We start from the raw sequence: 72089 nt of genomic DNA on the forward strand, positions 1-72089 counted from the left end.
ACAAACACGAATATGGACAAGATCTTCCTTCAAACAATGTATACTATGGTTGTTCAATTCCGAACTCGCAAATCCACACCTAATCGTAAATATGGATGTCGACAATTCCGAACTCGCAAAATGGCGACCATTATATCATAAAAGCTCTAGGTATAAATGTGAAAGAGAATATCCTCACAGAAGTAAACAAACATGTATATGGAAAAACTCCTTCTTCAAACAATGTATACTATGGTTGTGCAATCCCGAACTCGCAAATCCACACCTAATCTTAAATATGGATGTCGACAATTCCGAACTCGCAAACTGTCGACCTATATATCATAAAATTTCTAGGTATAAATGTGAAGGAGCGTATCCTATATACCACACGTGGAAATTCTTATTTCCCATAAAAATTCATATGACAAACAAACATCACAAGTCCTTTCCAAACCATGGAAAGATTAACAAAATCAACAGAAGTATAGTAATGCAATTTAAACAAAGCATGGAATGCATAAACAGACAATGCATGGTTTGTTAAATATAAACTTTTGTAAAAGAAACAAAAATGGTTACAAAAGAGTCAAATGTATTCCCACCTCTTTTGATGACAATCCACGCCTACCTCGAGATCCACGATCCACTGGTTCATCCTTTGAATCGATCGTTGTTAATATATACTAACTGTTAATCATACAAGACGTCTAAGAAACTATCCAAAATGGCTCACACAAGAATCATACAATTTTATTTAATTGTTCTAAGCCCATTAAGGTATCTTATTCACTATCTTTAACATAACTAGGGGTTTACTATTCCAATTAGATTGATTCTAGAGTCCATAGCTAAGTCTTATGAATATCTACATCTTTGTAGAAGAATCCAAAGGCTAATTCGGACCACAAGAGGTCCAAAACATCGAACTAGTAAAACTAGCCCTAAGCCCAAGTCCACTAAACTAAGGTCCAGTCCATCTAGGTCAGCTAACGGTCAACGTCTGGTACGAGAGGTCAACTAACAGTCAACGTCTAAGGCCGGGTCAAAGTCAAAGGTCAAGTTCAGTCAAACTAGTCAACAAACAAGGTCTGGTCAAGGGTCAAGTCTGGTCCTGGTCTACTGAGTCAAACTGGCTCGACTCTAGTTAACAAGGGTAACTCGACTCAGTCAGATTAACTGAGTCAGCTAAGGTTAAATCAGTCAGACTGACTAAGTTCAGTCAAACAAGACAAAGGTTCTTACCCATCAACAATTCTAAACATTAGTTCAACTTCAATCTATTTCATTACAACAAAATATTCATTTCAAATTAAAACTCAAAATGATTTACAAAGATAACAGCCTACCTTGATCTGCAATTACTGGCTTCCATTAAGGCCATTGCTAAGCAACACTACAACTACTCTCTTTCTCCCAATTCACTTTACATATACAACACCAGCAACTTCAAATACCACTCAACATTACCACTTGCCATATTTCCACCACTACATCCTGTAATCTCAATTCAGCATAACCAATTTTATGCAACACTCATTTCAACAACTCTAGTTCTGCACATTAGAATTCCATATAATTTCTTACACAAGTGATAGACACATTTTTGTGTCTAATTTGTCCTCAATGTTCTGTATTGTTGGTACTCAATTTCGTACTTATTATGGTGTTTTATGTGTTTGTAGGTATTTTTGTGAAATAAACATTTTTGGAAAATTCGTCTCGAAAAGTTGCTCGGGGGACCCCCGGAAAAGTACTAAAGGCACCCTCATTTTGGATAAGGGCACCCCCAGACACCCCGGTTGTTAAAGGCGCCCATACTCTGGATAGGGGAAACCATCATCTTCCTCATTTGAAACTGAATTTTGACGGGAAACTTGTTTCTCACCTGCAGAATTTTTTGTTCGAGATTTGAGGACATTTTAGAGAGACTCAATGGCTGAGAATTGTTGGGATGATGTGATTGGTCTTAACAGACATGGTATGGCTTATTTTGTCGGATAAAATTGGCTAGATTCTCGTGTTGAAGAAGACAGAGGCGTACGTGCATGAGAAGGTATTCTCCATTAAACTCATGGATATTTGGTCGGATTTTCTCTTGTTTTGGATGTATACCAGCCTATTATACTACAACATGGATGGTAAGTGCTTTCAATTCGATCAAAGAGGAAGATACACGGAATCTCGTGAAACAGGGGAAGAAAATATTCCCGAGAATATTTTTCTTCAATACCGAGTAATGGAAGATTTTCCGGAGTTATGGAGGATTATTTTCGGTTCTGGGAGGCTATTTAAGGTGTACGTAGAGAAGCAGAGGGAGATATGGAGTGATAGGGGAGCGAACAGAAGGTTGGGGATGGAGAAAAATCAAGTTGCAGAGATGAACCAGTTTTGCTGGTGAAGAAGAACATGAAGAACATTAGACCACAGAAGACAGTCGTATTGCTACAGTACCAGCGATACTTCATATTTATCGTTCTCTGTAACAGTTTGGTTTGTGACAAATATAATTGTTACAAACCCGGTTTTAATTATTTCTCACCTTTTCCATCATTTGTAAACACCTTTTTGAGCAATGAAAAATTCCTTTGAGTGCGTTTTCACCATGCGGAGCTAGACCCATCACTGGGATGACGGAGGAGGCTGTGTTTCGTTCATGTGGTAATTAAAATAATTCTTTTATAACTATTTGCATATAATTTAATTGTTTTATGATTTCTATTAATTATTTGTATTTTGTTTGATGTCGCATGCTTGGTTTTAACTACTTTTGATGCGTCATGCTCACAACTTATAACTAATGTTTTATGAAATCTACTTTGGCAAAGAATAGAGTTATTGTTTCTTTTGTTTTGAGATACAAATGTCTAGGATTAATTTATGAACCCCATGAACATGAAAAGCAGTGGAATTCCGAGTCCCAGTAAATTCTTCATCCCGTGGCATATTTTGTATATAATTTCTTATTTTTAGTATTTTTATATTTAAGCCTAGAATCAATTCAACAAAGTCCGAGAGAACGACAACCTTCTTACCACTATATAAAATTCGATCAAATTTTGGCGCCGCCGATGCGGATTTGTTTTTAGGTTTTATTTTATTTGTTATTTTTTACGCGTTTCGGTATTTTTGTTTGCTTTCAGATTTGGAGCTAAGCTAAAGGAAAAAGAGAAAGTGGTGAAAAGAAAGGAAAAGCCCAAAAAGGAAAGAAAAGAGAAATCCAAAAGGAGTGAAGAAGAATATTTTGTAAATAATTTTATTTTTATTTTTTTAGAAACTGTTATTAAGGTTTTTATTTTTGTAATATTTTATTTTTGGACATTTTTTTTCTTCTTTTCTCTTGGACATTGAACATTGGACTTTATTTTTAAAACCCTACGGAAGGGTAGTTTTAAATAGACTGTTTGCAGAGAAGGACGACGATTACGGTATCGCCTCGGGCCCTCGGGTTCGTACATGACATAGAAGTAGTGTCCCGAGTCGACTTCAACGGTTCATCCCCCGTCTGGAACGGGAGGTAAGAATTCTAAACACCCGCGAATCCCCTGCCAGCGGGTTTATTGGATGATTTCGTATGCATATAAGTTGAGGAATTGAAATCGGATTTAATTTTCTAGTAAAGGGCAAGGCCTGGCCAAATCAAGATAAGGACTCGGATTTCATCACTGTTTCCTTCTTGCCCGCCTTAGGAACACGTAACCTTCGCGAACCTAAGCCTTAAAATTTGGACTAGAACGAGACTGATAGGGTAACGAGCTTATTAGGAAAGTCGTTCGAAAAATATTGGTTACTCTTTTGAGCATACTTTGAAGTTCATGATGGTTACTGTGAGTTGAATACGCCGCCTTGTAACGCCGGTGAGGCCTTGGTTATCAAAGCTCCACTGAGCTTCCCTCGTCTCTATTCAACTTACTTTAACTCGGATTGATTCCAGAGAGGTTTTCTCAGATTGTAACGAATTTTTTTTCGAAAGAATATAAGCTAGTCTAGAAACAATCTAAGTGGAGCCATCATGCTTTTTGTTTGCTAAATAAAATAGGCTTGTTGTGGTCGAGTCATCCTTGTTTGTGCTTGTTTAGAATTCCCTTGCAGTTAGGATGTCGAACTGGTATAGCCAATACAATGATTATCCAACTGAGCAACATGGACATTACTCTTTTATGATCATAGTGTGAATAGTGGTTGGGCACGCCAACCTTTTCAAGGTTTGGGGTCATACCATGGTGAGCCCAATTACTATCCGCACGCGCATCGGTCATACGGGCAAGAAGATTATAATACTAGTTCTTCGTCTTTAGAGGATACAATCAAACTATTGAAAAGTAGTCCTTTTTACGATCCTTCAGTTCCAATTCCTTCTCTAGAAGAGTCTCTCAGGAATTTAGCTGAGTCATCACGTAAGTTAGCTGAATCGACATACAAGTTAGATGAGGTGAACAACGTAGTTATGGACGAAAGAATAGCAGCAACGACTGAATCTTCTTTGGAAGATATCCTCAACAGGTTAAGTGAAAACTTAGATCCAACACTTAGGGATATTTCTTTAGAAGAGACCCTTGAGAGGATAGTTGAGTCGACACGTAGACTTGAGTTAGAGACGAACGAAAGTAATGCTCGAAATAACTTGAATTTCCAATATAGTGTATCCAATAATACTCTTGAAAATGAGGATAGTTATTTCCATAATCAAGATAGCGAGGTTAGAATTGGTGACACTCCTTGTGTAGATAATATTCAGCCATTTCCATGTTATGATAATGATGAGTATGATGTGGACAATGTTGATGAAGAATCTGAAGTATTTAGGCATGGTGATCATGAATTTGTTATTCCTATTGAGCTTCATAATGATAATGATATTTCTGGTTCAAATCCCGATAATTTTAATTATTATCCACCTATTCAAAAGGACGGGGATTTGACTAGAGATAATACCGTTTTAGACGAAGTTGTACTTCCTTTTGATTATGAAGCCAATGATGGTTTAGAGGAACGAGTTTATTTTGAGTTTAGCGATTTAGAAACAACAGTCTTAGACAAAGAAAGTGAACTCGTAAAAATGAGTGAGGATACACCTGATTACAACTTAGAAGAATCATTGACCATTTTCAGGAATCTAATGATTTAGAAATTAGGGAAATTGTGACTAGTCTGCCTAGACACACTGAAAACTCTAAGTTTGAGGGTGATTATCACTTTCATGGTGCCTTACCTTTAACTCTTAGAAAGTTCCCTCGTGTAGGACTTGACATTTGTGCCTCAACCATCTTACAAGATTATCTTCATACACTTTTTCCTGAACCTAGTTGTGTCCATAAGAGAGCTCAGTTGTTAGAAAGGCATCCTATGGTTGATGTGGTTAACCCAGGCTATGATACCAAGATTGACTTTGTTTTCCCACCAAAAACTTTTCTTCCAATTGTGGGAAGATATGATTTTTCAGATGTGTCGGTTATTAAGTTTTGAGACTAAACCTAATTAATTTAGGACAATAGGGTCGACACATTTTCTTAAGGAATACCACCTCTTTTATTGTGGTCGGATGTGTGAGTCAAATCTGATTGACTTAGAGGATCCCCAATTATTCATGCTTTTGTTATGCGCTTCTAAGTTCTTAGTTGAGTATTTCCAGACTCTTCAGCCTGATCTTCAGAATGCCTTTGAGGAAATCCAACCGATGAAATCTTTTTATTTAGACCCTTTTATAGAGCCTGAACCTGAACCACAACTAGATGTAGTTGTCTTAAACAAGGGTATGTTAGATGCTTCTTGGTTTGTTGTAGTTTCCTCATCTTGTGGTTAGTACTTTTTGATCTAGATGACCCACAGTTATTCCGGCTACTGCTTTATGATTCTATGAGGTGATTAATTCCTTCCGATGTCTGGCTGAAGACTTTAAACTTGTCACTTCTTGGGAGGTAACCCAATCTCATGCAACACGGTAATATCTTTCCTTAACTCTTTTGCTTCGAGTGGTAACAGTTTCTCCTTGTTCATGCTTTTAATTTTATCTTTAGAACATTGAGGACAATGTTAGATTTAATTTTGGGGGTATTGGAGAAACTTTTTAGTTGCAATAAATAAACTCCAAAGCCTAGAAATTTATGTTTATTAAGGATGACACTAACCAATCTAAGTGGATGGGAACATCTTGGTTGTAGGAGTTGAGGAACCAATCTGATTAGATAGAAACATCTAAAGAGTCTATTCATAAAAGTACAGAGCTCGGGTGTTAGAACTTTAAAAAAAAAAAAAAAACATGGTAGTTTCGCCATATCTCGTTGAATCCTAATCCTTCTGTTTTTATTTTTTAAGCGATTTGGTGGGGCACACGATTCAAGTTGTTACCATTGCTAGGGTGAAATAGAGTTATTGAGATACCACAAAAAAAAAGACCAGGCCACCAGAACAACCGGAATAAATTCAATAAAGTCGACCACTGGTGCCCTTGTATATGCCAATTGTGTTGACCTAGAGTTAGGTTTATCAACCACTGGTTCCCTTGTATTTTCCAGTTGTGTTTATATTAGTCATACAAGTATCTCATTCCATTAGGATAGGTTCATCTTGGCAGAGGCCTTCAGAAAGATATGGGAAACACCGTTCACTTTAAACCATCTATTTTTCTCTTTATCCATCTTCTTAATCTTTCCATGTGATTGGTTGACTCCGGTTATGATGTCTAAAAACTATCTGAGTAGAGCTCTGTCACTTATATATGAATTATAGTATGCTGAGCGCAAACTCGTGTACATCAATTGGAATTTCGCGTCAGGGTACTTCCTCCTATAGTCAATGTTTGTATGCTAATCAAGGAGATTCTTTAGTGCGTTCCAAGGTTCTGCGTAGATAGCTAGGGTCTGGAGTAATGGTTTTGTGGGTACACCTCTGGTAAACCCTCCCGAGACTATATCTCGGTCGCTAGGGCCACCTAGCGAGTTAGGATTTTATTTTTCTAGATTAGTTTTGCTCGAGGACTAGCAAATAATAAGTTTGGGGGTATTTGATAGACACATTTTTGTGTCTAATTTGTCCTCAATGTTCTGTATTGTTGGTACTCGATTTCGTACTTATTATGGTGTTTTATGTGTTTGTAGGTATTTTTGGGAAATAAAAATTTTTGGAAAATTCGGCTCGAAAAGTTGCTCGGGGGACCCCCCGGAAAAGTACTAAAGGCACCCTCATTTTGAATAAGGGCACCCCCAGGCACCCCATCTGTTAAAGGCGCCCATACTCTAGATAGGGGGTAACCATCATCTTCCTCATTTGAAACTGAATTTTGGCGGGAAACTTGTTTCTCACCTGCAGAATTTTTTGTTCGAGATTTGAGGACATTTTAGAGAGACTCAATGACTGAGAATTGTTGGGATGATGTGACTGGTCTTAATAGACATGGTATGGCTTATTTTGTCGGATAAAATTGGCTAGATTCTCGTGTTGAAGAAGACAGAGGCGTACGTGCATGAGAAGGTATTCTCCATTAAACTCATGGATATTTGGTCGGATTTTCTCTTGTTTTGGATATATACCAGCCTGTTATACTACAACAGGGTTGGTAAGTGCTTTCAATTCGATCAAAGAGGAAGATACACGGAATATCGTGAAACAGGGGAAGAAAATATTCCCGAGAATATTTTTCTTCAATACCGAGTAATGGAAGATTTGCCGGAGTTATGGAGGATTAATTTCGGTTCTGGGAGGCTATTTAAGGTGTACATAGAGAAGCAGAGGGAGATATGGAGTGATAGGGGAGCGAATAGAAGGTTGGGGATGGAGAAAAATCAAGTTGCAGAGATGAACCAGTTTTGCTGGTGAAGAAGAACACGAAGAACATTAGACCACAGAAGACAGTCGTATTGCTACAGTGCCAGCGACACTTCATATTTATCGTTCTCTGTAACAGTTTGGTTTGTAACAAATATAATTGTTACAAACCTGGTTTTAATTATTTCTCATCTTTTCCATCACTTGTAAACACCTTTTTGAGCAATGAAAAATTCTTTTGAGTGTGTTTTCACCATGCGGAGCTAGACCCATCACTGGGATGACGGAGGAGGTTGTGTTTCGTTCATGTGGTAATTAAAATAATTCTTTTATAACTATTTGCATATAATTTAATTATTTTATGATTTCTATTAATTATTTGTTATTTTGTTTGATGTCGCATGCTTGGTTTTAATTACTTTTGATGCGTCATGCTCACAACTTACAACTAATGTTTTATGAAATCTACTTTGGCAAAGAATAGAGTTATTGTTTCTTTTTTTTTGAGATATAAATGTCTAGGATTAATTTATGAACCCCATGAACATAAAAAGCAGTGGAATCCCGAGTCCCAGTAAATTCTTCATCCCGTGACATATTTTGTATATGATTTCTTATTTTTAGTATTTTTATATTTAAGCCTAGAATCAATTCAACAAAGTCCGAGAGAACGACCACCTTCTTACCACTATATAAAATTCGATCAACAAGCACCTACTGTACAACCCTGCCTCATCTCACAGTCAACACCGGCTTTTCTTTGGTACAAACAACCAATTCATCTAATCCTCAACTCCAACTCGGTACAACTCTCACAACATCAACACCCGCATCTCAAAACAACTCAACAACATATTAACTTGGAAAACTTCCATCCATAATGACTTAGCAACTCAGATGCATCACCACCAGTTCTATAAATGCAACTTTTTAAGTCAAACAACAATACATTCATTTCTTGCTTGCACAATCTGTAAATTCAGTAACCCCACTCCCAAACACATTAACTCAGACATATTATCAGTTCTATGGAAAACATTCGAAATTCAACAATACAGAACTTACCCAAGTACCAACATCTTCTGAATTGTTATTCTCCAACCACAACCATATAAACCCTAATTAACCAAACCAAACTTAACAATTTTCATCACATACTTCTTCCATGTCCCGTGACTGGTAAAACGCCACCACCAATCAACAACTCATATACCTCTTCCTCCCTGTAACTCGTCTTATGTTCAATTTTTGCAATCATCTTAACTCCAGATACAACAATCCTTCTTCTCAAAATCTTCTTCTTCAAACTCTAATTCAGTTAAACTCATCCTTAATTGTTCAGAATCACCTTCAATTACACAACAACCCATTCGTTCTTTATTTATTAACCACTCTATTACTCAACAACTGTTCTTGAATCTGATCTACCAATCTCAAATCGCCACTCAAACTAACTTCAAGACAATTTCCAGAAAACCCTAAAATTGATTCACAATCCTCTGTCTTTCAATTCGTTTTTAAATCATAAATAACCCCTCATATCAATTATACCCATCTCTAATTAATCCACCAGAGTAACAAATTCACCTTCTAATCTTCTTAGAGATTCTTCTCATGAATCCTAACTAATCCCCTCTCTGAAATAACTCTTCCCATGAAATGGAAATAACCATTTGAGTCAAAACCAGCACCATCACTAACTACTCCATTAATTAATCAAATTCAAACAGAGTAATCAAACTTCAAATTACAGAACCCTAATTACCTTTTTCTTTCGATTCATCATCAGGAAAGATTAACCTCCGCAAACTAACAACAACCCCTATTTTCTTCATCCGTTAACATCTCATATTCAACATCAATTTCATCTTTAAAACTCAACTCAGGAACCCTAACTTCACTTCTCTCTGATTCACCATAAACTCTTAGCAATCCATAATACCCTTCTTCCTAAATCACATCGACAACACCTCCTTCACCATCTAAATAGTTTAATCAATCAAAATCTCTCTAATTCACTCTCAATTTCATCACTCGAACTCTCACACGGGAAGAATAACGAAGAACAGAAGAACGAAGAAGAAAACGAAGAAAGAGAAAGAAGAAGATAAGAATAATGAAGAAAGAAGAAGAAAATAGAGTTTATCTGCTCGGTTCGAATGAGGATAAGGCCGGACGAATTGCTAACGGAACTCGACCAACCGATAAGGGAAGCAATGCGGCTATCATTAAAAAAATAACAGTTTTACCCTTCATATTAATCTGATGATATCATCTTAATCCGGTGTCCGAATGACACGCTCGAGTAGTCCATCTCGCATAACTTTTCAAGACCTATTCAATAGTGCTAGTTTCGTATCTAGATCGTTGTTAGACTAGTTCCTATTAATTATCGTTCGTCTTAAACTAATCGAGATATTATTGGCTAATACGTTTCTTGACTGGTCTAATAGCGTTGACGAGCTCGAGGGTCTTTACATTCTCCCCACCTTATACATTTTCGTCCTCGAAAATCAAACCATTCTTCTGGTCTTCAAAAAAAAAACTCTCCGCCTTATAGAATAACCTCATCTCTTATCTAAGCGCAAACAACATAACACAAACCACAAACCTATATGGATTTCTACAACTAAAATTTGTGGCTCTAGGTTTAACTATACTAACTTTAGTAACTATTAAATAAGGAAATCTAATTTTTCTTAAATTAATTTCTATTTTATAAGATATATGTTTCTAACTTCAAGGAAGAATCCTACGAATCTTTCTAAGTGAAATTATATCTATCGGTTTCTAAAAGAGTTACACCAAACTTTTATGATCGGTCATCTCTGAATGCAGTTGCCCTGTCAAGGTTGGCCAAGCCCAACAATGCCTTCCTACGAACAGAGAAAACACAACCTTCACTATTTCCCAGTGTTGGATTAACTAAATACAAACTTATTACAATTAACTAAGTATTAATTTATTTAAGATTAATTAGTCTCTAAAATTTTATCGTAATTGGTGTAAGTCTGATAAATTTCCTTCGTAAAATATATAAAGAGTTTACATCATTTTAAACAATTTAGTCATCTGAATTTATTTATGTACTTCTATATTTTTTTTTTATCACCATTATTATTCATTTATTTTAATGAAATTGAATTTTAATTCCAAATATTATCTACTACAAATTTACTACCAGCTTAATTACTCAGATATTGTTATTAATTGTGTCATTATTCTTAAGTTGATAGTCCAATAGGTACGTTAAGTCTTAATCTTCTAAATATAATTCTACATTCACGTAAATATTGATATAATATATTTTTATTTATTCATCTCGAATCCGTATTCTATATCTTGTTAAATATTGGCGTTGGTAATTTCATATGGTCTGAATTTGAGTCTGCATAAAATTATAATATATCCTAATAGTCTTTAGATTTTTCTATTACTGTAAAGTATCCTATTAATATATGAATTTATTTTCTTTTAATTCTACTATTACACTAAACATCTGAATACTATTATTACTACTTCATGTATATTTGTTTCATAATAAAGATTTACAGGATCATTTTGTTAGACTAAAGATAATATTTTTGCAAGATTACTAACAAATTGAGTCTTTTTATTTTATATATTATATACTATACTCGCTTTCTTAATTCGATCTAACGCCTAATAAGTATTATATTAATTATCTAGTTTAGACGCAACACATATATCTCTAATTTTTAGTTAGTTTTATTTACAAAACTTAATCGTAGATAAGCGCTATTAATTTTTCCATAGTTATTTAATCATAATTTATTTTATCGTTATATGTCTTTAATAAAATTTAGTTGAATTAAGTTCAATATGATACTAAATGATAAAAGCTCATCATAACTTAATTAAAATTATTATTACTTTGATTATCATCTATAATTACTATTATAACATGTTCTTATGAACATGGATGGTCAAACTATTATCCTAAGTAGTCTTCCAATTATTATTGAGTCCCAAAAGTATTATTAACATTTATGTGATAATAAATTATTGACCCTACTTATAAGTCAAGGTGCTTAAAAAGTATATATATGTGACTTTCAAGATTTATCAATAATAGTAATCTCACTATTTTTAGTATTGAATTGTGTACCTTTTCATACTATTTAGATCAATTATTCTCAATCCATATCAGCTAAATCTATTGGTGTACTCTACAATTTTTTACTTCATTACAAACAAACAAATCAATCAATCAAATATTCTTTTAATTATTGATAGCTTTTAGTGATTAAGATTTATCTCACAAACCCAACCCAATTCTAAACTAATTTATTTCACTAACTGGCACTGGCTATTTTTATCTTTTCCCATGTAAGATCTAATAGTGAGCTCTGATACCAACATTGTAGCGCCCCCTAAGCTACCAGCTGACTAATCCAAGAGATTAGCTAAATAAATAGGCACTACAAATCTAATCCAAATACTTAAACATTCAATTAAGAAATCTGCTACAAAATTTATCCCAAAACTAACCCCGCTCAAAATATATATACGTGAAAACTTCTCTAAAATGATACATATATAATAGTCAATTGGTTTACAGATACAATAAACAACATAATAAACATAGCGGAAATTAACTAATTAACGGAGTCAACACTTGTGGCTTTCGCTGCGCAACTCTGATCTGTCACTGAAAACTGAAAGTGGGAATAATTAACATTTAACTTCTAAGTAATCATAAACAAGATTAAGAAAAACAATAATGTTTTCTCAGACATTAAATAGTGACCAAGTCACTGAGATACACAAACACGAATATGGACAATCTCTTTCTTCAAACAATGTATACTATGGATGTGCAATTCCGAACTCGCAAATCCACACCTAATCGTAAATATGGATGTCGACAATTCTGAACTCACAAACTGTCGACCAATATATCATAAAAGCTCTAGGTATAAATGTGAAGGAGCGTATCCTATATACCACACGTGGAAATTCTTATTTCCCATAACAATTCATATGACAAACAAACATCACAAGTCCTTTCCAAACCATGGAAATATTAACAAAATCGACAGAAGTATAGTAACGCAATTTAAATAAAGCATGGAATGCATAAACAGACAATGCATGGTTTGTTAAATATAAACTTTTGTAAAAGAAACAACAATGGTTACAAAAGAGTCAAATGTATTCCCACCTCTTTTGATGACAAGCCACGCCTACCTCGAGATCCACGATCCACTGGTTCATCATTTGAATCGATCGTTGTTAATATAGACTAACTGTTAATCATACAAGAAGTCTAAGAAACTAGCCAAAATGGCTCACACAAGAATCATACAATTCTATTTAATGGTTCTAAGCCCATTAAGGTATCTTATTCTCTATCTTTATCATAACTAAGGGTTTACTATTCCAATTAGATTGATTCTAGAGTCCATAGCTAAGTCTTATGAATATCTACATCTTTGTAGAAGAAGCCAAAGGCTAATTCGGACCACAAGAGGTCCAAAACATCGAACTAGTAAAACTAGCCCTAAGCCCAAGTCCACTAAACTAAGGTCCAGTCCATCTAGGTCAGCTAACGGTCAACGTCTGGTCAGAGAGGTCAACTAACAGTCAACGTCTAAGGTCGGGTCAAAGTCAAAGGTCAAGTCCAGACTAACTAGTCAACATACAAGGTCTGGTCAAGGGTCAAGTCAGGTCCTGGTCTACTGAGTCAAACCGGCTCGACTCTAGTTAACAAGGGTAACTCGACTCAGTAGGATTAACTGAGTCATCTAAGGTTAAATCACTCAGACTGACTAAGTTCAGTCAAACAAGACAAAGGTTCTTACCCATCTACAATTCTAAACATTAGTTCAACTTCAATCTATTTCATTACAACAAAATATTCATTTCAAATTAAAACTCAAAATGATTTACAAAGATAACAGCCTACCTTGATCTGCAGTTACTGGCTTCCATTAAGGCTACTGCTAAGCAACACTACAACTACTCTCTTTCTCCCAATTCACTTTACATATACAACACCAGCAACTTCAGATACCACTCAACATTACCACCTGCCATATTTCCACCACTACATCTTGTTATCTCAATCTCAGCATAACCAATTTTATGCAACACTCAGTTCAACAACTCTAGTTCTACACATTAGAATTCCATCTAATTTCTTACACAAGCACCTATTGTACAACCCTGCCAACTTCGTCATCTCACAGACAACACCAGCTTTTATTTGGTACAAACAACCAATTCATCTAATCCTCAACTCCAACTCTGTATAACTCTCACAACATCAACACCCGCATCTCAGAACAACTCAACAACATATTAACTTGGACAACTTCCATCCATAATGACTTAGCAGCTCAAATGCATCACCACCAATCCTATAAATGCAACTTCTTAAGTCAAACAACAATACATTCATTTCTTGCCTGCACTATCTGTAAATTCAGTAACCCCACTCCCAAACACATTAACTCAGACATATTATCAGTTATATGGAAAACATGCGAAATTCAACAATACAGAACTTACCCAAGTACCAGCATCTTCTGAATTGTTATTCTCCAACCACAACCATATAAACCATAATTAACCAAACAAAACTTAACAATCTTCATCACATACTTCTTCCATGTCCTGTGACTGATAAAACACCACCACCAATCAACAACTCATACACCTCTTCCTCCCTGTAACTCGTCTTATGTTCAATTTATGCAATCATCTTAACTCCAGATACAACAATCCTTCTTCTTAGAATCTTCTTCTTCAAACTCTATTTCAGTTAAACCCATCCTTAATTATTCAGAATCACCTTCAATACACAACAACCCATTCGTTCTTTATTTGTTAACCATTCCATTACTCATCAACTGTTCTTGAATCTGATCTACCAATCTCAAATCGCCACTCAAACTAACTTCAAGACGATTTCCAGAAAACCCTAAAATTGATTCACAATCCTCTATCTTTCAATTCATGTTCAAATCATAAATAACCCCTCATATAAATTATACCCATCTCTAATTAATCCACTAGAGTAACAAATTCACCTTCTAATCTTCTTAGAGATTCTTCTCATGAATCCTAACTAACCCCCTCTCTGAAATAACTCTTCCCATGAAATGGAAATAACCACTTGAGTCAAAACCAGCACCATCACTAACTACTTCATTAATTAATCAAATTAAAACAGATTAATCAAACTTCAAATTACAGAACCCTAATTATCTTTTTCTTTTGATTCGTCATTAGGAAAGCTTCACCTCCGCAAACTAAAAGCAACCCCTATTTTCTTCATCCGTTAACATCTCATATTCAACATCAATTTCATCTCTAAAACTCAACTCCGGAACCCTAACTTCACTTCTCTCTGATTCACCATAAACTCTTAGCAATCCATAATACCCTTCTTCCTAAATAACATCGACAACACCTCCTTCACCATATGAATAGTTTCATCAATCAAAATATCTCTAATCCACTCTCAATTTCATCACTTAAACTCTCACACGGGAAGAATACGATGAACAGAAGAACGAAGAAGAAAATGAAGAAAGGGAAAGAAGAAGATAAGAATAATGAAGAAAGAAGAAGAAAATAGAGTTTATCTGCTCGGTTCGAATGAGGATAAGGCCGGACGAATTGCTAATGGAACCCAACCAACCGATAAGGGAAGCCATGCGGCTATCATTAAAAAAATAACAGTTTTACCCTTCATATTAATCTGATGATATCATCTTAATCCGGTGTCCGAATGAACGCTCAAGTAGTCCATATCGCATAACTTTTCAAGACCTATTCAACGGTGCTAGTTTCGTATCTAGATCGTTGTTAGACTAGTTCCTATTAATTATCGTTCGTCTTAAACTAATCGAGATATTATTGGCTAATACGTCTCTTGACTGGTCTAATAGCGTTGACGGGATCGAGGGTCTTTACACCAAAGACCAATATCCAAGGATCAATCAATATCAATCAACAACCAAAGGTCGTATTTCCAATCGATTGATTCAAACACACAACCTGTATTATTTCAATTATAAAGATAAAACAATATAATACGGAAATTGAAATAACACAGACACCAGAAATTTTGTTAACGAGGAAACCGCAAATTCAGAAAAACCCCGGGACCTAGTCTAGATTGAACACACAATGTATTAAGCCGCTACAGACATTAGCCTAATCCAAGCTAAATTTGGACTGGACTGTAGTTGAACCCCAATCAATCTCCCACTTATCCAAGGTACAATTATGCTCATACGCCTCTGATCCCAGCAGGATACTACGCACTCGATTCCCTTAGTTGATCTCACCCACAACTAAGAGTTTCTATGATCCAAAATCGCAGGCTTTGACAATAAACAAATCTGTCTCACACAAACAAGTCTATCAAAGGATCAATCTGTCTCCCACAGATAAACCCTAAAGGTTTTGTTCCGTCTTTTGATAATAATCAAGTTGAACAGGAACCAATTGATAATCCGATCTTATATTCCCGAAGAACAGCCTAGAGTTATCAATCACCTCACAACATTCTTAATCGTATGGTAGCGAAACAAGATGTTGCGGAATCACAAACAATGAGACGAAGATGTTTGTGATTACTTTTTATATCTTGCCTATCAGAGATATCAATCTCAATCCAATCAATCTGATTGTACTCGTACGATAGAATATGCAAGATCAGATCACACAACTACGATAAAAGTAGTATCGGTATGGCTTCACAATCCCAATGAAGCCTTTAAGTCGTTAACCTGGTTTTAGAAGAAGAAAACCAAAGGTTAAAGGAGAATCGTCTCTAGTATGCAAACTAGTATCACACGTAAGGTGTGGGGATTAGTTTTGCATAATACTAGATGTCTCCTTTATATAGTCTTTCAAATCTAGGTTTTTCCTTGGCCACAGAGCAAACAATATCCAACGGTAGATGAAAACCTGATTTAGATTCAAGATAATATTTCTCAACCGTTAGATCAAAAACTTAGCTTGTTACACACACTTGACAATGCGCGCTTCTAGGTTTGTTAACCGTACCCAAACATATGCACTTGTTGGTTCAATAATAGTTAACCGAAAGGTTAGCCATATGAGCATTTCATATCAACCATGTTCTTCTTCACCATAACTAGTTCAAATGACTTCAAATGAACTAGTTAGAGAGTTGTTCAATTGCAAGGAAATCTTATGTACTACACAAGACACAATTTATACAAAGATGATTTGATTCACTTGAATCGGTTCATGAACTTTTATAGCCACGGTTTGCAAACTGCATTCCTTAGTATTTTTAAGTTTAAGTTCAGAAATCATCTTCAGATATATAACCTCCTTAAGTTCGCATATTAGGTTCGCGGACTTAAGCAACCGGACAGAGTTTACAAACTCCAGCAGTAAATCTAGGCAAAAGACCTTCCGCCAGTTCGCGGATTGGGTTCACGAACTGGGTTCGCGGACGCAGCTAGTTCGTCAAACCCAGCAGAATTTATCGGGATGAGAAGTTTGGCAGTTCGCGGACTTGGCAAATCCATATTTCCGGTTTCTCTTGATCAACAAAGTTCGCAAACTTTGGTTCAAGGAATAGGACTTATACATAAATGTGTTTCCACAACAATGCTTATGTCCATCATTGGTTATGTAATCTAAACTCTCATTTCAATCATTTAAACATTCTTAGAGGACGTTATATAGTTGTTACACCATTTCTCATCAAAGCAATTTTCAAAGTGATTGAAACATATCATGACTTTCGTCACTAGGTAAAGATAAACTTGATCAAAGCGAAAAGCTTACCAACACATATTTCGAGATATAGATAGGCGAGGTGTACTCGGCTTGAAATACCAAGTGTGTATAATCCAAGTCTATATATATAGCATACGACTTCTTGTCTCAAAGAGTAGGAGATAGAGTAGATAGACTTTTGAGTGATAGATAACTTCTTGTCTCAAAGAGTAGGAGATAGAGTAGATAAACTTTTGAGTGATAGATAAGTTCAAGTCTTCACATACCTTTTTATCGAGAAGTTCCACCGGTTCCTTGAGTAGTTCTTCTGCTTGTATGATGAATCGCCATGAAGTCCTTGAGCTCAACTACACTTTTTATCCTAGTCCGAGACTTAGCTGTAATAGACTAGAAATCAAGACTTATAATTTTGATCACTAACATTGACAAACATGCTTGAGATAGCAATGCATGTGAGGTTGACTGAGCAATGCTCTAACAAGATCCATCTGCCTTTCTCGAACGAAAATTTCTCATTTTCCTCTCAAGTTAAATAATAATATGTTTAGGATCTTGTAACAAGGGGAGATATAATATAATAAGTTAGAATGCTTGAAAGTATTGCCTTCACATGCATGAGTATACCACATATCAAAAGTAAATGATGTGCCCAATAAGTTAGCCTTCTATCAAATCTCTCGAAAATAAGATCCGAAACTCGTTTATATTTAAACTTCACCCCCAATGGTAAACATAGGTGTTGATGGTGGATTTTTGACGAAGGATATAATCATAAAATCTCCTAGAAATATTATGTATCTCTGACCTGGCTTCAGGAGCATTGAAAATTCATGTCTTCATATTTCACAAGAAAATTGAACCGCAACTCTTTAACCTCCTCGAAGAAATAATATATGACGAAAATATTAGAGTCTCGCACGGCTGAGATTTCAATATTTCATATATTTTATCATATATGTTTCATAGTTCAGTATCTCTTTCTCTTTGTTCAAAATTCATTCGAAAGACTCTCTTGTGCTTGTTGCAACTCTTCCCGGATGATCATAATAGTACATAATAAATATCCAAAACGAGTATGATGCTTCTACAATCTCATAACTCGATTCTCGAATCAATTTAATGCTTGTAGACAAAGTGTCTGCTAGTTAGAGCGACTAATTGATTTTAGTGCTATATTCATCAACCGATTTTCTAGAAACTATTATATTTTTCCCGTAACATTTATTATTTCAATCCACGGCTTTTCTCAACTGAATTCCATGAATTAGTGATGAATATTTGTCTTTCGCGCATAAAGGCCATCACCGAGTAAGCCCCAAGAAAACGACATGGGTGTACTTAGTAATAATGCTCCAAAGAGCACCCATAGACTTGGATTAAAGATATATGGTGGAATCTTATCAAAAGAGGAAAGAGGGGAGAGAGAAAATAATTTTAAAGGGATAAACCATGTGGGACCGGGCCACCGGTTCCATAATTGGTCCCCACTTCTCCCATTTTTAAATTAATTATTATTTTATGGTTCCTTTATCAAGGGCTCCCTCTTTGGATCAAATTCTTTGATATTTCCCTATCTTCCCAAATATTGCTCCATGAACCATATGGTTTACAAAGCAAGTGGTCCCATAAATATTAAGTCTTTACACCATAAAATTTATTAAGACAATATTATTTTAATATTGGTCTTTAAAGCAGAAAATCTACTTCCTCTTCAAAGCAATATTAAGAGTTTCAGCTAAAAAATATCTAAATAATGCTCAAAGGACCACATAAAGTATCAAAACTCACAGGAATGATCTGCGGACGATATGGTGACTCGTGCACCACTACGGTCGGTCATGATCGATCTCCTTTGCCACCATGGCTGGTCTCACTTTATTAATTAATCCTTTTCAGTCCATTTGGTCCATCCTTTTTGCACCATGTTGGACATACCATCATCCATATACCGCTAGGCGATCCTCATACCCATTGGTCGGCCTCTCTCTCTACCATTGTTAGGTTTCACTACCTAATGCTCTGGAGAGCATAAAATTAATTATGTTTAAACACTAATTAATCTTTCCACACCAAATACTCTGCAAGCGATATTGGTGAGTCCTCAACAAAGCACTTGGGTACCACGATCAGTCCCCTTTACCCACTGGTTATTCTTTTCTCGGCCACTCATTAGTGAATTCGTCTATTAAAATTATGGTTTTTGAACGTACTGCTCTGTAGAGCATAATCCTAAAAAAGTTCAAACACCAATGATTTTATATTTATCCAGCTATCAATATTTTTATTAATTATTTAATATTCGGTCCAACTACCGATATTTTAATTAATAATTTAACTATCAATATCTAATTACTCTGCGAAGCAATATTTTCATATTGATTGAACTATCAATATACCATTGCTCTGAGAAGAAATATTTCATATTGATCTAGCTATCAATATTTAATTGGTTTATCGATCAATATTTAATTGGTTCGCCAGTCAATATTTCATTGGTCTGATTACCAACATTATAGTATAATAATCTATCTGCTTCGTCGTTCAAACTACTCATGACGTGGTCGATCGAGGATGAACCTTATACAATTAACATTGTTCATCTTCATATGATTTCCAGTTAAACGCTTGACACATCAAAATACATATTGGTCTATGGTCGATCTAGCAATCTTATTAGACCTACATTTATCAATCCAAATCATTCGAATATCATTGCTACCTCAACTGAAACAATGATATGTCACAATCATCAGTGACCCATCATACTTAGCGATTATGGTATATAAAGCATCATTGTTGTCTCAACAGACACTTCATACTTCATTCATCATAATAATGAATTACAAATCATGTTCAGTTCATCAAATAAGATTCATAGTCTTACTAGGTCGACGATTGACCACATAAATAAACGTATGCAAAATAAACTTTACATGAGACATCGACCGTGTCACATAAGCAGATATTCATTAGGGGTTTGGCCTAGCGGCCTATATGAAGTGCAATGTGGCAATACATATGAGTAAGTCGTGTTGGCGGTTGAAGGAGTAAACGGATTAGTGGATGGACAATCAACCAAGTCCCCCTCGCAATGTGGAACTGGTTTACGCACGATTTTCCACTTCTACATTCTACCACTCCTCTTCAATCGTCACCTTTTACAAGAGATGGATGTGTTAACTACCTCTGCAATGAATAGATTCCTCAACATGTGACTTGATAACAAGACTTGACGTAAAATAACCTACAACAATCAATCATCAATTATAACAGAAGCTTTCTCTCGTCTTACACGAAGAAATCATCTTCAAAGCAGTTCAACACATCAATTACAATCAATCAATTTCCATTGATCTCTACACATATTTAGCTTGCCTCCTTACAGACCGACCATTCTCCGTTCTTGTGACCGAAAAAAATTTGGAACGACTACTTTTCGGTTTAGGCTAGAATCTACAAATTAACCTCTCGAACTCAAAATACTCACGTGCAACACATTTGCTTAACGGTCTGGACGATTTGCTTATTGGGCATCTGCCTACACCACCACTTTTACCCAAGTTATTATTAGCAAACCATCAGTTTTACGCCCAAACTTTTGATCCCATAAACTTTAATCAGCCACCATCTCAACTTCCACCAAACGAGTTTTAGAACTGTTAATCTTAAGTTCTGAAAGCATTTTGAAGCATTTAAGAATTGAAAGAACATTAAAACACTGAAGTACAATGCCCATGCAATCTAATTGTTTTACTTTATGGATCACCCTCACAGATCCCATACTCTACATGCAGAAAACTAAGAGCCGAAATAATGTTAATGCTTTTGTTGTTTTTTATTTATTTTTTTAGTACCTAATTTTTATTTCTTTCACTTTATTCCTCCGATTAAAATAAAGTTTGGTGCTTTAGTTGCCCAATACTTTGTGAAGTATAAAAATTTGGAGACTGGGATAATAGCTTTGATGTTCCAGTAACTGAAAAATGATGAATGAGCTAACTCTTAGTTGGAAAGGAGATTATAAATGCCAACAAGATAGTCAATTAAGTTGTGACTTTTGGTTGCAACAAAAACGTGTTGAATAGATTTTTAGTATTTAGAGAGACTCTCTTTAGACAAACTTATTCTATTTATACTTTAAATTAGCTAACCAAATTAAAAAGAGAAAACTTTATTTATTCATGTTTTCTTTATCAGGAAATAAACTACTCGTATAAATCAAACAGTAAGTCTATACCCACCTAACTATCAATGGTGACAAAGGATTTGCAGCTCATCCAAAAAGGGGGCGGAGGCTGGGGCGGCGGTTTATCAACCCTAAAAATGAACTAATCTATTTTCAAAATGGCAAAGCACGGTCAAAGTATACGAACGGCTTAATTGAATACCCCCTTCAGCGAGGCACATGCTTAGTTTTGTTGGAGGTTCAGTCACACAAAGAAACCCTTTGAGATCTGACCAAATTCAGGTAAGAGTCAGTATCGCCTGACTGCACAATCATGACATGACTCCGACTCCAGAAAAATACCTAACCAAAAGCATGCACTGTTGTTGTTGTGGTTGTTTCAATGAGCCAAATGCAAATGTACATTGTTACCGGAGAAAGTTGCATGCATCCCTATTTAGTCACTGAGCCAAATGCTAATGTGCATCGTTGTTGTGGTTGTTTTCAGAACCATTTATATTTTCTCTAGAATGAAATCTATAAGTTAATGATAAAGATATTATGTGCATCATTCAGCATTTTACGTGTTACAATGTACTTTACCTGGATAGTGGTAATAAGGTAATTATGATTTGGAAAGCATACAAAAAGAGAATGAAAAGAAAAAGTAGGCATTTTTTTTTTTTTTTAAGTATGAAATCATCATGATATTCTCCCTTCAACTACTATTATTGTGAACAGTAAGATTTGGTATTAAAGCTAGAAGATCTTCCTTTTGCTTGGGTTCATTTGGTACTAATAGAATTTGGCCTTAAATCTTTCATCAAACGCTTCAGAAGAAGAAGAAGAAATAAAACCCATGGCTGAACAAAATTCAGTTTCTGATTCTTCCGCATCTAATGGTATATCATCTGTGATCCCAGGATGGTTTTCAGAGATGAGTCCAATGTGGCCAGGTAAGTTGATTATTGGATTTTCTATATTTTATCTTTTGATTATTGGATGTTCAATTGCATTGGTTAAGTTGTTTTGGTGTGTTTAAGATTATGATTATGCTAGAGAATCATCATATGTTTGATCAGGTAGAGATCATAGTTAGGGTTTTCTTTTATTTTCATTTTTGTGTAACTTAATTGAAGTTTTTTTATAAAAAAAAAGTTTTATAGTGATGTTCAATCTCTACTCCGTCCATGTTTCGGCGTTTCGCCTATTTCATGTGTTTATGTATTGTTTTAATCAAACAAATGTCATGAATCACTAAAACGCTAAAGTACCTTGGAATAAATTTGGCTGTTATATTTTTGCAGGGGAGGCTCACTCATTGAAGGTGGAAAAAATTCTGTTGCAGCAAAAGTCTCAATACCAAAACGTTATGGTATTTGAGGTATTTGAGCTCCCTAGTTATTGTATTACTCACTATTGTGTTGTTTCGGATAGAGGGAAGTTGAGCTTATCTATGCAAATAATTCTTATGTAGTGTTAATAGTTTGCTTTTGTTCCTTGTTTCAGTCGGCAACATATGGAAAGGTTCTTGTCTTGGACGGGGTGATTCAAGTCACCGAAAGGGACGAGTGTGCGTATCAGGAAATGATCACTCACTTGCCACTTGGATCCATTCCAAACCCTAAGAAGGTTAGGTTGTGTTCTTGTATACCGTTTTATGCATCGTAGGAATATTAGATTAAGAGTGGCTTTGATACAATTTTTGTCATAAAAAGAAAAACAAGTTCATAAGGTAACTAGAAAGTAGGTGAAATATGTTGTGTACGTCTCTTCTTACCATTCTACTGATTTGACATTTTCTTGTATTCAGGTATTGGTTATTGGAGGAGGAGATGGTGGTGTTCTTAGGGAAGTCTCTCGTTACTCTTCTGCTGAACAAATCGATATATGTGAAATTGATGGGATGGTTGTTGATGTGAGTACATGAAACACCGAATATACTCTTTTTCTTTCATCTCTTTTGCGCTAAAGAACGACTTTCGACACAAATATTATTACAATTTTCATTTTCATTCTGTACGTTGCAGCTATGATATCTTCGTGTTGCACAGAGGTTAATGGTTTTAGTCACGTCAGGTTTCTAAGCAATCTTTTTACTTTCTGATTCAGGTTTCTAAGCAATTCTTCCCTGCCTTAGCAGTTGGGTTTGAAGATCCTCGTGTCAATGTACACATTGGAGATGGTATGACTAGCTCAACATAGTTCTTGAACTGCAAACTTGCTCATACAACTGATTCTTTCTTCCTCAATTTTCTCTTTTTCCAAATTTTAGGAGTTGCATTTTTGAAGGCTGTACCTGAGGGTACTTACGATGCGGTCATAGTGGATTCCTCTGACCCAATTGGACCTGCACAAGAACTCTTTGAGAAACCCTTCTTTGCATCAGTTGCAAAAGCTCTTCGCCCTGGAGGAGTTGTGTGTACCCAGGCGGAAAGTATTTGGCTTCACATGCATATTATTGAAGATATTGTCTCAAACTGCATTCAATATTCAAAGGCTCCGTCAACTATGCTTGGACCACAGTTCCAACTTACCCAAGGTATTGTACGTTATCAGAATTAGTGCTAATCATCTTCGTTTGTGAGCAAAGTAGAAATGTTAACAATATTATGCATTCAATCAGTGGGGTGATTGGATTCATGCTCTGCTCTACGGAGGGACCAGCAGTAGATTTTAAGCATCCCGTGAACCCCATAGATGAAAACGGAACACACAGCAAATCAAAGGGACCTTTGAAGTTCTATAACCCCGAGGTAATGATCTGTCTCTATCTAGTTATCGGTTTCCGATTTCATGTCTCTTTTGTCTAATTTACTATGGTCTTCTTATTTACAGATCCATACTGCATCATTCTGTTTGCCATCTTTCGCGAAGAAGATTATTGATTCCAAATCTAAATGAGAAAGGCTTTCAGATCATAGCAATTTGATTTAGGTTGTTATAATATACTTCGCAAAGTATCCACAACATTTTGTTAGGTTCATGTGATGTTGGAACCGGTGAATAAAAAGTTCAATGTTCGAACTGGTTTTCTCTCGGTATCAGTAGTCTTTTACAGAGCACAGTTGGCGTTCTGGCGGAATTGAAGATGCTTTTTATTTTATTGTTAAGACCTCTCTGGTTGTATTTGAGATGCCTTTTCTTTTTTAGTTCAGACCTCTCTTGTTGTATTTGAGATTGGTGCTTAATAAACGTCAAGTGTACCAAATTTTATGACCTTTTGCAGACGGCTGCTGTAAATGTTTTTCAGTTCACCAACATCTATGCCCGAGCTAAACAGCTAGATCAGCAACGTGGATCCTGAAACCAAGCAAATGACGCCCTTCTCCTGCAGAATGGGTATTATGCTTACCCACTGGGTAGGTATAATGCTTACCCACAAGGTCAAAAGATGTGATAAATACAAGAACCTCATAATAACTTCTGATGGACAACATACAATTATCTTAACTAGTGTACTGAAAGTATCATTTTTGACAAAATACATTACACTGGGAAGAATGTCAAAGTGGGAGCTCTGTTGTGTCAAGGTGGTTATCTTTAGGGTTCATAGACATGATACACAAACTGTGGGGGAGAAATAAATAAATAACAAGAAACACAATAACACCAAGATCTACCTCTTCACCCACTGCTGGTTGAGGAGGATTCCTCAAGTATAGCTGACTTGCACACCAAACACAGTACAAACTTGCTATAACCAGAATAAGTTTCACCGATCGAACCCATTGTGTTCTAAAGGATTTTGATTGCTTCACTCTGCAGGTGTCAACATACATAGCGGAACAACAAATGAATCAATACACGATTTGCTTAAGATGTCAACTGATAAAATGAAACCTTAATTTTCCCGAATAACAGTTGGCAATTTTACTACTCCCTACGTTTCAACAAAATAGGCTGGTTTCATGTACAAATTACACATGCCTATCTTTTTGAACGGAGGTAGTACATGATTTAAGATATGAACCTGTTGCTTCATGATCTCTGTTAATAATATGCTGTACACAGTGAGACATTCTAAATTTACAGAAGCAAGAAACATTTGTATTTCTCCTTTGCAGAAAAAAAATTGGCATAAAAACTAGTAAGAGAAGTAATAAAGTACCTGTTGATGTAAATGAAGCCTCCAAATAAGCAGGTACACAAGGATCCTACCACAACAATGGAATCCATGTTGACAGGAGCTCTACCTTTCCACCAACCAGTACTCAATATCCAAGTATACATCGAAGAATGACCGTTTTCCTATCATCAGTTTGTTAAGCGGTAAGTAATGCATGATGCAATATTTTGATATCTCAAAGTAATCCGAGTATGCAAAGTAGACGCAGACCAAATCCACTTGGGGTGAAATGAAAAGCGGAATAAAGACATGTAAGCAAGATCTTCAGCGACACTATTATACTTATTCAATTGATACATTTGGCTCGTCGCACAATGATTCATGCAGCAACATCTTTTAAAGGTACACATTTCTATACATGACTACAAAACTTTGACTGAAACAATGTCTCTCAGGTTTTGAGGTCTGTATGCAAAAACATAAAAATCAAGCAGAGTAGCAGACTTGAATGTGCAGGAGTAGAAAATTCAATTACCTCCAACAAATGGTCTAAGAAAAAATGTGATATAGAACCAGCAGACACCAATAGTAAGCATTGAAGTCTATTAAGAGGTACCTAATAACACAAAGTTACTTTTCAGCTGGATTGAAACCAACTAATAATTTTGTATTTACAGCAAGGTTGTACTAAACTAGGATCTCAGCCTAATAATAAAAATAACACAAGTATTCCGGCCACCAACACTAATGTTCAGTATATTTGATACTAGCTTATTAAGAATCCCGATTTTGATAAGCCCGAGAAAATCTATTTTAGATCAAGGGATCTTTTAAAAACTATATAAGTCTTCCTGATTCCGGCAAAAATCCACTGATTAGAGAATCTATCAACATCCATAATATAACCTGCAAGTTGCAATAGAAAAAAGAAATTCTTTAATGAAAATTTAATATACATAAAATAAATAAATAAAAAAAGTAAATTGTTCCGTATCAAACCTAAAAGGGCAAAGAACCAGAGATCGGATGAATATCCTAAAGAAAATGAAAAAGAAAAAAAAATCATGATTAATACGCAAAACACACAATATTCCATGATATAGAAATGAAAGCTTACTCCAGAAATGGAATCAAGTATGCCCTTTTGAAGGAAAATTCTTGAAATCCAAGAGTAGAAAAATGATAAAGGAAACCCCAGAATTAAGATGTAGTAGAAAGGGTGATGTATGGTATCCATGATTAAAGAACCCAGGTTGTGACCAAATCCAATTGTTGAAGTAAGCCATTCAGAGAAAGAACCTAAATCTGGACCTAAGAAGGCATTTGTAGCGTAGATGATACAGTGTTGAGGACTAAATCTTCCCTGAGAAAGACTCATCAGACCAACTCCAGACCCAATTGTATACATTGTGTGAGGTCCTGGTCCTGGCATTGTTGGAGCTGACTGAGCTCAAACAAGATCCTCAAACAGCTTTAAGCTTCTGTAATAAATACATTAATCCTATTCAGTCCAGACTCTCCGGACCCGTGTGGTGCACACAAAAATTATATATGTACTCTAAGAGCATTTCCGACACGGGGTTATAATTTTATATCTATACTAGGTATCACCGGGGCCTTACGGCCCCGGCTCAACCTGTGATTAGTGTTATGCGTCATGAAGTCTTTGGTATATAACTCAGGGTTTTTAATCTAATATGTTCCGTGAAAATATTAAAAATATTATTGATATGTTTTTATTAATATCCTAGGCGGTTTTTCTATTCACCGATTCCAAGATAATTGAAGTGACCATTGATTAAATGTGAACACCATCCTCCTATTAGAAGTATCACCCCCGGTTTATGTGGATGATGCAGGGTTTTCATTTAACAAATTAGAACACGTAAGAGCAGTTGAATATACATGTAGTCTTTTACCCAAAGTTGAATTATTTACTTGAACAATTAATAAGGAAAATTATTTTTAAGAAAGACTAAATTTTAAAACAAAAACAATTTAAGAAATTTATTCCGAAGAAAGAAAAACTGTTCGATGTGAATAAGAATTCAAGTTAACAAAAATAATTAGGTAAATAAAAAGGTAAATAATGCAAAAGTTATTGAAGTTATCCAAGCAATAGTTAATGCCTTTTGATGCAGCCAGAAAGTTGGTGAACCGGAAGATAATATGAATAATATTATAACCGTAGCTACAACATACATTTCTAACAACGTTAATACAAAAAAAAAAGAATTAAGAACATTAAAGACTACTCGCAAAAGTGAATACTTATATCTTTGACCCATCCATGAATTTCAAGCTTCTCTTTGGGAATTCGGTATTCTTGCATAGTTGTATTCTTTCTTGAGCCCACATTTTGTATATGCCAGTTCTATATATCCATCCTTTTAAATCGATGTATCCATTCTATGACGACTTTTGATTTAATTTTTGTGCTTTTAGTTGGCCTAGTGAACCCGCAATAGCGTTGTTTGAATTCTCTTAGCATGTGTTTCTGTTTTGATTTTTAACTTCTACATATTTTCAGGGATTGATGTCATGTACTTGTAGGTTTTCTATTCAAACTTACCCATGGGAAAAGACCGATACATGCTCGTTGTTTACACACCGTTCAATGACCCAATCTCCTAAAATGCAGTCGCCTCCTTGTCGATTTAATTGGGTGCTAAATCGTGGTTGTATTCCTCATCTTCTATGAACTCTTCATTCTTCAAATAAATGTGAAGCATCACAGTGTCATATGATAATAGAATGTCACTTCTAAATGACGTTTAACGTTGTTCTTAAGATGGTCAAAATCATGCAACATCAAAAACTTAAAAGATGTAATACCATTCCAATCTTTTTTCAGTTTCTTATTTGGTTTAAATTCATGTTGTTTTGTTGCTTTAGATCCGTAGGAAATTTTCCAATTCGTCTTCGTTATCTGAATATCTTGCTCTTGATTAAGGACCCATGAGAGTCCTACAATAAGTGCTTGATATTTATTTTGTTATGTAATGTGTCTTGCTCTTTCTCAGTATATCACTGTTATTCTTGCCTTCCATGAGCTCTTGATCCTTCATCAAAAGTTTAATCACCTCAAGCGATGACTATCTTATCTTCTATCTATGTGCACAATCAAGTTTCATCAAGTTACGCGACAAAGTAATATTTATCTTCGCGTGGCAAGAAATATTTTCCTAATTTTGGTTCCCTTTTGAACGAATTGGCCGTTGGAAAATTGAATCGTCTTATATTTGTAGAGACATTAAAGTATAGAGATACTTTGACACTTTACTTAAAATCATGGATATATCTTAAAAGTCTCGTACGTTCATGATGTTATTTTCTAATCATAAGAACATCATTATCTGATTAAAGAGATCATTTTCTAACCATGCACTTCGAATTAAGAGAGCATAATTAGAACCATGCATATGTATATGACAAAGAATAAATTGGCTTATTTCTCATACACATAGATTTTATTCTTTCAACTACGTGGACCATGTACCATACATTTTGCTAGTCTTATAAAGAGAGATTGGTTGATTTTTTTATCGAGAAATTTAACACCAATAAATTTATCAACTTGTTCCACCATCCGTATTTTTTTACATCTATTCAAGTATTAAAAAAAACGCATATGAGATAATCAGCGTTTATGGAATTCAATCATGCACACATATGCCACAACTTTTCCAAAGACATTTCATTCCTTGGATTCTTTCATCAAACGATCTCTTTTCAACCGGAAACTAAGATGATCAAAATCAAATTTTTGAGGTAGAAGTTCATCGATAATATATGGCCATTCAGAAAACACAGTAGTTGTCAGACTGATATTTAGGTTAAAATCAAAGTATGTCATGGTCATAAAATCTTTTTGTGTAGCAGACCAACCATTAGTAAGATAGCTAAGAATAAACTGGTTTTTTTCTTCACAAAATCATTGGACTCATACTCTCTATTATTGGAGTTTTCTTTCTTTTTCAGCCCGCATCTATTCGTTTTATTTGGTGTTTATGTCTGCTTTGCTTCCTTATTGTTACTTAACGTTTCCTACCCCTCTTATATGTCACCTTGTCCTTATCTTTGGTATTATGTGGAACATTTGTTTCATGTTCTGGATCATGTAGAGAAAGAGAGCTTTACATGTAAACAATGATTCATATTTGTAAATAGAAGTTCTTTAGTACAAATTATTTGCAAATCTACTTCGTTTTGTATATCAGCATCTGAATCTTCTAATTCTTTCTTGTGGATTGAATACTTCTTATATCGTAAAATTGTTAGATTGTTTCTTTATTTTTTACTCTTAGATTACCAATTTCAATACAAAGTTGTGGTCATTGATTCAGTTGAGCCACCTGTATGTCATTTCTCCCTTGTTGATCTGCATTTGGAAATAAATAATATGGTGAGCATGCGTTCATAGTACCATCAATAATCAATTTTATAATCCATACTAATATGTCACTACCTTATTACATTATTTCTAGTAATCTACGTGTTCTTTGGCCGTGTAGTTCATCAAATTTTCAATTATGGTTTCTACGGTGTGCTCATGTTGATTTTATACTATTTTACATTAAAGGATATCTTCATATGTGAAATTACTTTGTCTAATTAATTTGTTCCTATTTATCCCTTATTTTTGAATCCTATTCTCAAACTCTTACAAAGGGATTTATCTAAAAATCCCAAAACATCTATATACACATAGCGAAGAGTTCAAGTATACGTCAGCACTGTTAGACTTTAATTTTAACTGTTTTTCTAATCAATTCGTTTAGCTAAATAAAATATATTCAATCCATAATGTATAACAGATAACTCATACAGATTCAAAAAAATTATTCACAAAGATTCATTTATTAATTACACAGAAAAAAAATGTAGGATATGTAGATTATTTACCAAAAAGTAATCTCTAATACCATTTTGATCGACTTCCATTATAAGGTTATCTAGAGCTTGCAACAATAGGATTTTTTATTTTTTCTTCAACCTTGATTTTCTCCTCGCTTATTCTTCCCAAGCATTCCAAAATTAACTCCACAAATCCTCCAGTCTTAATAATGCATAAGCGAGCAAGTCATCAAGCTCCTTAATATTAAATGACCGAACTGCTGATTAATGTGTGATTTTGCAGTTGTTGACCTCCTCGAACTTTATTGGCCTTCAAAAGTTAAACTCATAAGGGTTTATCTCGATCCTTTTCCCTTTACTATCAAATTCACGTTCTTTGAGTATTACTTTTTTGTATGCTTCTTTTCTTTCACTCCAAGTTAGTCTCATAAGTATCCATCTAGCAAAAATAGGAAATGAAATATACACTTTACCAAAAAATATAAAAAAAATTCCTAAGTCAATAGATTTGCCAAATCAATTTCATAACCTAATCATTTCTACAGGTATAAACCCTACTTATAGGTATCTCCTTTTCTATTTGTTTCTACTTAATGCATATTATGATGTCTTAAATATCACCTCTTTTACTTTGAAATTTACCCATATTAAGTATTACCTACTTTATACCCCGAAGATTTTTAGTTAAAGTGGTAAGTCGCGGATTTAAACCCTACTTAACATGTGTCAACTACTATTTATAGTCTTTGGGTTACTATTATCTAACTCCTCCTTAGCCAAATTGTCTGGCATAACCTGAAAACCACGCAAATGGGGAGAACATTAACTTAAGCTAAATTGTCAATGGGAATAATTGGCCAACTGCACAGTTATCTAGTTATTTATAGTGACTGCATGGAAGCCTTTAATGATTATGATCGCGATTTTAAGACAAAACTCTAAAAATCTACTCCCTATGTACCACATATATAGACGGAGGGATCAATTACCTTGGATTCATTTTTTTTCTTGTTTTACCCTTTGTCTTATTGCTAACACAATTTTCTATGTACAATAAATAAGGGTATCTATGAGAAATTATATCTTGAAAATAGGACTCCTCCTATCTAGTGGTACAAAGAAAATTCAAAATTCCGCCTATATAATAGGTACGGAGGGAGTACAAAATTGTACTTTTATAATTCTTATATTTGTAATGATTTTTTATAATTCTGGTAACTATACTTATTGTTTATTCTGAAAATTGGCAGAATGATCAAATAACAAAAGAAACATTACTTTATTTTCAACAAACATCAACATAAAAATTAATACATCTATGTTGAAACAACAAATAAAGCAATGGATTCTTATATGATTAAATACGTCGTAAACTTAGATTTAAACAACAATCGAGACAAAAGCTGTAACATGATGCCTTATAATATCCGTGTTACATTGCGGCAGCATGTGCATCACAAAATCTAGATACAAAATGATAAGTGCATAATTCATATGATTTTAGTGTCCATTCCATACTTGTTTTAGCTATTATTCTTGCATGTATTCATATTATTACTCTTGTTTTCTCTTATTTGCCTCTAATAGGTGAATCATCCAAAAAGGAGCTACAAAGTGATTAAAATAGCTAGGAAGAGAATTATTCCAAGTATCCAAGCACCCAAGACCAAGAGAAGTGGAAGAAGTGCGACGAAAAGGAGCAAAACGCTCAAAATCAAGAGAAGATCTAAATACCGATATTAACTCATTAAAATTAAGGATTTATCATCATCATCCTGAAGATAATTGAAATATAAAAATAATGCAAAAAGAATGAGGTCGTTCCAAGTTCGGATGAAGAAGTTATGGCCAAAACAAGATTTTATTGAATACCGAAGATAGTAAAGTTCGCGGACGGGTTTCATACTTTAATTCCGAAAATATCTGATGGAATTTGAAGTTTGCGGACTAGGTTCGCAAGCTTAGCAAGTGTAAAACGTGTATTAACACCTTGGAAGGCCTGGGGGCACGTTTGGGGTCGTTATTTCGTGTCGGGTTTCTTAACCGAACTAAATACTTAGAGATCAAGCAATGTAAACCTATAAAAAGGGTATTAGGTTATGTAAAATAAAAATAGGATCTCATATCACCATTATTCATCTTCTTTGTAATATGAGTAGCTATATCCTTTGTTGATTAAGGATGAATTCAATGTTCTAAGCGTGAAGCTTTATTATTAATACAAACCTGTTGAGAGTTTTAATCATCATATTTTGTTTTCACTATATCTAGAGTTTATGATTGATTTCTAGATTGTTCAAGTGTACAATTGGATTAATATTTTGATCATTTTATTGCTAGTAATGGGTTAGGATGTCCGTGTAATTGTTGAATAACCCTTACACAAGTAGAAATCGCGAGACCTTACAGAGGGATTCTGTGGAGCAATCGTGTGTGAAGACAACACTAGTAAGTGGACCATGCGCTAAGAGTCTAACTGCTAGGATTAACCTAAGTTCACATAACTTAAGGCTTCCGATTGGGTTACACCTTGAGTGCGCTACTACGTGGTGGTTCAGTTGGATAGAACTTGATATGCGAGCGCTTCGGTATCAAGTTACACAAGGAGCTTTGGGGATAACACTGCTACAGCTGTTATTCTACGGTTGGTGATGAATGGTTATTATGAGCGATAGATAAGTGTTCTAATCATGTTAACGCTTGGTAACGGCGAAGGATTCCTTGATCAACCCTTTCTTCTTATTGTCTTTTTATTTACTTTAATCAAACAAACCCCCTTTGTTATTTACTTTATCTTGCTGATCAAATAACCTATCAATTACACAGCTCTCTGTGGGAACGATCTCTTACTACCACTATATTACATGTTAATTAGTGGGAAATATATTTATTAATTTGTTGAGCCTACGACAGTCCATACACAAAAAATTTTGAAATGTAGAAAGGAAGATACACCAAAACAATGATTACAGAAAAGTATTATTTCATATTGATTTAATTGTTATCATTCTTCATTTTAAATTACACACTGGGTCCAAGAGCATAACTCAGTGGTATCCTATCAACTCCAGTAAGGAGGAAGTCAGGGGTTCGATCCCCACCGTAGTAGAGGTTTGTATTTAATTAGTTGTGTAGAGGGGTTTGGCGGGGTTGGGTCTAGCAGTGGGGCTAGTCCAGCTGGCTGGATTTGGGTAGGGGCCTAGGTCCGATTTTAACCTATCAAAAAAAAAATTACACACGGATACAGGTCACCAACTTTTTCCAAGCACGTTCTAGAGCAGACAAAAACTAAAATTACAAATTTTATTTCTTCAAACAATATAAACATCTTGGAATAACATGGAAGATAACTCCAATGTTGAAATTACCATTAACGTATGTTACAAAAATCCGCGTTTAAAAGTTATATAATACGGATGAAGAAAAAACATTCCGACAATATATATCTAATTACAATAAGACACTTTAAATCGGAGGATACAAATTTAAGATAGAGAAGATTTCTAAAACAAATAGAATATACCAATTTGTTAAGGAAGATAATCAGTGTGACAAACACTGGTAAAATCAACTATATAAAAGGTCGGTTAATAAAATATGTTATCCGATACATCTACCATTAGAAGGAACTTCACAACTTTATGACTCTTGTACATTTGAGTATAATCCATGACTCTGGAAATAAGAACTTCAACATAAGACCTTAAAATCAACACTTCAAATATCAAATGAATGCTCATATGATTGGTGAAAGGCAAGCCAGCAGGAGACATGAATCTTGAATATTAATAAACTTACATATTTAAACTTATTTACATTAATTATATATCAAACATGCTGACGGGTCAGGATCTCATAATCTTAATCTCAAACATACTTAAGATCTCACAACCTCATAAGGTATAATCTAAAGTTTATTATATCATTCTATCACTTCAATCATTCTTGTAAAGGCAGTGTGCTAGAATCTAATTGCATTTACTAACATAACCAGGTATAAAATTGTAGTTTAAGAAGAAAAAGTAGTTAGCAAGTATGATGATCAAGAGACTCAAGAATCAAGACCTACAATACCATGTTCTACATACCGTATATCATCGAATCAACCGTCTAATCTAACAACTAACATTGTCAGTCTCTCTTATGTCTTGGATGCAGGAGACATGAACCTTGAATATTAAGCAAACTTACATATTTGAACTTATTTATATTAATTATATCTCAAACATGCTGATGGGTCAGGATCTCACAATCTTAATCTCAAACATACTTAAGATCTCACAATCTCATAAGGTATAATCTAAAGTTTATTATATCATTTTATCACTTCAATCATTCTTCTAAAGGCAGTGTGCTAGAATCTAATTGCATTTACTAACATAGCCAGGTATAAAATTATAGTTTAAGAAGAAAAAGTAGTTAGCAAGTATGATGATCAAGAGACTCAAGAATCAAGACCTACAATACCCTGTTCTACATACCGTATATCATCGAATCAACCGTCTAATTTAACAACTAACATCGTCAGCCTCTTTTATGTCTTGGATGCAGGCTCAACTATCACACTATTGATGTTGTACCTCCAGGAAGCTGTTTGATCTTAGTTTCAACTAAACGCATAACATAAGTTGATCGGTAGACCCTTTAATAAGGTAATCTTTCTCGGGACTAATTGGTGTGGTGTGCTTAGCGAAAATTTAAACATTGTAAGATAAGATGGCACCACTGTTTTGAATACCACCCACCGGGGTTGTATTACATATGTCAGTATGTCACTGATACGGCTATCTTCCAAGGAGTACATATCAATATAATTGGATTTTATTATAGCACATAAATTTAGAACTTATGCTTTCTGTATGTTAAGTATAAGTAAAATATGAAATCCTGAACTCAGGATAATACCTTGTTCACCTTCGTAGCTATCATAGGGAAAGTGATAGGAATCTGATACCTGGTTTATAACTTTACACCTCGCAAAGCACGTTTTTAAATCCTTTAGTTGCACGTTTTTAAATCCTCAAAATATGCATTTGGTTCAGCAGACTCCAACGTCAGTACGTTAGATGATCACAAAAATCCATTCTTATTATACTCACACTCTTAATTACTTGGTTAAGCAGTTGGCACAATGTAGTTAAATTTTTACACCATACTTCTAAGTCAAACTGGGTTAGTTTCTATATGTACGTAAGCAGCTATTCCTGTCCCAGAAAAAAAAAAATTTTTAGACGTACAAACACTAACCCACTTCAATCAACAAGATATTGTTGAAACAGATTAAGCAACACAACTTTAATGTTTCAGTGGCATTTCTTGAGGAACTCGAAGGCGAATTAAACGGTGTACACTTTGCAAAAATTTTAGTACTTAGTAACTTTAAAGACATCAAAAACAAAGAACCACATAAAAAATAGAATCCTATTATTGGGGCTTAAAAAGGGTGGCTTTTTGAGGGATGTTTGGGCTCATGAAATAACAACCCATATGACCCATTATCTATATTTTTCTCTAATGTCTAATCTACCCTTAATTTGATTAGTGCTAAGTAAATTGACTAAGCTAACTAATTAGTCTTATTGAATCGATTAGACTAATCCAAACATTAATTTTTTGTAAATCTAAACTTGATTTTATTGAGTTTTGAAGAAGGAAAAATGATGATTTTAGTGAAATTTTTTTGACAAATTTTGAAGACAAATGACGAAACCCTTCATCACAAAACTCAAGACAACTTTATAATAAACTCCCAACATCAATTTTATCAGTTCAAATCCGTCGAAAATCTGGAAAAAAAATCTAGAATTTTCTGCAGTAATGGCTGGGTAAACTTGTCGACCCGGCTGAAAATCAACACCACGGTTGGGATATTAGAAATTCCCAGACGTAACACCACAAAACGGTTGGGAAATCAGGAACTCCTGGCCGTGATTACAGAAAACGGACAGGAATTTACGAACTGCTGGCCGTTATTCTTCCCTGAATAACCTGAGTCTGCAAAACGGCTGGGTTTACAAAACATTCCCGGCCGTAATTAGATTTGAAAGTTGAGAAATTTTTTGATTCAACATGAATTCTTAATACGATTAATAATTACTAATACTTTCATTAACTAGACCACAATAAAACTCATTACATGCTTAATATCGCCATTACAAAGTTGGTTTTAATAACATACCTTCTGATGTATCAAGAAATCTTTGATGATGGTCATTTGAGCTTCGAAGTTGAAATTATAACCTTTCCATTTCCTCCATTCCTTGGTAGCTTGAGCTACGACTTCTTCATCAGTCTCACCTCTAAGTCGAAGTTGCTTGCACATACGAAGTAAAGCCATATACTCTTCCACTTTTTTGTGTATGTTTGAGAATCGAAGATACAATTCGATCCTATCGCGGTTGTTAGGGTTACCTATTTCACTACAAAAATTTTCAAAAATCTTCTTCCAATAAGATTGACTTGGTAAATGGTATAGTTTTCAAAGTTGTTGTAGTAATAAGATTCGTTCAAGACTTGTGAAAGCATATTTTAGACTTAATTTTAAATAAAAAATATAGGAAACTTAAATAAAAGTGATATGAAAAATATGGAGAAGACCGAGGCTATGGATTCCACTAATTACCAATATCAAAGTGATTTATATTCTCTAATTATAATTATGCAAATCCTTCATTTAAATTGATTCTTAATATTGCAAAAGTTGATTTTTTAGAAATAACAATTGTAAATCGAAAGTATGGGACATCAAAACCCTAGGTTAGCATGCTCCATCAATTGAAATAACAATTGTTTAATAAAAAACCATTTTATCTATTTATTTATCAAGACAAATAATATAATAATTGCATAAATAAAATAAAATAGAGATTACCACATTTCATGGCGAAATAGCTTCCTCCGTCGCCCCAGAGGATGGGTTTCGCTCATCATTGTGTAAACTTGCTCAAAATATTGATTCATGCTCAAAATTTGTTTACAAAGATGAAATGGAGAGAAAATAATGAAAATAGGGTGTTTGCAACGTTTATAATTGTTGCAAAACACTGTTACAAAGAACGATAAAATTGAACTGTTGTTGTTGTTGTATCTCTGCGACCCTCGTGTGACTGTCGTTGTCACTGTAGCATGAACGACTGCCTCTGGTGGTATTTTGTTCTTCGTGTTCTTCAGCAGCAGCAGAAATGGTGGTTCTCTGGTGCGATTTTTTCTCTTCTGTTGTTGCTCTCCGCTTCTCCCAAACTCTCCGTTTTCTCTTTACTGACCCTCAACGACTTATATAGCCTCACTACACCCAAATCTCGCATCATAACTGCATATAATTCTCTCTTCAATACTCTGCTATCATGGGATTATTTTTTTTCCTTTTAAAACCCGTTCACGCGTCTGCAAGTGATTCTCCGTATCTGCTGTTGGTTATACACACTAAAACACGCTACTGAATGTCATTGTTTGGTTCGAACACTCTCAAGACACACGCACAACAAAAAAATTCACGGGAAATGGTGAGATATTCTCGTGCACACTGTCCATAATTAACCCGATAAATATAGCCCAACTTAATCGAAGCAAAAGCCCATACCACGCCTGTTAATGTCTGTCACGTCTTCCTCTGAAGATCCAGCCATTGAGTCTCGCTAAAACTCCTCCAAATGATGAACTAAAAATCTGCCAGGGAAGAACCAAACTTCCACGCCATTTTTCTTTTTGAAGGAAGAAGAAAGGTCAGCCCTTATCCAACGTCTTGGGTGCCAAATAACCAGTGGGTGCTATAGACAAATGGGCTACACATAGCCGTGGGTGCTCCTTAGCAAAAGTGGGGGTTCGTATAGAAAATGTCCTCCAGGGGTACTCCGAGCAACTTTTTGAGCCAAATTTTCCAACAATATTTATTTCCAAAAAAATACCTACAAACACACAAAACACCATAATAAGTGCGAAATCGAGTACTAAAAATACGGAACATCGAAGACAAATTAGACACAAAAACGTGTCCATCAAATACCCCCAAAATTATTACTTGCTAGTCCTCGAGCAAATCTAATCTAGAAAATAAAATGACTACACTTAGCACGTGCAGCAAGCCGTTAAACCACTAGGTGACCCTAGTGGCGGAGTGTTGTCTCCGGAGGGTTTACCATAGGTGTACCCACAAAACCTTTACTCCATACCCTAGCTATCTACGCAGAACCTTGGAAGGCACTAAAGAATCTCCTTGGTTGGCATACTCTCATTGACTACAGGAGGAAGTACCCTGATGCGAAATTACAATTGTTGTACACGAGTTTGCACTCAGCATACTAAAATTCATATATAAGTGATGAAGCTCTACTCAGATAGTTTCTGTACATCATAACCGGAGTCAACCAATCACATGGAAAGATTAAGAAGATGGATAAAGAGATGGTTAAAAGTGAATGTTGTTTCCCATATCTGTCTGAAGGCCTCTGCCCAGGTGAACCTATCCTAATGGACTGAGATACCGGTCTGACTAATATCAACACAACTGGCATATACAAGGGGACCAGTGGTCGATAAACCTAACTCTAGGTCAACACAACTGGCATATACAAGGGCACCAGTTGTCGACTTTATTGAATTTATTCCGGTTGGTCTGATGGTCTGGTCTCAATTTTTTTTTCATTGTGTATCTCAATCACTCTATTTCACCCTAGCAATGGTAACAACTTGAATCGTGTGCCCCAACAAATCACTTAAAAAATAAAAACAGAAGGATTAGGATTCAACGAGATATGGCGAAACTACCATGTTTTTTTTTTTTAATTATAACACCTGAGCTCTGTGCTTTTATGAATAGACTCTTTATATGTTTCCATCTAATCAGATTGGTTCCTCAACTCCTACAACCAAGATGTTCCCATCCACTTAGATTGGTTAGTGCCAACCTTAATAAGCATAAATTTCTAGGCTCTGGAGTTTATTTATTGCAACTAAAAGCTAACAAAAAGTTTCTTCCCCACCCCCAAACTTAAATCTAACATTATCCTCAATGTTTCTAATGAAAGAGCAATACCAAACAGTAAAGTAACATGAGGAATTAGTAAAGAGAGAAGTCGGAAAGATAGTACCTGGGTGAAGAGAGAAATCAAAAACTAATATACAACATACAATCGCCTCGATGGTCAATCAATGGTAAACAGGGTCCTCCAGAGGGACCTCCTCAATATCACCTGTAGGAAAGGGATCTAAAAAGGGTTTCAATCTCTGATTGTTAACCTTCGAAGAACTACTACCATCCGGTGTCTCAACAGCTCCATGAGGAAAGACAGTGCGAACAAAAAAGGACCCGTCCACCGAGAACGTAACTTCCCAGGGAAAATATGCAAGCGGGTATCATACAAAAGAACTTTTTGACCTGGGGAAAATGACTTTCTTAAGATATTTCTATCATGCACAAGTTTCATTTTGTTCTTATACTTCTTAGCACTATCGTATGCATCTCTACGAATCTCTTCCAACTCATTGAGATGGAGTTTCCTACGGGCTCCTGCCTTGTCGAGTAAAAATTTGGCTGCTTAACAGCCCAATAAGCTCTATTTTCTAACTCAACAGGTAAGTGATATGCCTTGCCATAAACAAGCCGATAAGGCGACATTCCAATGGGGGTCTTAAACGCAGTACGGTAAGCCCATAAGGCATCAGTAAGCCTAGATGACCAGTCTTTCCGATTAGGATTAACTGTTTTCTCTGATATACGTTTTATCTCCCTATTGGAAACTTCTACCTGACCACTAGTCTGTGGATGATACGGGGTAGCTACCTTATGTATAATACCATATTTTTTCATCAAAAGCCTAAAAGGTCCATTACAAAAGTGTGACCCTCCATCACTAGTTATAGCTCGCGGTGTACCAAAACGTGTAAGTATATTATTTTTCAAGAACTCAATCACAACCTTATGGTCATTGGTTTTACACGCAGCCGCCTCAATCCACTTAGAGACATAGTCTACACGACAAGGATGTATAAGTTACCAAAAGAATTAGGAAACGGACCCATAAAGTCAATACCCCACACGTCAAAGACCTCCACAACTAAAATAGGGTTCAAGGGCATCATGTTCCTACGGGAAATGGTTCCTAATTTCTGGCAACGTTCACAAGTCACACAGTAACTGTGGGAGTCTTTAAACAACGAAGGCCAATAGAATCCACACTGCAATATCTTAGCAGCAGTTTTCTTAGCACTAAAGTGACCCCCACAAGCATGATCATGACAAAAGGAAATAATACTGGACTGGTCACTCTCAGGTATACATCTCCTAATAATCTGGTCTGGACAATACTTAAACAAATAAGGATCATCCCAAAAGAAGTGCTTAACCTCAGCTAAAAACCTAGAACGATCTTGTTTACCCCAATGTTGGGGCATTCGACCAGTAACAAGATAGTTCACTATATTCGCATACCAAGGTAATTGGGTAACAAAGAACAATTGTTCATCAGGAAAGCTATCCCTTATAGGAAGGGAATCATCAGGGGAACTAACAACTAGCCTAGACAAGTGGTCTGCTACAACATTTTCGGCACCCTTTTTGTCTCTAATGTCTGGAGAAAACTCTTGCAACAAAAGGATCCACCTAATCAATCTAGGTTTTGTATCCTTCTTAGACAAAAGATATTTCAAAGCAGCATGATCAGTATATATGATGATCTTAGAACCTAAGAGATAGGGTCTAAACTTGTCTAAGGCAAACACAATGGCTAACAGTTCCTTCTCGGTAGTGGTATAGTTCAACTGGGCATCATTCAGAGTTTTGCTAGCATAGTAAATCACATGAAGTAATTTGTTTTCTCGCTGACCTAGCACAACACCAATAGCATAATCTGAAGCATCACACATGATCTCAAAGGGTAGGTTCCAGTTGGGTGCCTGGACTATGGGGGCGGTAGTGAGTAAATTCTTAAGCTTCTCAAAAGCCTCTAAACAAGCATCATCAAAGACAAACTTAACATCTTTTGCAAGCAAATTGCAAAGAGGTCTAGAAATTAGGCTAAAATCCTTAATGAATCGACGATAAAAACCTGCATGCCCTAAGCATGACCTAATATCTCTTACGGTTTTTGGGACCTGTAAAGTCTTAATAAGGTCAACTTTGGATTTGTATACCCCTATACCCTTAGAAGATACGATATGCCCTAAAACAATTCCTGAACGAACCATGAAGTGACATTTCTCCCAATTAAGCAATAATTTTTTTTTCCTTACACCTAGTCAACACTAGTGACAAATGATGCAAGCACTCATCGAAAGACGAACCAAACACTGAAAAATCATCCATAAAGACCTCTAAGAACCGTTCTACCATGTCAGAAAATATTCTCATCATGCAACGCTGAAAAGTCGTAGGGGCATTACAAAGCCCGAAAGGCATGCGTTTATACGCAAAGGTACCAAAGGGACAGGTAAAAGTGGTTTTCTCCTGGTCTTCTGGGGCAATAACGATCTGATTATATCCAGAGTAGCCATCTAAAAAGCAGTAGTGATTATGTCCAGCTAATCTCTCTAGCATCTGGTCGATGAAGGGAAGGGGAAAGTGGTCCTTCCTAGTGACCTTGTTCAATTTCCTATAGTCAATACAAACACGCCAACCCGTGGTCACTCGGGTCGGGATTAACTCATTGTTATCATTCTGGACTACAGTAATACCGGATTTCTTGGGTACAACCTGAACGGGGCTGACCCACTTACTGTCTGAAATGGGGTAGATAATGCTTGCATCTAACAACTTAAGGACCTCGTTTCGAACTACCTCTTTCATATTAGGGTTTAGTCAACGTGGCATCTCCCTAGAAGGTTTGGTATCACTCTCTAAACAGATCTGGTGCATACAAACAGTGGGACTTATACCCTTAATGTCAGCTATGGTCCACCCTAAAGCTTCCTTAGCATAGTTTCCTAGTCACTATCCAAGACGGAAGAAATAATCACGGGTAAAGTCTCAGACGGGCCTAAAAACATATATTTCAGGGAATATGACAATGGTTTTAGGTCCAACTTAGGAGGCTCTTCTAATGAAGGAACTAGGGTAGTTTTAGAAGCTGGTAGTGGTTCAAACTTAGGTTTCCATACATTACTAGTGTCCAAAAAAGGGGTTGAATCTAACAAAGCATTCACCTCATTAATCACATTATCATCATCAAAATCAATCCCAAAGTGAGCTAGGCATTTCTCTAATGGATCTTCTAACAAAGTGTTTGGTAATGACTCCTCGACTAATGTTCCTATAATGTTCACCTCTTCTATGTTCGAGTCATCTAGTTCAGAGGGTAGCTTACTAATATTAAAAATGTTCATCTCAATAGTCATATTACCAAAAGAAAATTTCATAATACCATTACGACAGTTAATGATCGCATTGGATGTAGCTAAAAACGGGCGACCTAAAATTATCGGTATCTGGTTCTCTGGGTTAGGGACAAGTTGGGTATCTAGGATAACAAAATCCACTGGATAAATAAACTTTTCAACCTCTATGAGAACATTCTCGATCACACCACGAGGAATTTTAACGGACCTATCAGCTAACTGAAGTGTCATCTGGTAGGTTTCATCTCACCAAGTCCTAGCTTAAGGTACACATGATATGGTAGTAAGTTCACACTAGCTCCTAAGTCAAGCAACGCTTTCTCAACACGGTATTTACCTATTGTGCAAGAAATGGTAGGGGACCCTGGGTCTTTATACTTAGGAGTAGTGGTATTTTGAATAATAGAACTCACGTGACTAGCTAGAAAGGCTTTCTTCTGGACGTTAAGCTTTCGATTTCGCGTACACATATCCTTAAGAAACTTGGCATAAGAGGGAATCTGCTTAATTTCATCTAGTAGTGGAAGGTTGATAGTTACCTGCTTAAAAACCTCCAATATATCATTAAAATTGGACTCCCTCTTAGTTGGAACTAGCAGCTGTGGGAATGAGGCTCTAGGGACAAATCCGGGCACAATATTACCCTCATTGGTCTCTTTAGAGACTCTATCAGTCTCCTCAGTTTCTGGTTCAGAAGGGTGAACTACAGCATATTCACTATCAGGCATGGAAACCTTGTTGTCTATCACTCTACCACTCCTAAGGGTTTTAATAGCATTCACATGATCAGATGGTATTTCACATATTTCATTAATTCCTCTAGGGTTGGGTTGAGTCTGACTAGGAAACTTACCTCTTTCTCTTAAAGACTCATTTATCTGACTAACCTGGGTTTTCAACTCGGAAATAGCCTGAGAGTTAGCCTGACCTATTCTCTTATTTTCTTCTAAACCTTGAGCAACAGATTGCTGAAACTGCACAATGTTACGAGTTAACACATCAAGAGACTCTTCTAAACTCATCTTCTTATCTGAAGGGTTCTGAAACTGTGTCGGAGCTGAAGGATTCTTAGTATAGCCAAAACCTGGAGGAACCTGAGCATTACTAGACTGACCTTGATTCTGTCCCTTGGACCAAGAAAGGTTTGGATGGTTTCTCCAGCCAGGGTTATAGGTTTCTGAATATGGGTCAAACTTCTGTCGGTTATCAAACCTAGTGTTGTTATAAAGAGCATTGGCTTGCTCTTCAACAACATGTCCTTCCCAAAAAGGCTCATTTCTTCCACTACTACCACTAGAATGACCTAATTCTAAGGCTTCTAACCTTTTGGCTATAGCTGCTATTTTTGCATCTGACTAATAAGATCCTTCTACCCTATTAACATTTCATATACTTAGAAGAATTATTTTCTGGGGTTCCCTACTATTTTCCCATTGTTGGGTCTTATCGGCGATTTCATTCAAAAATGTCATCGCTTCATCAACAGTTTTATTCTCAAACCCACATGTGCATAAGGACTCAACCATGGTTGTTGTTGAATAATCTAAACCTTCGTAGAGGATATAAACTAACCTAACCTTCTCCAAACCATGATGAGGATATTGAGATATCAAGTCATTGAACCTTTCTAAGTACCTATATAAATATTTTCCCTCTTGTTGGGCAAAAGTACATATTTGTGTCATAATAGACGATGTTTTATGCCTTGGGAAAAACTTATGTATAAAGGCATAAGTAAATTGGTCATAGGTTTCAATTGACTCAGAGTCCAAACTATACATCCAAGATTTGGCTTTATCTTTTTAAGGAAAAGGGGAATAACCTAAGTTTCAACGCATCATCACTTAGGTTTTTAATTTTCAGAGTACTACAAACTTCCTCAAATTCCCTAATATGAAAATAGGGGTTCTCATTCTCCTTCCCTAAAAACATTGGGAGCATCTGTAAAGTCCCAGGTTTCAGTTCATAATTTGCCTCGGTTTCAGCTAACTTGATACAAGACGGACGATAGGTCCTAGTTGGGTTTAGCAAAGCTTTCAAAGTTACCATTTCTGGCACTACCAAAGGACTAGGAGTACTAGGGGTACTTTCCTCACGAAGAGACAGATTCTCAAAAACTGAAGTTTCCAAAAACGGGGCTCTCAAAAGAAGAGTCTTCGAGATCCCCGCTTTCACAAGAAGAACTACTAGGTTTGTCACTAATCAAACGACCTAGAGTGTTTCTTTTCCAAGCCCGTTTAAAAACTTCGGGCATACACTAGAAAAACAAAATTAAAAAGAAAAGTCCTAAAAAGGAAGGGATGTTCTATGTAAACACAAACAAGGCTGACTCCACCACAGCAAACCTACTGATTTCTATCAAACAAAAAGCATGATGGCTCCACTTAGATTGTTTCTAGACCAGATTCTAATCCTTCGAACGGGAATTCGTTACAATTTAAGAAAACCCCTCTGGAATCAATCCGAGTTAAAGTAAGTTGAATAGAGGCGAGGGAAGCTCGGTGGAGCTTTGATACCCAAGGCCTTACCGGTATTACAAGGCGGCGGAGTCACGCATTCAACTTACAGAAACCGTCAAGAACTTCGAAATATGCTTAAAAGAGTAACCAATATTTTTCGAATGACTTTCCTGTTAAGCTCGTTACCCTATCGGTCTCGTTCTAGTCAAAATTTTAGGCTTAGGTTCGCGTTTGGTATCGTTTTCCTAAGGCGGGAAAGAAGAGAATGGTGATGAAATCCGAACCCTTATCTTGTATGGCCAGTCCTTTCCCTTTACTAGGAAATTAAAGCAGCCGTTTTCAAGTCCTCAACATATATGCATACGAAGGAAGACAGTAACTCGCTGACAGGGAATTCGCGAGTGTTTCGACAAACTTACCTCCCGTACCAGACGGGGTATGAACCTTTGTAATCGTCTCGGGCCACGACTCCTATGTCATGTACGAACCCGTGGGGCCGAGGTGATATCGTAATCACCGTCCTTCTCTGCAAACAGTTTATATTTAAACTACCCTTCCGTAGGGTTTAAAAATAATGTCCCAAAATTTAAAGTCCAAAGTCCAAAAATATAAAGTGCGAAAGAAAAAGAAAGTCTAAAAAAATAAAAATCTACAAAAATAAAAATGTCGCTTTTTTTTTCTAAAATAAAAAAATCTTCTTATTTCGCTCCTTTCGCTTTGCCTTTCACTCGAAGTCTTTAAGTATTCACCAAAAGCTTTGGAAAAATTTTCTTTCGCTCCAAATTCCGAATTCTGTAAGAAAAAGACAAAAACCCAAAAACGTAAAGAAGAACAAATAAAAATAAAAACCTAAAAAAAAAATCTAAAAACTCTAGCCTAAACACAAGTCCGCGTCGGCGGCGCCAAAAATTGCTATAATTTTCACAGTTGTTGTAGTAATAAGATTCGTTCAAGACTTGTGAAAGCAGATTTTAGACTTAATTTTAAATAAAAAATATAGGAAACTTAAATAAAACTGATATGAAAAATATGGAGAAGACTGGGGCTATGGATTCCACTAATTATCAATATCAAAGTGATTTATATTCTCTAATTATAATTATGCAAATCCTTCATTCAAATTGATTCTTAATATTGCAAAAGTTGATTTTTTAGAAATAACAATTGTAAATCGAAAATATGGGACATCAAAACCCTAGGATAGCATGCTCAATCAATTGAAATAACAATTGTTTAACAAAAACCATTTTATCTATTTATTTATCAAGGCAAATAATCATATAATAATTACATAAATTAAATAAAATAGAGATTACCACATTTCATTGGCGAAATAGCTTCCTCCGTCGCCCCAGAGGATGGGTTTAGCTCATCATTGTGTAAACTTGCTCAAAATATTGATTCATGCTCAAAATTTGTTTACAAAGATGAAATGGAGAGAAAATAATGAAAATCGGGTGTTTGCAACGTTTATAATTGTTGCAAAACACTGTTACAAAGAACGATAAAATTAAACTGTTGATGTATCTCTGCGACCCTCGTGTGACTGTCGTTGTCACTGTAGCATGAACAACTGCCTCTGGTGGTATTTTGTTCTTCGTGTTCTTCAGCAGCAGCAGAAATGGTGGTTCTCTGGTGCGATTTTTTCTCTTCTGTTGTTGCTCTCCGCCTCTCCCAAACTCTCCGTTTTCTCTCTTCTGACCCTCAACGACTTATATAGCCTCACTGCACCCAAATCTCGCATCATAACTGCATATAATTCTCTCTTCAATACTCTGCTATCACAGGATTTTTTTTTTCCTTTTAAAATCCGTTCACGCGTACGCAAGTGATTCTTCGTATCTACTGTTGGTTATACACACTAAAACACGCTACTGAGTGTCATTGTTTGGTTCGAACACTCTCAAGACACACGCACATCAAAAAAATTCACGGGAAATGGTGAGATATTCTCGTGCACACTGTCCATAATTAACCCGATAAATATAGCCCAACTTAATCGAAGCAAAAGCCCATACCACACCTGTTAATGTCTGTCACGTCTTCCTCTAAAGATCCAGCCATTGAGTCTCGCTAAAACTCCTCCAAATGATGAACTAAAAATCTGCCAGGGAAGAACCAAACTTCCCCGCCATTTTTCTGTTTGAAGGAAGAAGAAAGGTCAGCCCTTATCCAACGTCTTGGGTGCCAAATAACCAGTGGGTGCTATAGACAAATGGCCTACACATAGCCGTGGGTGCTCCTTAGAAAAAGTGGGGGTCTGCATAGCAAATGTCCTCCAGGGGTACTCCGAGCAACTTTTTGAGCCAAATTTTCCAACAATATTTATTTCCAAAAAAATACCTACAAACACACAAAACACCATAATAAGTGTGAAATCGAGTACTAAAAATACGGAACATTGAAGACAAATTAGACACAAAAACGTGTCCATCAGTACACCACCATTCCTTCGTTCTTCTCCCTTCTTTGGATAGCATAGCACAATTTTTTTACAAAGAGATAAGTCTTCATCCAAATTAAAGTCGGGTTTATCCTTTGAGCACATTGCATTGAGTTATTAGGAGCTTTACTAGAGCTTGTAGGTGTGATTTTGATTTGGAATGGGTGGTTATATGGAGAAAAAGTTATTTCAAGTTTAAATAGGTGGTTGAACAGCTAGAACCTTCTATAGATTAGTCTTCAAACGGATATATTTTTCAAAATTCAAAAAACTAGCCGATTTGAAGTGGTATAAGTGAAATTATAGAGCATTACGGCTGGGAAATGCTAGGCATACCAAGCCGTAATTCTGTATGACCTGCAGAGTTGGTGGTCTGTCAGAGTAACAGTTGGGATTCCTGGCCCTAATCCTGATATTTTACTTTTAGCCAGAAAAACGGTTGGGATTCCTGTCCGTGCTGGAAATTACGGCTTGGATATGTAGCCGTTTCTAGGAGCCCTATTTTTTTTGTTTACCAGAGTATTATACGGCTAGGAATGTCTCAACCGTAAATCCACACGGATGGGTTTCCAAACCGTTACCCACATAATGGCTAGGAAGTATCTAGGTCGACCAAGACGTAAACTAATTTACGGATATAAGACCTGACCGTGATTTCAACACGGCTCGGATATCTAGCCGTGAACATGACTCATTGTAGTTCAGGGAATTTATTAAGAGCGACACCACTAGAACTACCAACTTCAGTAACAACTACACCTTGATCAAAAGCAGTGCTAGAAGTGGCAACTTCAGTAACAGCAACAACAGTATCTACACCTTGATTTCCTACAGCAACAACATCTACACCATGATTTCCTACAACAACTCCACCTTGATTTCCTAAAACAACTTCACCTTGATTTCCTACAACAACTTCACCTTCATTTCCTCCAGTAACAGCAAGACCATCATTTCCTCATGAAACTCCACCTTCATTTCCTCCAATAACAGCAAGCACAAATTCACTTACTCCAACTTCACTTCTATTCCTTGCGTTTGCACCCAATGGTTTTCCGTGACGAGGTTGCGGAGTGGGCTCACTAGAAGGTGTTACTTCTATTGATCTTTTCTTGCTCTTTTCGTTTCTATTCAAAGACAAACCAGACAAGAATGCAAAATAAGATAAGTCACACGGCTGGGAAATCTTGACAAAACCCAGCCGAGAGCATAAAAACGGTTAGGATGTATGCAAAGTTGTAGACGAAAATACAGTTACGGATGGGTTAATTATCAAACGACCAAGACGTAACAAAAAAGCGTCTAGGAAAAGTGAAAAGTCTCAGTCGCAACAAAAATAACGGATGGGATTTTGATTTATCGACCAAGCCATAAAAACAATAACGGATGGGAAGTTTTCTTTTCTCATTGCTTACTCATATTACGAATAGGAAAACCTAGACGTAACCACTACCGCTGAAACATGAATTCGAACACAGGGATATATGCGTCTAGGAAAGTCCCAGTCGTGATTAAGTTGTTGCGGATGGGATTATTCTATCTCGTACGCATCGAATAAATTATGGCTGGGAGTTCTTAGATTTCCCGACCGTGAAAATATAAACGGCTAGGAGTTCTTATATATCCCAACTGTGATACATATAAACGACTGGGAAACAAACATATCCTAACCGTGATACTTATTTACGGCTGGGAAACAAAGAACTCTGAGCCGTAAACAGTTTCTGAAAATGTTTTTTCAGACCTAAAATCTTCGAAACTTAATGAAAGATCGATAAAAAGCTTAACTAAAGAGTGGGTATTTTGATTCATACCTTATTGCTGTCATCTCAGAAGTCTGGGAGGCTGGTCCATCTCCTTCATTCAATTCCTCTTCATCTTCACTTATCATTTCATTAGTTGAAGTTGGTTTCTCTGCTTCAATAGAAGGTTGATTCGACGAAGAATGATCTAATTTTTTCCTTTGCTTTCATGTTTTTATACAATGAGTTTAATCGACGACGTAATTTTTTTGAATCGACGATTAATCGTTTCAAACGAAGAATGATAGATGAAGAAGAATGAAAAGAGAAAGGGAGAGTACGGGAAGAAGAAGAAGGAATAGGGGAGGGTGCCGTTTCTTTTTTAGTTTTAATGATTTTCAGTTTCTTTTTTTCATTTACTGATTTTCATTTTCTTTTTTGGATTAGATTAATCAGTTAATGGAAAGATAGAAGTGTCATAAGTTAAAATGATTGGGGTAGTTTTGAACTTTGACATAAATCTGATTTCCCCTATATCACTTAGTCTCCACCTAGTCTTTTAAACCCCAAAAACCCACCCCTTAAATCCCCAATAATAGGATTCAAAAAATAGGCAGTTGCCACCTTACATCGGGACAAAATAAAAAGAATTTTAAATTCCAATATACAACCAAAGCCCAAAAAAATGAATCGATTTATAGTTATTAAGCCTTTCATTCTGCACATTCTTATTTTATTTTATGGCAAATTTACAATAGCTAACTTTTTAGTCTTGACATTTTCTACTCTTTTTGTTGCAAAAAATCTCACTTTGGCAACCTACAATGTATTCAAATAATACAGATATGATCTATCATTTGATATGCTAAATCTATATATGTGTTATTTTATTTCAGAAATGGGCACTACACTAGATGTTAGCAAAGGTTACATACATATGCTAAGTACTTATGGCTCTCCACCTCAAGTATAGAAAGCCAGCAAGGTAAACTCCTTGAAGTTCACATAGATGCTAGCCTAACATGATGGCTATAATCCAACATGAAAAAAGAATATCAATACCAACTAAATTAGCGAAATGCACATGGATGTGGAAAAATATGACATATTAGTGCAGTCATGTTGGGATTCTATTCTTGCATGTACTACTGCTCCCGAAGTGACAAACAAAAAGATAAGCAAAGGGAAATTTTGATGTCACAAAAAATGTCAATAAAGGAAAAAAGTATAAAAATCTCGTCAGGTTCCGACAATAAATATCTTAAGTTTCTAAAAAGAAAACCTCATCAACAGCTTCACTGCGAAGTACGAACATCTTCAGTTTCAAAATGAAAATCTCCATACTTAAAATCCGACGTATATCCAAACTCAATAGTAACCCATGTTTCATGACACCCTTCTGGTTCAACATTTCAAGCTGCATATCGAAAGAAAATAACTGACTACATCAATAGAAGGACTGCAGGAGTAAGGACTGAAAGCGTAAATATATGATCCAAATGAGAATAAATAACAACTTGCTTAAGAAGCATTCGGATAAGGAATGATCAGGAAATTGTACGTACTATTTGAGATTCTTAGCGACTAAACCGTTAGATATGAGTTTGATACTTTGATTACTAAAATACGTTGAAGTATACAATGACGATTGAAGATGTTGTTTCAGAATATGCACAACTGAAGCTGCTAATGAAGATCGTATATATTTAGCAAGTATTTTTGGGTCCTGAAAAACCATAGAAACCTTTGAAGATGAAGAAGAATACTAATCATATATAGAAATTGAAGACTCTTATACAGAAACTGAAGACTCTTAAACTGAAAATACACAAATTTCTTTGAGTGTAAAATCTGAAGATGAAAGAAAAGAAAGTACCTGGATAGACAAATCTACTTTCCCGATTAAAAATGAATTAGATTGAAATTCTCCAGTCTCATACATGTCCTCCTCTGAAGTGAATATTGGCTTAACAAAGAAAAGAAGCGGAAACTGACCAACTCTGGCTTTCTCAGCTCTTTTCTTCCCGTTCCCTCTCCGTAGAGTAGCGACTTGTTGTTGCTTGTAACTTATAAGAAAGTAGAGCTTTATGACAATGCCATCAAGTCTGTAGGGAATGATAACTGCTAGTAATTTAGAAGCATCGAAAGGGAATAAAGAAGGAGACAGTTATGGATTACTTACATCCCACCGAAATAGGTCTGGCGGTGGTGGTGATAACACCAACTATTGATTCTTGATTCCCTTTCAAAAAACTCAATTTACCTACCCACAATCCCAAATCATGTAATTTTAGCATGTTGGATTCATTCATATGCATCGGTGAGTTAATTGGTCGGATCCCAAATAGGAATATCGATGGTGTCAATGAAGCTATTGATGCACTGAGTGTTTAGGAAACTAATTGTTTGAATTTGTAAGATACCCACAAACAAAGAAAGTATACGTTCACGAAAGCTAAAATATAAAACTGCAATATATTCATCACTAACTTGTATGTTCAACCTAAAGGTGTAAGACCATAGGAACTAAAACAACCTGGCGTGATTCGAACACGCAACCTTCTGACATGGAATCAGACGCTCTACCATTGCGCCACAGATTCATACTCGTGCACATAAATCATGGGGGATTCCCAGAAGGTCCAGCCACATAGAATACACATCTACTACATATGGAACTGAGATGGAAAAACTTTGCGATCATGTATATGATGCAACTGTAAATATATAAATGATAAATTGATCTACTTTCTTGCAGCTGAGGATCCCTGGTAGAGTTCAGATTTCATGAAGAATGTTTTGTGAAAGTAAAGAAATAGATGCACATGTGCATCAACGTATTTTACCTTTAGATGGCCTTTTAACAATAGTTCAAGAAGTACTTTTCTTTGAAGAGCGCAAGTCGGGCAATGAAATAAGTATTGTGGACAATGCAGTTAGCTGATTTAAGAAGTGTTATCAAACATGTAGGATACACCTGGTTCACATCCTTGATTGACATTCCATGCACCTCATGAGCAGTGTAATTGCAAGTAATATAAAATCATTATCAAACAATATGTTTGAACAGATGACTACTTAAGCAACTACTATTGATAGGGGAATCGAATTATCGCTCATTTATTTCCATTTCCATCAAATGGTTTCGCTAACTAAAAATTACAAAACCTCCATCTAAGTTCCAGATATGTTATAATAATAGATTGATAAGAGAGTTAAGGAACAAAAACCTAACCAATCAATCCATATTCTGGAGCAATAGACCCGTGGAAGGACATAAAATAACATGCTGCTGAGCGAACTTCATGCAAGCAGTTTCTCGAAAATTATGCATATCTATCACCACATGCAGCTTAATTGCTAGTAATTTACCTGGTTCAACATCTCCCAGAATTAAAATCTTAAATTCCAAGAAAAAGAGGCTCACCAAAACTAAGAAAGGCTGACACAAACACGAAAAATACCTCTGAGAAAAGATAAGTTTGTTGCATCAAATATCCTGCTTGGAGATGCAGAACATCTATTCCTGCTTGAGAGGAACCAATCTTGACCACTGGTATATGAGGTTTACTCGGCTTCAGGTCTCCAAAGCTGAACTACAGAAGGTGAGGGAGTGCTAAGAGTGGATTAAAAACTTTTCAAGGTTTTGTTCAGGGTCCCTTTGTTCAGTCATAAGGGTTATATTCATTCTATCATGTCTGAATATCTGACCACGTTGGATTATCTTTTTCACACCTAGTTATTACTAAAACAACGGTGCAGCACTACCTGTACATAGAGAGAAAGAAAGAGAATCAATTTTCAGTTCACCAAGGCTTTGTAATTTACCGAATTAAAATGAAGCGAAGTCAGCTAACAGGTTGCCTTCTTGATTTAATACCTAAAATCCTAGTTTATTGACTACGATGGAGTGATAATCAATTAAGTAGCGAGTAATAACCAAGTTAAAGTTAGGTAAAACTCCAATAATATTAAGGATATTATAACAATAATCTTGTTGACTCTGTGCAACAACTGAAATCTGAGACGGATGGAGAAGTTAATTGGATACTGGTGAGAAAAGTTTGCACAATATAGCAATTTCAATGACGAACAATAAGATAAAAGGACAAAGTCATTTGTTCCCCTACAGACTTAAATAAACTGTTTGAGCACCTGTAACAAAAAGCAAACACCCATTCAAGTACATCAATAAACCAAACCACCAAATATTATTCCTTTGCATAATGTTAAATTGCTGTAGAAGGACCCATATGAGAAAAAGGCCGAAGCCGCCCAACATTGTTTGTCTATCAAATCTTCCTCTTACCACTGTAATATACATGATGCCTTTCCTTACCGAAGACCACTGTCTTACATGATAACGGTCAGAGACATTTACTTATACTTGATTTTCTATGTTTTAGCCAACAGCTGATATGGATGCCTTACTTGAACAAACCCTTTACGACTACTTTTTGGATCAATCTTAATAAAAAATATATTTATATTAATTTATTTTTATATAGCCATAGTCAAGAACTCCTTATCATATGTATGTGAAATCCTAAAGCAGATATAATCAAGGTTAGAAATTTAGTCTACCTTCATTTCTATGCACGATCTAGTGAAGTTCTTCATTTTTTTAAAAATATTTGTTCAGACTTGCTTTTACTTAGAATCTCCAAAAATGAGACGTCCAATAAGTAAGAAATATTACAAACAAATTAAAGATGTCTTACCTATCCGGGTTGTTGCAGATAGCATCTCCAAACCATGAAAACCATAGTTGTATTAGCCTATTACGGAGAATACCTTGAGTACCCAATCCAGTACACTGAGAATCAATATTCCAATAAATTGTTACCGGTTTATAAAAATGCCAATTAATCATAAATACAAAATTTATCGGTTCCAAATTACTCTTACCATTTAAGCATCTGTTAGCAAAAATCAGACAGCAGCAAGCTCATCATGTGAAGAAGACCACATATTTGTCAGTTAAGTTTACGAATTTTTTTTTAAAGAAGAGCAGTAACCTATGATGGAAATATTTTCCTTTGCCCTATTCCTAGACACCCTTCTTTTTTAAACACTATAGACAGAAGCTCAATAGCTAAGGGGACTTCACTGGACCTGTGTCCAAATATAATTTGTTACAAAACTTTAAAATGGTACAGAGCTGAGGGCCAATCTATTAAAGTACACCCAATGAACAACATTTCTCAGAGATGAGTATGTTAATGGAAAATTGGTCTGCTAGTACTGCAAGGATTTACCAATTGGCGTAAAAGTTTACATATATGGGGATCAGTGCTAAGAGTCACAAAGATAACTGACAAAAATATAGGAAAAGCATATTATAATATAAGCAGATCAACATGATTGTTCAGAAGATTCATTTAAAAGGGAAAAGATCTAGGTCAAACAATAAAGCATCCCAAAATATTCATACCTGCCTCTTAAAATATCCAACGTTCGTTAGAACAGACACATCTACACGAACATGAATGAAAAAAACAGAAAAACTACTTTCAACCGAATTAATTTGAGAGGAAGTATCATAGTTCCATACTATCGTCTACGGTATGACACCTGAACTTTGAACATTAATATTAAAAAATGTGTCCTCCACTTATACGATTTGAATCACACACCTGAACTCTGAACATTTAAACACACAACTAATACAAACATGAGTAAAAAAATGACCAATCCTGTTAACCCGAAACAGATAAAACACTACCCAAACTAAATATACGAAAGGATAGCTTCTACGAAAAGATTGTATAGAAGGATACCACCCATTCTTCAAATCAGTCTTTCATTACCTAGAAAATCAAAATAAAGAAAAAAAATCATTAACAAAGAAAACAATCGTTGGAGACGATCGGTTTGCCTGCTGTTCAGTTCAAAACAGTGAGAAACAATGGGTGAAAAAGCATTTCAAATAAGAATATCCTGAATTCGGAGTAAAAGAATAGAAAATCAAATAAGAAGAATCAAAACGGACAGAGATAAAAACTGACGAAATCATTAAAAAGTAAAAACACAATTAGATGCAGATGACATAAATCAAATCTGATGAAACACTCGTTTTTCGAATTCGTCTCTTTTGACCTACAAAATCAAAATAAAAATCAAACAATCAAATACAAACCAAAGAGGAAAGCAAAGGTCTAGGGTATGTGTGAAGAGAGGAAAAGGGATCGCAGAGGTAGAAAGAGAATCCGATGGAAAAAAAAATGGAAAGAGAATATTAGGTTTTATATAACACAGATTCGCAACCAAGAGTTTATAGCAAAAGCTAGTTGAGCTATATGTAATGGTTGTCATAATTATGCACCCTGCATTACATGAAACCTATATAAAAAAATATCTCTAAGCTTTAGTTTTGTTCTTAATTTCTAGGTAAAGTATATGCATAAGCCGATCAACATTTCAACTTTGACAACAGAAGAAAGTGTTGGTTCACTCGACAAATAATTTAAACATAAGATCCAAAACCTATCATAGTTCACTACAGAACAGGGTCAGATTTGATAATGTTGTTTGCTTTAACTTGTCGGATTTACAACCTACGGTATATAAATTAGCTAAACAGGTTATTAATGATTTTATCTTGTGATCACCGCCGCATGCTAAACTTCTCCTATTTTGGGAAGAGAGAAGTTAAAATAGTCACTTAAAGATTGATTTTGAGAGGCGTGGTGCATGGAAGAGACAGCTTACGATGTAAAGAAGATGAGTATCAACTTCTACACATTTTCAAAGACAACAGCCTCATACTAAGAACAATTGTTCTCCCATTTTCAAGCATGTTTCTTCCTGCAATAAAATTATGAGATGCTACAGAATAGTCAAAAGCTTCTCAATTTTCAAAGACCACATAAAGCCGCCTCATACTAACAACAATTCATTCTCCCATTTACAGGCATGTTTCTTCCTACAATACAAACAATTAGAAGCTACAGAATAGTCAAACTTAGTTGTATGCAAACAATAGGCCTCTAGTAGCATGTGTAAGGAGCTAATGAAGGCACAGTAAACCCTAGTAAGCTGACTTTTTTCTGCATATCGAATGCCATTGCCCACAGGTTAACCAATCTACGAAAACAGAATTGAATTATCAGAGAATTTGCAAAAACTCTTTAACAAATTTGCAGAAACAAACTAACTAAATTAAAAAATCAAAACCATATAAAAGAGTAACTCAATAATTTGAAACAAAAACGAACTAAAAAACCCTAAACATCATTTAAGAAATTGATAAATTGGTATTTTTTAGCGAGTAAATATAACAATCATTAAACTTAAATAGTATATTCAAAATTTACCACCAGATATATGAAACCCTGGGTTTTAATTTACGAAATATTAACCTAATTCAATTACTATTACCAAAATCCTAAACATCATATAATAAATTGATAAATTGGTATTTCTTAGCAAGTAAATAGAACAACCATTAAACTTAAACAGTATATTCAAAATTTACCACCAGATATATGAAACCCTAGGTTTTAATTTATGAAATCTTAAACTAATTCAATTACTATTACCAAAATCTCTTCTTACCTACCAAATCCCTTCATGGCCAACTGAAATCAACAAAAGATGATGAAGATGTTGCAAGGACTTGCTCAAGCCTCAAATATGAGAAGATGATGCGTGGTTCACTTTGAATCACTGTTGCTGCTCGAGAAGGAGAAGGAGAAGTAGAAGTAGATGAACGCATAGATTCTGGTGGTTATGGTGGTGATGGCAGTACCGGAGAACTAAGAATTCAGTATGTGGGAAAAAGAAACCTCTCAACTCTACAACTCGGATGGAAGGGGGAAATAGAGAGAAAAGGCCAAGAGGAAAGAGCGTAAACCGGCCCAATATTGTGCACCCCCGATAAGGTGCACATTCCGGCTGTTATAATTGGCAGATTAAAACCTACCAAAGTAAGCTTAATTGGGGCCCAAAAAATAATTAAGAGCCTTACCAAATTTATACTCCATTTATTTTAGGGGATTCCAAATATAATGAACATACTATTTTGCCCTTAACTAATAATAACTATTCATCCTTAACCGTAAGTCTCCATTTCATTTCCATCTTTTAACAAGAAAATCGGAGTCTTTTTTCCTCCCCTTTTCCTCTCTCTTAACTATCTTCTCTTCCATTAACGACACGAAGAAAATAAAAAAATCAGTTATTGTCAAAGTTTCGGCAACACGAAAATTCTAAAACCAAACAATTTTCATGCACATGTACAGCCTATGAAGATTTATTAGGGTATGTGAGGAAGAAAATAAGGATCCTAATTCTTTTTTTTGTTTTTTTTTTTCTAGATTTGAGTCGTTTCTGTAATATAGTAAAATATGACGACCCCTTTCTCAAAGTTAACGACTCATAAAGATTATTCACCCTTCACGAACGACCCCAAAAGCAATACAAGGCATCTTCTCGGATTGTTTTTAGTAACTCTTTTTGTTGTTTTTTTTTTTTTGGGAGAAGAGAATTTCTAGAGAGAGGAGAGTGTTTAAAGATAAAATGAGTTGGTGCTTGAAAATCTGTAATAAGCACTTAAGCGGTGTTCATATACACACGCATGAGTGAATAGAATACTAATAAAATGTGGAGAGGAGATGGTTCTTGTCGTAAAGGATTATATCAAATATATTGTTGGTGTTATCAAATTCATTAAAGCTAATGCTTTCCTCCACCGGCACTATAAACAGAGAAAGTTTAACACAGAGTCGTCAAATTAAGTTTTAGAGAGTCACGTAAAGTTTATCATAGAGTCGTTAAATTAAGTTTCAGAGAGTCGTCATATGCTATTTGAGGGTCGTTACTAGTTAACATAGAGTCGTCATTTGAAATTTGAGAGTGGTTTGCGTATAAAATTTTTGGGTGATAACCCTTATTAGAGTCGTCAAGGTTTATCATAGTACCATCACAATTTTTCATAACCTCAAAAAGTTGCAGGTTTGAGTCGTCAATGGCGGTGTCAATTAATTGACGACTTTCCGGAATCGTTGGGGTATACACTCCTCGACCCTGACGACTCTTTCTCTGAGTTCTGGCATAGTATCTATGGATCGACCACTTAGAGCGCTTAATCTAACTTCACTAATTAACTTAAGTAATTATTAATACTAATTATTTAGGGGCAGTTTAATCATTAATTTTTTTTTTGAATAAGAGATGACCTTTTTTGGTTTTGATGACTTTTTTTGTCTTGTAATGTGAGGTCCCTAATTATTTTTAGGGGCTCCCAATTAAGCGGTGCTATAAAACCACCCTATTTTTCAGCTTTGGTTTTATACTTTTCCTTTTTTATTCAATTTTTCAGTTTTTCATTCTATTTTCGGTTGGAAATTAAATTAAATAACATGGTATTGCGACTTTCTAGGTAATCAACTTTGTCTATCCGTCTTCTCTGAACAACTTCGTTCCGAGAACTTCATTAGCATCTCCAGCTGCTCCGTTGATTAAACTCATCATTCTTATATTTTTTGCCACAACAATTAAAACGTCTATCCATGAAACACGAAAATAAGAAGAAGAAAAAAAGAAGTGCCTTCAAAACAAATTTACAATGAAAATGCTCAATTTCTCAAAGCTGTGTTGTTCTAGTCCAATTCAAAATGATCATAGATCTACACGCCAAGTCATTTTTGTATCGCATTCGTATGGAAAAAATGAAACGATGACATGTACATACTGAGTAGGGACTCTTACCACACTGATCTTCTCAGAGGAACCAGATCCCTTACTAACTAGGCCATTCATTGTATTCTCTTACTCGACAAAACTTTAAAACTATATGTTTTCTGCTATGACTAACTCCATTGTTTGTTTCCATTATTAGTTTTCATTGCCTTGATCATTCGTGTCATCAAGATTACTTGCACATGTATAAAAGAGTCGCTTGCAGAATTGAGAGGAACAAGTTCACTTTAGTATTAAAACAAATTTCTGAAAATGAAAAACTCGCAAACTTAGATTATACCAGTAGGAGACGAAGAGAAAGAAGATTAAGAGAAAAGGTCCCGTAATAAATGGGGAGAGTTTATTAGTTTTTGTTTTTAATGTAATTTAGGGAAAGAGAAAAAAAGAAGAAAAAAAATCTATAAAAATAAAGTGGAAGGAATGGTGGTTTCGCAGACTTTTGTTGACCAATTATAACAGCTGGAATGTGCACCCCGGTTTATTTGGGGTGCACAAAGTTGGACTCCAATATTTCGTTCACTAATATTAGCTGAAGTTTCTTAGCCGTCTAATGATTACTCTTTTCGGAGTTTCCCGACCTTCGGATCGTGTTTATATTAAACGTCGTCCGTTTGATAGCTTTTGTCATCGTGGAGACAAACACAATACCTTTTTATAACAATGACTGGATATCATCGGAGGCTTGTGGCCCCGGCTCAGTTTAAAAATAAATACACACCACAATAAAACGTAAAACCCGTAAATTGTTCCTCCTCCAATTGTTACATTTGCATTTGGAGTGGTTTTATACTTCTGTATTAACTTTCAAACCGTATCGATGACAAATCAGTAGAAAGGTATACTTACTAACCTTCCTATCAAATCTCTTATGCGATCTGAGGTAAGTTAAATTTGGTAATCCCCTGACTTGATAACGGCCGAAAGCAATTGGTGGTACGTTTTAAAAAAAATAGAAAGGAATTTGGTGGGAATTTAAGAATCAAATCTAGTTTGGTCTGAAAATCATACCTTGGTGATAGGTGAACTGGACTGCTGTTGATTATGTCCATTACTCTCTCTCTTTCTCTCGACGTTTCGTTTGAGCTGTCGAACGGTCCTGGCATTAGTTAGTCGTGTAATAGTATAGTGTGTTAGTTAGTACGATTATAATAGCATGTAATAGCCGGACGTTCCAGTTTTTAGTTGCTCGGGTAACAACAGCAAGTTAATTTATAAATTGATCCAAGATGCAATTCCTCCACCGTAAGACTTGTTCTAAAAGTTGAGGAATTTTGGAAAAGCTTTGAATAAAAAGTACTTAAATTTTTGACATATATAGGTTTTGAAAGCGGTTTTGTAAAATAAAAAGCATTACCAAATCCCGCCTTAACCTTCATATACGAATCAAATTTCTTGCACCTGATTTGTTATTTGGAGAATGATTACAAACAGAGGCACCCACAATCAAATTTAGCCTTGAAAACCTCGCTAATAATAGCGACTACTTAGCCATTCAAGCTATTAAAGTAACTTGTTATAGGGGCGGCATGGTTTATTAGAGAGACGGCAGTGTGATAGTAATGTCCCTCTAGTTGGTTAGGGAATGTTCTATAGGGATGTAAATTAACTAGATTACCCTTCCCATTTTTTAACCTAACTCAAAGCTAAATTGAAAATTTGTTTTCATTCGTCTTCTCTTCTCCTCCTCCCATCAACCGTAACCTCCATTAAAACTCAAAATTTCATCGTCTTCGATTAATCGACGATTCGAAAATTAATTAAGTGTAGTGTAATGACTTATATGAGGTATGTTTTGAAAACCTAGTTACGATTTGGTTTATTTTGTTCGATTTAAGTTTAATTTCTATCAAAAATTAGGGTTTTAGATGAAAATTGAAATTGAAATTTATGGATTTATGTGAGTTACGGTTGATTTTAACTCAATTACGAACCGTAACTGGATATTTTGATGTTGTTACGGTTGGTAATAGTTCAATTACCAACCGTATGTTCTTATATCTGAGAACTTTCTTCAGTTACGGTTGGTAATCATTTTAGTTTACGAACCGTAACTTAGTTACGGTTGGTATCGAGCATTTGGTTACCAACCGTAACTGGTTTTACGATTGGGTTTTCTTCAAATTTAACCAGCTACGGTTGGTATTTCATCTTTTACGAACCGTAACTTCGATTTACAGTTGGTTATGAGCAAAATTCCAACTGTAATTAGCTCTGAAAATGTAAAAAAATTAATTTTTTTTTACGTACTTTAGATAACTTTGAGCAACAAAAAGTTAGTTGGGACTAATTTAGGAGTATACCCGGTCATCTTTAGGTCCTGGTTCTTAATTTTGTTGGTTAATTTCTTCAATTGATTGAGATTGACCTTCTCCTCTAAACTTTTTTTTTTAATTCTAAAAATCTGATTTTGATATTGAGTTAATATAAGTGAAATTAATCATTAACACTAAACTTGATTATCATCACTAAACTAGGTTATCAATTATGAGGGTTAATTTGTCATTTCCAGTATTTTTTTATAAGGGACACCTTAAATGATCATATAATGACCCTTTTTATCCTATTAGAATGCTCTTTAATAAACCATGCCGCCCCTATAAGGGTTACCTATTAAAACCATTTCCAAAACCTGAAACGGGTCCTAACCGAGTGCACAACTAATGACCAAAAAGAAAATCTTACAAATAAGATGTTTCACATATTTTGAACTATGATTTTAGGCATACCAAAAACTTTCAAGGCATACAAAATAGTTTTCCCATCCTAGGCGACCTTATAAGGGGTGTCTATTGGGTAGTTCGGTTACCTATATACCCTTGAAACTAAAATCAAAAAATAAACTATCCTAAACATCTCTTCTACTTCCTCCATCCAAACCACCTTCATTTTCTCTTAGAATATCTTTTTTCATCGCTGTAATTAATTATCGATTCGTGAAAATTCGATCATCGGTTAAATTGAACTGTATAATGGATCGTACAAAGACAAAAAGCAAACGTCAGGTGTTCTAAATCCTCTTCCAATCCATGAATTAAAGAAGAAGAACCAATTGAAGATGAAGGTGTAAAAACTATAATTGAACCAGAAATTGAATCGGAAATTCAACCATTTGAAGCTCCAAATACTGAAATGAGGATAATAAGGTATTCCCTACAAACTCAATATTTTATTTGTTGTTTTTCATGGATTGAATGGGTTAAATTGCTAAAAACTTAAAAGTTTTTGACGGTTACAGTAGCGGGTTCGGCTGATAATTGAGTTGAGTTTTGAGCCGAACTGTTGTTGAAATTTCACCCTGAAAGTGTCTATGAACAGTTCGGCTAAACCGTAAATGTCAATTTTTAGCCGAACCTCAAAATGTGTATTGAATACGTCCCAAAACAGTGTCAGGTTCGGCTAATACTTTGTAAACCTTCCCGGCCGAACATGAGAAGTGAAATTTACCCCAGGTGGTTGTCAGGTTCGGCTGACTCGATTAGATCACTTTCAAGCCGAACCTCTCTCTGTAAACACTTCGAAAATATTGATTTGCAGGCTCTAGGTTCGTCTAGCTCGTGTTGTTGAGTTATCATCCGAACCTTCTCTTTGCACACTCAAGTTTTTCGATCTTGTTTTGGCCATAACTTTTTCGTCTGATGTCGGAATGACCTCATTCTTTTTGCGTTGTGTTTGTCTTTTCATTCTCTTGAAGTTGAAGATAAGATCTAATTGATTTTAATGAGTTTAGTATGGAACTTGGTATTCTCCATCATTAGACTTCACTTTCTTAACACTTTTAATAATTTCCACCTTTTTTGTTTGGTTCATCCTATGAAAAGGCTGCACAATAGAAAACATATGTAATAAAAAGCCTAGAACAACCCCTAAATGTGTATGAACTTAAGTGTTTCATGGAAAATCAGTATCATGTTCGGCTGATGTGATTTTTTGAATATGAACCGAACTTGGAAAAATATATAGTTCGGCTGATACGATATTTAGAGTGAGAACCGAACCTAACTCTCAGGAATAAGTTCGGCTTGTTATTAGACTTTAATATAAGCCGAACTAGGATCTTGCAAATAGGTTGGAAGTTGGAAAATGAAGGTTCGGCGTATAACGTTAACAAATTCAGCTAACCGAACTGTTCATCAATTTAGTGGGTTAGGCTTATATTTTTAAGCCGAACATAGTCCTGGTTCGCCGAACCATGATGAAAAATAATTTTTTTTTGATGATTTCAAGCTACAAAAGTGAGATTAAACATAAAATAGAAGTGTACATGTGTGTTAGAAGCATTGGGTTCCTCATCTATGTATTCATCATCTGGATTTGGCTCATAAAAATCATCATCTTGAGTTTGAGTTTGTGTAAAATCATTCTCATAATCTAAGAAATCAACCATTTCTGGATCATTGCTGTAGTTGATATGTATTTTCCTAGGTTTTTTAGATGAAGAATGACCCTCCTCATCCTCCATTGAATCAAGAAGAAAATTTTTCTCACTTTCTCCTTCTCATTCTCTCCTTCTCAATAAAAACTTTGATTTTTTTTTCCCCAAATTTTTTCATCTAAACAAACCTTTATAATTCTGAAAATTATCTTAATCACTAAACAAAAGTTTTAATCACTAATCCAGATTACTAACACTAATACGTAAAAGGTAGAAAAATTTGGTTAAGGGAATTTCTGATTTTGTTATTTCACATCCTTTTTTGCCTTTCTTCAGTATGCCTAATAAGATTTCAGTATGTCTAATAAGATTTCAGTATGCCAAAAATCATAGTTCCATATTTTTTACATAACGGGCCAGCAATTTGGGTTCCACATATTCGGGAATCCAAAACATTGAATCAATCATATACATGTATTCTTCTTATCTCTTTCTAAAAAGTCAATAATATTGCGAACTAACAAATTTTACCCTGAGAGCATCCACAGTGGGCGAGTATAACCAAAAATTTGGGATGAGATCGTAACACAGTGGGACGGAGTAAAGATCAAATCCCAACCAAAGATCAAATTCCAGACCAAATATGGTCGCGACCAAATCCCAAATTCTAATATAGTCGGGCGTAAATTTAAAGTACGCTTGTTGCTGGGCGTAAATTTAAAGTACGCTTGTTAATGGGCGGAGATTTAAATTACGCCCGATGAAATTTTAATTAAATAAAAAAAAAAGAATGAGGCGGACTTTTAAAGTCCGCCTGATGAAAGTTACAAAGAATGGGGCGGACTTTTAAAGTCCGCCTGATGAAATTTTAATGGGGCGGACTTTTAAAGTCCGCCTGATGAAATTTACAAAAAATGGGGCGGACTTTTAAAGTCCGCCTGATGAAATTTTACAAAAAAAAAATGGGGCGGACTTTTAAAGTCCGCCTGATGAAATTTTAATCATGTACCGTTGCGTCACAACACGGACTAAACCCAAATTTTGGTCTTTTTTTTGATATTTGATCTTTGGTTTTGATCGCACCACTGCAGTTGCTCTGAAGGAGAATCCCAAACAAAAATTAGCAATCATTTGATTGATTCGGTTTAATCTACGGACCCATACCAAAACACTTAAAATTAGTGGCATCAGGATATTAGATGTAACCACATACTTGCAAATCCAACCATAATTACTTATCTTATTAGAATAGAGGTGGGTAATATATACGAAGGATCCAAGCTATTGAACTTGCTAAAATTTATTATATCCATGAAATATCAATATGAAAAAGGCATAGAAACTAACAAAAGACCTGGCTTATAGGAGTCCAGTCCATTATCGCAAATAAGGTAGTCATTGGATGACATCAATTTTAAAAGGTTCGAAAAGGCGAGACAAAGTACAGTTTTTCAGTGGGATCGTACAACACTACCTGAAATGAAGACTGTTACAGCACAATAAAAAATGCTGCTCAAGGGATCGTATGACACTGCCTGGAATGAGGACTGTTACACAGCTCAATAGAAAATACTGCTCATGTTGCCAAAGCAGTAATGATTGGAAGTTCTCTCCATAAAAAATCCTCAAGAATTTGGAACTGGTTACTCGCAATTGAATGTCATGAAAGTGAATCAATATGCACATGATATGTCTGATACAAAGAGAAAATGCTGACGGGAATATTGAAGAAATATTCAGAAACTATTGAAACTCACATTTCTTCCTAGAGTCTACAAAGTGGAGTTGTTGCATTCTTCCTGTCGATAAATATCCTTAACAGAGGAGCTAGTGTCATTTTACCATCAACCCTTCCACATAGCTGGTGAAACTGCAGTCGGCGAGCCACTCCTTCATTCTCCATGCAAACAATACATATATGTTTGCAAACTTCAATATCAAAACCACAATCTGTACTATCTTTCACTTTTTTGGGAAGATTCATGGTAACTATCATTTTGCCCAAAACTGGACCTTGTTGTAAGCCTAATATTAAACTATAATCAAGCAGAGCAGAGCAGTGCAAACAAATTCAGTAAGCAGAATCAACAAATTAACCTAAGTTTCTGAAAGTGGAACTTGTAGTAAGCCATTGAACTATATTAACGGTGAGAGACGCGTTATACCTAACGTGTTCAGTTGTATTCAGATTCATGGTAACTTTCTTCTTGCCAAAAATTGGACCTTGCTGTAAACCGTTAAACTACAATCTTTGAGAGCAGCACCAACAAATTCAGTAAGCAGAATCAATAAATCTACCTAATTACCAAAACTGGACCTTGTCGTATGCCATTGAACTATATTAACAGCGAGAGCAATGCGAGCGAATTCAATAAACAGGATGGTTTACCTAGCATATTTGTTTCGTGCTCCCGTACAAAATGAAAACCAATTTGATACGTTTTTTTTACCTAACGTATTCAGTTGTATGCACACCAACACTACTTTCCATTAACACCAAAGCTTTTGACTTCTCTAGATTCAGCAACTCCAACATTCAATATTCAGTTGTATTCATTAGCTTGACCATATAGGTGACTCTCAATTATCCACCAAGCCAAAATTTTGGGAAAAAACAGAAATTGTACAGAAAAATTAACTAAAACTTTAACACTAACTCATATGAATAAATCCAATTGGAGTGTTTTGTTATTGAGTGCAAGTTTCAAGAGCCTGAAATGGCATTCACTCATAGTGTAACCTACCAGCCACCCACTTAGGAACCATGCTCAGACATGGATTGATACTGAACAGATGTTATTTGTTTGAATTCTTGAATGGATGTAATTTATTCAATCTGATTGATTATTCTTCTCTTGTTCAATTGTATAGTACACCAACGGCACCTAAGTAGAAAGATACGTATGATTCTACTCTTTATGTATCAGATGATCACACAGGCTCAAAGAGTTCTTACCGGTTGATGTTCAGTAAGATATCTTCAGGCATGCTCAGATGCAGTTGGTCGTTCAGGAAGCTCAACCAATCATCATAAAGAATATATGACATTATCTATTAAAATCAATGACATGTAATGCACTTGAGCTAATATTATCTTCGGAAGCATGTAAGGTTTTCAGCCTACTCAACTACCTCTGCCATCTGTGGGAGTCGAACCCACAACTTTATGGTTGAGAACCATGTGCTCTGCCATTTGAGCTAAGACAGCAAGGACCATTTCCTAATGTAAGTTGGAATTTAAAAAAATGACAGTCACGCGCAAATTCTTCATAGACACAAAGGGATTTTAAGAAGAGAGTATATCTTCAGCTTACTCAGTACGCTTCATGAGAAGCATTTCACCTTTGGCAAGTAGAGTAGAGCTCCTGAAAGTTGATCAAACGCTAGCTCCTGAAAGTTGATCAAATGCTATCAACTTTGGACCTTGTATAGCCAAGCAAATGTCAACAATTTGGACCTTGTATGGCCGAGCAAATTTCAAGAATTTTAGATGATTAGCTTGGTTAAAATGTATCACCCCATTGAAATTGTGATCAAGTACTATATAGCTAGAGCTAACTTTGTCATATTTTCGTATGTAATTGCCTCTGTAGGCACCTGTATTCACCAAATTTCCTGAAATCCTTCAACAACTGGTGGATTTCCATGAGCCAGAATGCAAGCATCCACATGCAATTAAAATTCTGAATTAAGTAAAACCATTCCCTGCACGATGAAAATTCTTCATGAGTAAGAAAAAATGTGTCACTGGATTGAAAAAGGCGAAAACATGTTAGGGAACCACAATGCAATTCATAGATCAGACTAACCTTCCACTCATTATGATGCTGACATACTATACCTAGTTATGAATGTGCTCATCATATTACCTGTCCGGAAAGTAGTAGTCATTCTTGCAGCTTCTCTACCTAGTGATCCACTGACGTCCTACAACTTCAACCAACTCATATGTTGTTGTTAATTGTAAAAATTAAAAGTCCACTGACTTTCATTTCAAATGACAAAATAAATAATCGAAATAGTGGAACACCTCATCTAATTGACAATCAAGATATCAGGGCCGGGCCTGAGATTTTTTTGCCCCAAAGCAAACACAAAGTATGTTGCCCCGTTGTGTAAGAAAAACTATAAGATCAACACACAACAGCATAGCATAACTGTATAAGGTTGCTTTTAAGCTTTCTGGCTTCGTTCCAATACTGAAAAGCCAACATACCAATCAACATTTGATCATCGATGATCTTTGGTCTATTAATATTGTAATCAAAATTGAAAACACATGGATGGTGTCCTAATATTCACATAGGAAGGTGAAAAAAGAAGCCCAAAGGCCAAAACGTATAATAATACTCTCTCCGTCCCACTCCTAAGTGACCTATTTGAAATTTGCACAATTTTTAAGGCAAGCAAGGAAAATAGTATTTTTAATCATTTTTTACAATTATACCCTTATGAATAATAACTAGTGAAATTTAAAAATGGTTTATCTCTCAAAATACTCCACGGATGTTCGCAAATTTCATACAATTGAAAAGCATTTTAAAACACCTACGTAACGAATATAAACATGCCTATCAAATTATACATATTTCATATATTATTTATAATTAACTAAAAGGATAATTCCGGAATATCTCATTGTTTAGTGATATAGGTCACTTATCATTGGGACAAAATCTAAAATCAAATAGGTCACTTAGGAGTGGGACGGAGGGAGTAGTTTGTAACCTTGAGTACCTGTAACATGTTGTATCTGTGAGCAAAAATTCCAGATCTTATCATCATTAGAAAGGGTGCTCTATTTCAACATGTGGGCTAAGTAGAAATTGATTTTGAATCAACTAAATCTAATCAAAATCCCTGAAAAGTAGAATGGAGTTGCATGCATCAACAAAATCCCTGAAAAATAGAATTGTAACTGAATCCATATCTATATTACCCTAAACCTACTGTGAGAGATACAGAGATCAATTTTTTACAAAAGAAAATACATTCGCTAACAACCCACTGAAGTTGGTTTCCAGTCAATTGGAAGATTACTTTGATAGTTGCCATGTTAGATACTACAGAACATTCCTATTTTGTTGCCCCCTAAGCTTGCTGCCCCTAAGTGGAGCTTTCCCTGCTTCCCTTTCGGGGCCGGCCCTGCAGATATGCTACAATCACCCATCCTTGTGCGTAAAAACTGTATGACTGATGCAAAGGCGTTTTAAAATGTAGATGTCAATCAAATCTTAGAAAAAGTGGAGATTATAAAAAGCAAATTAGTAAGATCGATACTTGTGCATACCGAACTTCTAAAGTTTCATTTCCATTTTTTTTTTTTTTTTGTGTGATCAATTAACTATTGACTTGGATAAATTGACACCTGTAATTACACAGTAAGGATGAATAATAGATGTATGTCAATAGGGCGGAGATACAGTACATGTATATTTCATCTCCAGCTTCAAGTCCATAACATCTAAAATGTTAACGTGATCAGCAAACATGAATTCAAGAATTCATATCCTTTGGACAGATGAGCATGGTCCAACAGTCTGCAAACTATTTATAAACTCACAAAATGAATCACAGTTTCAGATTTTCAACTCACTCAATATGGAGTAGCCTGTGTTATTGTCCTAATTTAGATTGAGTGTACAAAATGGTGTTAACTACAACATTATCATGGTAGTTCTTACCATAAATCTCCACTGCAATCGACTTCAATTCCAACTATAGACACGTTCAGTATGAACCTGTACATGTTCTCCTGATATGCGGGCTTCCTGGACAATCTGCAAAATAAGGCTTAATGATGAGATAGAATAATTGAACATGAGCAAGAATTCCGATAAGGTAACGAAAAATAAAAACGCTCTGGCAACAGCCAGCATACCTCTAACAACATCTGTGAAGTAACGTTTCTTATGGAACTCCCCTGTCCATATTGTATTGGTATTATCTGTTTGTTAGTCTTGGCCGTACTGCTGTCCATAATGCTAATCCAGTTAAGACATTCTCATACTGATCTGGTTTAATTAGTGAGAAAAACCAAATAACAGTCTTATCATTAGGAAGATAGAAGTTAAAACAGTATAAAAACTGATACAACCTAAACAACCAAAGACATAATGTTAGGCGAAGATAAGCCATACCCTGAACCGGTTATTCAAATATGTGTTGTTGCTATTTCCAAGGAAGGAGTATTTTACAGGGATGAATTCATCAGTATCCTCTTTGGATTCTGTAATACGACCTGATCTAGGTATTTTCAATAATTATTATGATTTCTACGTATGAGTGATATGGTGTTTTAGTAGTTTTACATCTCGGTAGCTAATTAATCACTGGATTACGGGAGGACCTCTTGGTATCTACTATTAAAAACAGATGCAGCTAACACATCTGCAACCTAAATTATTTTCTATATGTCAAGAGAGATTATTTGGACAATAAATATCGATGGTGAGAAGAACTGACCACAGTGTCATTATCTTGTTCTGTATAGTCTCTCTTAATGGAAGTATAGGAGCTTTTTCAATTTTCATCTACTCATATGGTCTAGGGAGTAGGGACAGGAGAAAGATTCACATGTCATGAAGAGACTCACCAAAGAGAGTCTGGGAGAGGTCCATGCCAAATCTTTAAGTTCCATTTTTTAAAAAGATGCCTGGAGCAGAAGGTGAAGATCTACTTCAGATTCTTACTTGCATCAATGGACTCATGTACCTTATTTTTGAATAGCTGAGAGCAGGTTATGAAGATATGAAGGTTATCATTTTATATTTATAGCAAATTGAAGGTTATGAAGATATATTATATGTACCTTGTTTTCAAATAGCTGAAAGTAGGTTATGATGATCTACTAAACAGCTGCGTGGACTCGGCTTCCCGGATTTTGATCTCGTCTTGTAGCTCAGAACTCAGAAAAGCTTCTCTGACTTTACACTTCAACCTCTTCACATAAATTATCCATATCTAATTTGAACTTCTCGCGCGACTCTCGAAGGGACCTAGTCTCCTTGGTTTGATGATGCTCAATGGTGATGCAGAAATTATTCTTGTGCCCAATGGTAATATACATTTATCAGTAATCCCACCAACTTAGTTCCCTGATTAAAAAAAAAAACACCACCAAAAAATCATTAAAAGAATGAATTTGCTGAAGAAGCTAGTTATCTCTTTGTGAGTAGGTTACAACGAAGCTACTTGTGCCTATTAAGAATTTTGAGCTTTGGCTATGATCTTCTCAAAAAATGGAATGATCTTCCCAACGAAGCTAGTTATGTATAAAATGGAATGATGTTCTATGGATGGTCCAAAATGAAAGTAAAATCATGTAGTCTAACATTTGATCTAGGACTTTGTTCTCCTCCAGTCTTATGACTTCCTCCATCTCCTTCTAATGACTAATGAACTTGTCAATGCTCTTTCCATGCTTACTTAATCCCCTGATATAATCACAGTTTAACGTTGAGTGAAAAAAAATACAAAAAAGAAAAGAAATTGACCTAAAAACCCTAATTTAAGTTTGTGTATGCTAATTCCAGAAGAGATTCATGTTTAAGTTTACAGTGGCATTTGCATGTACTTGAAGTCCCTCAAGAAACAACGAAAATTTGAATATCTAACAATTCGGAAATAGTCTAATTAATCATACAGTCAAAATCTCTGAATATTGTAGAGAAACATATATCATGGACTACGAACTGACCATTTGGTACACTTTAAATGATTCTTAACCTCGACTCATTTTGCAATTCTGTCAAACCGAACTTCAAATTTGTTAACCTAACCATTCGAGAGCAAAAAAATAAAGAGGCAAGCATTATCAATTGCAGAGGATTTCAATGGCTTTTGGAAAACAACATGCCTTATAATCTTAGTGACAATGAATTCCTAAAAGCTGAAAGGGTAACAAACTACCACATAGTGGTCCTAGTTTCTCTTTAGATTCATCATTGAATCAGTAAAACGAAGTACCACAATGTCATGTTGACCGAGCAGTTAATTACAATAAGCACATAATTTAAGCTTAAACTCCTTACCTTTGCCCATTCCATGTCAACCGAATCCCCCACACCATGGTTTCTAATTAAAAAATTACAATAGGTCCCGGCTGTATTACCATTGAAGTGGATACATTTGCAATTCAGATAACAACAAAAAAGGCAGCGGCAAGAACACAATCGTCAAGTGGTTTTTGAAAGCACCTATATTATTTACAGAAATTACTCATGAAACATCAGAGAAATAACTTACCAATGTATAATACACCACCTTGTGTTGCTTGTAAGCCATGTGAATTGACGTGGTTTTTATGACAGAAACTGGGTCTGGGTGGTGGAGGTGGTGCCAAAAAAGTGAAAAGCTGGTTGTTCAATGAAAACCAAAACTGACTATAGTGTATGGACTATGAACTTAGGTTGGCTTCCTTGTTAGATAAAGACTGTTGCTTTCTTAAGTTGCGAC

The 72089-nt window shown here is 35.4% G+C and overlaps 2 protein-coding genes, 3 long non-coding RNA genes, 1 other non-coding gene and 1 pseudogene across 51 annotated transcripts in view; 2 read left to right on the forward strand and 5 right to left on the reverse strand.

Annotated features, from left to right (window-relative positions):
* Positions 1-12717: 12717 nt before the first annotated feature.
* On the reverse strand, positions 12718-15318 carry LOC113317612. Its single transcript, XR_003343770.1, has 2 exons — positions 13673-15318; positions 12718-13013 (listed from the first exon to the last, which is right to left on the reverse strand). It is a non-coding gene; the product is annotated as an uncharacterized LOC113317612 (long non-coding RNA).
* A 7020-nt stretch (positions 15319-22338) lies between these two features.
* LOC113318160 lies at positions 22339-24922 on the forward strand (annotated as a pseudogene).
* Positions 24892-27240, reverse strand: LOC113318161. 6 transcript variants are annotated; one of them, XM_026566289.1, is made up of 5 exons: positions 26848-27240; positions 26266-26346; positions 25773-25912; positions 25285-25423; positions 24892-25019 (listed from the first exon to the last, which is right to left on the reverse strand). In XM_026566289.1, exons 1-5 carry the CDS (start codon positions 27160-27162, stop codon positions 24945-24947), a joined length of 750 nt encoding a protein of 249 aa, XP_026422074.1. In that variant the 5' UTR covers positions 27163-27240; the 3' UTR covers positions 24892-24944. The 6 variants fall into 6 exon arrangements, 4 of the variants coding, with proteins under 4 accessions (XP_026422074.1, XP_026422073.1, XP_026422072.1 ...); XM_026566288.1 differs by having other exon boundaries at positions 24893-25035; XR_003344303.1 differs by lacking the exon at positions 24892-25019 and adding an exon at positions 26730-26765 and having other exon boundaries at positions 25062-25423; positions 26266-26636.
* On the forward strand, positions 26002-28777 carry LOC113318162. Its single transcript, XR_003344305.1, has 2 exons — positions 26002-26132; positions 28261-28777. It is a non-coding gene; the product is annotated as an uncharacterized LOC113318162 (long non-coding RNA).
* Positions 28778-50649: 21872 nt separating this feature from the next.
* Positions 50650-57427, reverse strand: LOC113317895. 24 transcript variants are annotated; one of them, XR_003344109.1, is made up of 7 exons: positions 57116-57427; positions 54467-54477; positions 54280-54374; positions 53023-53326; positions 51435-52930; positions 51124-51284; positions 50650-50975 (listed from the first exon to the last, which is right to left on the reverse strand). XR_003344109.1 is itself a non-coding variant. In XM_026566015.1 (5 exons), the coding sequence occupies exons 2-5, from the start codon at positions 54302-54304 to the stop codon at positions 50963-50965; spliced, it is 465 nt and encodes a 154-aa protein (XP_026421800.1). In that variant the 5' UTR covers positions 54305-54374; positions 57120-57427; the 3' UTR covers positions 50650-50962. The 24 variants fall into 24 exon arrangements, 2 of the variants coding, with proteins under 2 accessions (XP_026421800.1, XP_026421799.1); XR_003344100.1 differs by adding an exon at positions 56270-56365 and having other exon boundaries at positions 54280-55368; XR_003344096.1 differs by adding an exon at positions 56270-56365 and having other exon boundaries at positions 54280-55657.
* A 9340-nt stretch (positions 57428-66767) lies between these two features.
* On the reverse strand, positions 66768-66840 carry TRNAE-CUC. The gene has a single exon. It is a non-coding gene; the product is annotated as a tRNA-Glu (tRNA).
* A 1678-nt stretch (positions 66841-68518) lies between these two features.
* Positions 68519-72089, reverse strand: part of LOC113319299 — an 8115-nt gene continuing 4544 nt past the window's right edge. For 6 of the 18 annotated variants that reach the window (XR_003345323.1, XR_003345325.1, XR_003345316.1 and 3 more), the window contains 3 exons: positions 70444-70729; positions 69514-69646; positions 69007-69412 (listed from right to left, as the gene is read on the reverse strand). This is a non-coding gene — a long non-coding RNA (uncharacterized LOC113319299). Of the gene's footprint in view, positions 68826-69006; positions 69413-69513; positions 69647-70227; positions 70362-70443; positions 70730-71331; positions 71409-71665; positions 71737-72089 lie in introns of those variants that run through there. The other 12 variants (XR_003345321.1, XR_003345310.1, XR_003345320.1 and 9 more) reach the window with 10 other exon arrangements.

The sequence above is a fragment of the Papaver somniferum genome, chromosome 10 (assembly GCF_003573695.1).
Source record: "Papaver somniferum cultivar HN1 chromosome 10, ASM357369v1, whole genome shotgun sequence".
Taxonomy (NCBI): domain Eukaryota; kingdom Viridiplantae; phylum Streptophyta; class Magnoliopsida; order Ranunculales; family Papaveraceae; genus Papaver; species Papaver somniferum.

Coding starts and splice junctions, on each gene's coding strand:
- LOC113318161 (XM_026566287.1), bottom strand. CDS start 27,162: ATGCCAGGACCAGGACCTCACACAATGTATACAATTGGGTCTGGAGTT. Junction 26,347..26,847: donor TACTTGATTCCATTTCTGGA/GTAAGCTTTCAT, acceptor TTGTGTTATTAG/GTACCTCTTAATAGACTTCA. Junction 25,424..25,772: donor GGCTTCATTTACATCAACAG/GTACTTTATTAC, acceptor TGACACCTGCAG/AGTGAAGCAATCAAAATCCT.
- LOC113317895 (XM_026566015.1), bottom strand. CDS start 54,304: ATGCTATCTGCAACAACCCGGATAG. Junction 51,285..51,434: donor AAGTAGATTTGTCTATCCAG/GTACTTTCTTTT, acceptor ATGGTTTTTCAG/GACCCAAAAATACTTGCTAA. Junction 50,997..51,123: donor GTCGCTAAGAATCTCAAATA/GTACGTACAATT, acceptor TGATGTAGTCAG/TTATTTTCTTTCGATATGCA.